At 37.1% G+C, this 72,089-nt stretch overlaps 2 pseudogenes; one reads left to right on the forward strand and one right to left on the reverse strand.

The window, feature by feature from the left end:
• Positions 1-18,702: 18,702 nt before the first annotated feature.
• Positions 18,703-22,982, reverse strand: Gapdh-ps50 (Glyceraldehyde-3-phosphate dehydrogenase, pseudogene 50; annotated as a pseudogene).
• A 45-nt stretch (positions 22,983-23,027) lies between these two features.
• On the forward strand, positions 23,028-58,426 carry Vmn2r116l-ps14 (vomeronasal 2, receptor 116 like, pseudogene 14; annotated as a pseudogene).
• Positions 58,427-72,089: the final 13,663 nt, after the last annotated feature.

Raw genomic sequence — 72,089 nt, forward strand, 5'->3', positions numbered from 1 at the left:
TTTTATCTGATATTAGAATGGCTACTCCAGCTTGCTTCTTCTGACCATTTGCTTGGAAAGTTGTTTTCCAGCCTTTCACTCTGAGGTAGTGTCTGTCTTTGTCTCTGAGGTGTGTTTTCTATAGAGAGCAAAATGCACGGTCCTCGTTGCGTATCCAGTTTGTTAATCTATGTCTTTTTATTGGGGAGTTGAGGCCATTGATGTTGAGAGATATTAAGGAATAGTGATTATTGCTTCCTGTTATATTCATATTTGGATGTGAGGTTATGTTTGTGTGCTTTTCTTCTCTTTGTTTTTTTGCCAAGACAATTAGTTCCTTGCTTCTTCTAGGGTATAGCTTGCCTCCTTATGTTGGGCTTTAACATTTATTATCCTTTCTAGTGCTGGATTTGTAGAAAGATATATTGTAAATTTGGTTTTGTCATGGAATATCCTGGCTTCTCCATCTATGTTAATTGAGAGTTTTGCAGGATACAGTAACCTGTGCTGGCATTTGTGTTCTCTTAGGGTCTGTATGACATCTGTCCAGGATCTTCTGGCTTTCATAGTTTCTCGCGAAAAGTCTCGTGTAATTCTGATAGGTCTGCCTTTATATGTTACTTGACCTTTTTCCCTTACTGCTTTTAATATTCTTTCTTTATTTTGTGCATTTGGTGTTTTGACTATTATGTGACGGGAAGTGTTTCTTTTCTGGTCCAATCTATTTGGAGTTCTGTAGGCTTCTTGTATGGCTATGGGTATCTCTTTTTTTAGGTTAGGAAAGTTTTCTTCTATGATTTTGTTGAAGATATTTACTGGTCCTTTGAGCTGGGAGTCTTCACTCTCTTCTATACCTATTATCCTTAGGTTTGATCTTCTCATTGAGTCCTGCATTTCCTCTATGTTTTGGACCAGTAGCTTTTTCTGCTTTACATTATCTTTGACAGTTGAGTCAATGATTTCTATGGAATCTGCTGCTCCTGAGATTCTCTCTTCCATCTCTTGTATTCTGTTGGTGAAGCTCGTATCTACAGCTCCTTGTCTCTTCTTTTGGTTTTCTATATCCAGGGTTGTTTCCATGTGTTCTTTCTTGATTGTTTCTATTTCCATTTTTAATTCCTTCAAATGTTTGATTGTGTTTTCTTGGAATTCTTTCTGGGATTTTTGTGACTACTCTCTATGGGCTTCTACTTGTTTATTTATGGTTTCCTGGAATTCTTTCAGGAATTTTTGCGATTCCTCTCTGTAGTCTTCTACTTGTTCTCTAAGGGAGTTCTTCACATCTTTCTTGAAGTCCTCCAGCATCATGATCAAAAATATTTTTGAAACTAGATCTTTCATTTCTGGTGTGTTTGGATATTCTGTGTTTGCTTTGTTGGGAGAATTGGCCTCCGATGATGCCATGTAGTCTTGGTTTATGTTGCTTGGTTTCCTGCGCTTGCCTCTCGCCATCAGATTATCTCTAGTGTTATTTTGTTCTGCTATTTCTGACAGTGGCTAGACTGTCCTATAAGCCTGTGTGTCAGGAGTGCTGTAGACCTGTTTTACTGTTTTCTTTCAGCCAGTTATGGGGACAGAGTATTCTGCTTTCGGGCGTGTAGGTTTTCCTATCTACAGGTCTTCAGCTGTTCCTGTGGGCCTGTGTCTGGTGTACACCAGGCAGGTCACTTGCAGCAGAAACGTTGGTCTTACCTGTGGTCCCAAGGCTCATGTTTGCTCGTAGGGTGCTGCCTATGAGCTCTCCGTGGCGGCAGCAACCAGGAAGATCTGCGCGGCCCTTTCCAGGAGCCTCCGTGCACCAGGGTTCCAGATGACATTTGGTGTTTTCCTCTGGCGTCAGAGACGTGTGCAAAGTGCAGTCTCTTCTGGTTTCCCAGGCGTGTCTGCCTCTCTGAAGGTTTAGCTCTCCCTCCCACGGGATTTGGGTGCAGAGAACTGTTTATCAGGTCTGTCCCTTCAGGTCCCGGCGGTGTCTCAGGTGCAGAGATCCTGCCGCTCCTCGCCAGCTAAGGGTTTTTGATGCTACCATAGGCTGCCCCCTCAGGATGTTATCATTTTGAACTAATATTTGAGGGATATCAGACTTTTCTGAGTCTGGATATAACAGTGTGTGTCTTTTAAGCACTGTGTGTGTGTGTGTGTGTATGTGTTCATGTGTGTGTGTTCGCACACCTGTTTGCACACCTTTGCACGAAAAAGTAGTGGGAGTATCATTTGAAATTTGAATAGATGTGAAGTAATTGGGAATTAATGTATCATGTGAAGCTGGTAATAAGAAAATATAGATGAAAATATCAATCTTGAATTAAAAATTGAGAATGCACACAATATCCTGAAGAGAGAAAGAGGTTGATTGAACTTTGGAATGATTCAGTAACAAGACGTGCAGTTGATAATATTGATGGAGATGCAGACATTAGCAAAATACATGATACATGTATTTTAGTCAGTATGTCATAAAGAAAACTGAAGAAAAATGTGTGGTGTAACAATCGACATGTAGATAAGAAATACCCAAGTTAATAAAGATGAAAAAATCTGCATTCATCCTATCATTTTCACTGCAGTGGCTTTTTGGAACAAAATTTAACAACTGGCATATGAGAGATGAAAAAATTGAAAGAGAAAGGGAAACTGGTTAGGATGAGAAGAATTTGTAGTTTTTCAGGAAATGTGTCCTGGTCAAGTGTGAGAAAAAGCTGCAGCACAAACGAACTTGCAGATCCTAGGTTGTTTGCTGTGGTAGGGAAAAAATGCATTGAAAACTTGCTATCACATTACTTTATGCATTTGCAGGAATTTTCTGTAATTATATCTTATGTTCATTTTAGAATATGCCTTTAGATTGGTAATTTTACTGATGAGGTAAGGCATAGGAATCTCCTGGATTGCTATTGCCTACATAAAATTTAAGGTAAGTAGAGTCCAATGCTTTTGTGTGGAGGCTAATAGATGCTGTTTATTATTAGATTTGAGCCAAACAGATTTGGTATTTTTCTTTGATTATTGTTGATTCTTTAAAATAAAAATTTAACATTTTTATTATCACCAATTCTGCGATGAACTATACTTCTTTTTCTAATTTTTAGATATATAGGACAAGAGTAATTATTCACAGACTATAGGAAGCCCTTTTAATGATCAAATTTTAGATTTCCTGTGTTCTTTGTTGTACATGGAACATAGCATTAAAATTTATTTATCAAGGTTATTACAGCATTCTTCTGTAGAATATAGTGCAGTAAAATTCATTATAGAAATTTCATGCACATGTTGCAATGTATTTTACTGGTTCTTGTGTCTTCCTCACCATCTTCTATAGCCCCAAAGTTACTGAGTACGGCTCTCTATTCCAATAACCATCATCTCTTTACGTTTGTAGGCCATGTCCTTATTGTTCTCTGGGTACTAATCCTCTATGTATATGTAAATCATATGTGCCTCACTTTTAGAAATCTAGAACATGTTTAATTTTATCACTAACTTCTATCATTTATGAATTTTTAAAACCTCAATTGTTTAAAATTCTAGTTCATTGTGTCAAGCCCTGAAGGCCAACAGAAAGAAAGAAAATAGGTAGCCTTGAGATCTGGGACGTAGGGGGACCCTCTAGATTGTATCAGAGACCTGGAAGTGGAGAGAATTTTAGGATTCAAAGAGAGGAGCAATTGATGAAACAATGTAAAGTGGGGAGAGGGAACTTGAAGAATATACTCCCAGTAGAAAGACAATGACATCAAGTCAACTTCTCTGACCCAGGATTTTTCCTGTCCAAAAGTACTACAGAGACAAGATTGAAAAGGATTGAGGGAAATTAGATCCAGTGACCAGCTCATAATGGGTCTGATCTTAAGAGAAGGCTCCAAGGTCTGATACTATAAATGATAGTAAGGTATATTTACAGATTGAAACCTAGCATGGCTGCCTTACAAGAGGCTCAAGAATCATCTGAATGAGTCAGACACACATACTTATGCCCAAGCAAAGGACAGAAGTCAGGGACCACTGTAGTTGAAATAGGGAAAAGCTGGAAGAAGTTGATGTCGAGGGTAACCTCATATCCAGACCCAAAAACCATGGAACCCCAAGATTTCTCAGACAGAGCTGCCAATGTGGATTCATGTGCCAGCTGGTCTGAAACCATAGAACCATATACTGCAGAGGACTGCCTGTTCTGGCTTCAGTGAGAGAAGATGCACCTCACTCTTGAGAGATTTGACATCTCATAAAATAGGAAGAGCAGTAAAGGGGTGTGTGTGTGTGTGTGTGTGTGTGTGTGTGTGTGTGTGTGTTGGAGGGGGAGGGCAGATGAAGATATTCTCTTGGAGATGGGGGAAAAAGAATGGGATGAGGAAATGTTGGAATGCAGAATTGGAGAGGCAAAAGGCCCCCATCAAAAAAGATTAAATATAATAATAAAAATAATTTTCAGTTCATTGTTTAGTTAAAGATTTTCTGTACTGTCCTGAGCAGGTAGGTTAGTGGTTAGCAACATTGTGTGTTCTTCTAGAAGACTAGGATACTGTTCGCAGGACAAACAGTACAGCTTACATAATATTATATCATTATCCCCAAATATCTGACAAGTTTTTCTGACATCCAAAGTTAATGTATAAAAATATATTGATATATAAGATGTAACAAGATCTATACATGTGTGCACACACCCATGCACACGCACACACACTCACATACCATTTGACCACAAGTTTGACACAAGAAGCAAACGGCAAATTAGATTCTTTTCTTCTTCTTCCACATCCTCCTCTTCCTTTTTCCTCTTCCTTTCTTCTTTCTCTTTCTTTCCTCTCCTTTCTTTCCTTTGTTTCATTCTTTCTTTCTTTTATCTTTTTCTTTCCTTCTTTCCTTGCTTCTTCCTTTGCTTCTTTATTTTTTCTTTGTTTGTTTCTTTCTTTCTGTTCTTCTTTTTTTTCCTGATTCACTTTACATTCTGCACACTGCACAGCTTGTTGTAATGCCAAACCACTATCCTTCCATCATTACCAATCTTCTTCAGCTTTTAACAGGTAGGGACAACCTGTGTATCTGCCCAACTGTGTATTACAAATCTCTGCAAAGATAGGTGCTTCTCCAACTTAGGTCCTAGAAGGCAGCCCAGCTATAAAACATAACCCTCTTCTTAGACTGTTCTTAGGGACAGTCCTTGCTCCAGTGTTTGGCACCCATCTGCACATCTGTTACACTTATGCAGAGAGGCCTAAGTCCAGGTAGTGTATGCTATTTGGTTAGTGGTTCAGTATATGTGATCCTGAAAAGTCCAGCTTACTTGATTCTGTTCATATTTCTGTGGAGTTCCTATCTTTTTAGGGACTGTAATCTTTCCTCATATGTATTCATCAGAATCCCTAAGCTCCATGCACTGTTTGGCTGGGAATGTTGTATTTTGTCTGATGCTCCCTGGAGCTTTTCAGAGGGCAGCCACTTTAACTGCTGTCTACAAGCATAAGAAAGCATTACTATAGTGTCAGGGATTGGTAGTTGCCTATGGAAGACATCTTATGTTGGTCTAGTTTCCTCAATCTCTGCTCCATCATATTCCATCCACAACTCCAGCATTTCTTGTAGAGAGGGTAATTTTGGGTAGAAAGTTTTGTCGACAGTCTGGTATTCCTACAATGCCACTGAAGTTTCTAACTGTCCACAGGAGGCAGTTTACCCTAGCTTCAAATCTTTGATGCTGTTAGTCAGAGATCATATGTCTCCATTGATTCCTAGGTTCCTCACATATCTTTAGACTTTATCTATTCCTGGAGATGCTCCATACCTGCCCCTGCCCATTAGGTGCAGATTACCATTCATTGAAATGTACATCAAACTATTCACCTTCAAACTCCACACAATATCTGACTCTTCACACATTATATTCTCCCACCTAGTTCCACCCATCCACCTGCTTTCCAGGAATTTTCCATTCCTCTTTTTAAGTGAGGTTTAAGCTTTTTATACTTATGCACTCCTTCATGTCCAGTCACCTTGAGTCTGTGGAGTGTGGCATAGGTATCCTCTATTTTATGGCTAATATGCCATTATAGATGCATAAATACCATGGATTCTCTTTGGGGACTGGGTCACATTATTCAGGGTGTTATCCTCAATATTCATTTATTTGCTTGCAATATTCATAATGCATTAGTTTTTAATGAATATTTCATGGTACATGTACAGTTCCTATGATGTATAATTGTTCACATAAAAACTTATATGCAGAACAACCTTCCCTATATATTCTGTTCCTGAAATATATCTAAAGCATGACTTATGGAAGAACAAACTTAGGGACAAATTAGAGGACATCTAATCCTCCTTATTTACATTTTATTCTAACACAATATGGAAGTATAAATCATTTGTTTTTTAAATTTTGTTCTGTTACATATGTAATTATTCAAATGGATGTCAAATATGTCATTAGTATCAATTCTTAAATCTACTTAGTTTGTCTCTAATTTCATGATACTCATTATTTCTGTGCAATAGACAAAAAACAAAGACAAGTTTGATATCAAATGAGATTTCAAGTTATATAAATATTTTGGCAATTTTGATAATAAACTTTTCTAGTGCTTTTGAATTGAAACATAGTTTTGTAATTATTTTTATTGTGTATAATTTATACATTTTAGAAAAAATGCGACTTACTGGACTAAAAGAGGAAGATATGAAGGGAATCTCTTTTGCAATGTGTAGATGTTTCAATCATGAATAAAAAAGGCCTAGGATCAATGTGTTGAAGCAAGAATAGAACTTTGGATATATGGCAGAGGGTGAAGATTCTGTGAGATAGTCAAGTGCAAGTAATTAACCCAAACACAGATGATGAGCATAGCATGACACTAAGGCACAGGTTAACATCAATATGTCGTGACTTAAATGGCAATAAATGGATGATAAAATTTTGAGCTAGTTGGGGAAGAAGAAAAGTTTTTGGTCTAGGAATTTATTCATGAATACACACACACACACACACACACACACACACACACACACACACACACACACATATATATATATATATATATATATATATATATATATATATATCAACATCATTCTTTCTGCCATGACAATAAATGTTCAAATCTTTGAACTATAACACAGATCCAAAATTGCAAATAAATTTGTATTTATATGGACAAGAATATATATTTACTCTGTTGAGTCTCTTTTTGTGATTTTTGTCAATGTATTTTACCATACTGACTACTTGCTTTTATACAATCCATTTGGCAGATCGAGCTAACTGTCCCTATCTCTCCATTTATCAAATAGCTTGTAGTTCTTTGTCCAGAAATGTGACCCCAGAAAAAGTTTTCAACTAAACATTAGCATACCCATTAATATTTCCGTTGATCAGATATTCTTTATTCAGTCATTTTGGGAGAGCAATCCTCATGGGAGATTTTCTGTTATTCTGACTTTCAATCTTTTGTGTTTGACTTCTGCAATACTCCCTGACAATTGATGAAGAAATTTGGATGTAGATTGGAGTTTGGCTCAGCAAAATTTTTTAATCTCTACACTGTATACTGTTATGAGGTTTCTGTGGTGTTCCCCATTTCTGATGAAGAGTAGCTTCTCTGACGAAGGATGCTGGCTTGCTACATTTATCTGTGGGCTTAACGTTAAAACTTAGTAAGAGATTATGATGTTCTACCAACAGGTCATTCACTCCTTTGCATTACATCTTTCATGTCAGGACATTTTCTCTGTTACATATAATCTAGCTTTACAACTGAGAAATTATACAGACTTACAGACTGCACAGCACACACAAACTGGAATGCTCATTCAGATAAACTTTTTTTTTATAGAATACCAAAATTGTAAGTTATGGAAACTTTTTAGGAGTTTTGGACCCAATTCATCTTTATGTTCTGGCAATTTTTAGTAAGCATAAATATCTGGGTGTTACTCTCTTTGTAGCACACAGAGATATGACAAATTTGTTTTTCACTATACAGCTGTAATCTCATCCACAATGCCAAATGACAGTTAGTTTTGAGGTTCCAGATTACTTATGAATGTTTTCCAGTTGATAAATAATGAAAGTACATAGAAAGTTTTTGTGAATATGTACAGAAACACAAGAGGTTTTGAGAAGGCATTATTTGCTTTTTTATCTCTTAATGCTGAACAGGTGTCCTCTGAAGATGCTAAAATCTTTGAGGCAGATTTGTAAGAAAATGAAAGAAGCCTCAGTGTCTCGCTGGTACCAAGTTTTAATGGCTATTTCCAACAAAAATCACTTAAAAAAACACTTAATACTTAAATATTTCTTAGAATATTTTATATTTGGATACGAATTTTATTTAGAATAATTATCAATATTCCAATCTTTCTTATTCCCTAACAATATTTCCTCCAAACATCATATTTATGAAGAATAAGGAGGAGGAGGAAGAGGAGGGGGAGAACAAGAAGAAGAAGAAGAAGAAGAAGAAGAAGGAGGAGGAGGAGGAGGAGGAGGAGGAGGAGGAGAAGAAGAAGACAAAGAAGAAGAAGAAGAAGAAGAAGAAGAAGAAGAAGAAGAAGAAGAAGAAGAAGAAGAAGAAGAAGAAGAAGAAACACTTGTGCTGCTTAGTGAACTGAAATGAAATATGACACGAGTGGAGACATAAATTGGCCATTTTGTCCAGTAGATGTTCAGATAGTTGAGGAATGTCCTGATATCCTCCAGTACACTCAGTTTTTTCTAGATTGATTTTGGAAAGGTTTTATAAGTATTGGTAAAACAAATTATTATGGGACATACTCTATTCTGTTTGAACAAAACCTTACTTGGAGTCATATATTAGCTCTGATTTTATGTACCCTTTGAATTGCTTTTCAGGATGATTCCTTCTTCTTGAAATGAAAGGTGTTCTGGCTAGTTTTGTTTGTCAACTTGACACAAGTTGGAATTGTCACAGAAAAATGAGCCTCAGTGTTGGAAATGCCTTCACGGGGTCCAGCTGTAAGGCATTTTCTCAACTATTGATCAAAGTGGGAGGGCCCACAGTGGGTGGTGCTATCCATGGGCTGGTACTCTTGGATTCTATAAGAGAGCAAGCTGAGCAAGTTAGTGGAAGCAAGTCTGTAAGTAACATGCATCCATGGCCTCTGCATCATCTCCTGCTTTTTGTTGTGCTTGTGTTAACGTCCTGAATTCCTTTGGTGATAAACAGCAATGTGGAAGTAAGCTGAACGAGCTTTCCTTTCCAATTTGCTACTTGGCCATGATGTTTGTGAAGGAATAGAAACACTGACTAAGACTGGATGATAAAGATATTTAATTTCAGCTGGTCACACAAACTACCATTACTTTCACCATTTTGAATGATCGTGGACCCATAAGTTAATTACCATAAATTTTGAAAATAAAATCCCCTTAATTGGGGCATAGAGTTATCCGAAATATTAAAAGAAGGTGCTACATAAATATTGTCAATACTCCGTTAGGCTGATTCTTCTCCATATTTTATGTAACTCTGTATTGACATACTATCCTTTCTGATAATGGTGCCAGGCATAGGTACTCTCTTTTGAAGTGACCCTTCAATTCAAATATGCAGCCATTATTTACTCCTATGATGGTCATAACATTGTTTCAATAGGCATAATGTTATTATATATCTCAGGGGCCACAATTGGGAAATATTTATGATTGCTACTAGGACTATACAAATATCCAGTATAGTTGAAGCTCCCACCTAGCTTTCATCATATTCTTTCACTCAAACATTGGGTATCTTCAGTAACGTGCACTTACCTTATGAATACCAATACTGCTAAACATTACAGGTCATAAGCATCATTTTAGGTTGTCCTCAATTTATTTCTTAACTTTAAAATATCTAACTTGACCCATTTTAGCATACTCACCAAAGGAATATAGCACATAATATCAACACACATTTATAAAGAATTAAGAGTTAAAGCAAAAATTTGCTGTTACATGGAGTATTGGAAATCATTAGAATATTTAGTATACATTAATAAATAGTTTATATAATCAAGACATGAAGATATTCTCTGAAATATTGTCCCTTTGGAACTTTTTGAATATTAAGAAATATTTTTACTTAAAAATTTAAATATAGACATTTCTGACTCTACAGGAGAATGCCTAGCGCCATCTGGGATCTCTGTGCACAGTGACTCAAGAAAAAGCAGGGCAGGCCCTTCTGGTTGCTGACCTCACAGAGAGCTGAAATGCACACACAAGGAGCAACTTAAGAACCAAGACCAGAGAGGAAAATGCCCTGTGCACAGAGACCCTAGAGAAAGTGGGGCAGGCCCTTCTGGCTGCTGCTCTCACGGAGAGCTGAAACCCAGCATGAAGGAGCGAACTCAGGCCTGAGAACAGAGGTAAGAACAACATTTCTGCTCCAATTGTCCTGCCTGGTGGACTCAGGACACATGCTCACAGGAACAGCTGAAGACCAGTAGACAAGAAAGACTACACGACTGAAAGCAGAACACTCTGTTCCCATAACAGGCTAAAATAAAACAGGTAAAAGAGATCTATAGCACTCCTGACACAAAGGCCTATAGGGCAGTCTAGCCACTGTCAGAAATAGCAGAATAAGATAACACCAGAGACAACCTGATGGTGAGAGGCAAGCCCAGGAACCCAAGCAACAGAAACCAAGACTACATGGCATCATTGGAGCCCAATTCTCCCACCAAATCAAATAGTGAATATCCAAACACACCAGAAAAGCAAGATCTAGATTTTAAATCACATTTGATCATGATGATGGAGGACTTCAAGAAAGATATAAAGAGCTCCCTTAGAGAAATGAAGGAAAGCACAAATAAACAAGTTGAAGCCTATAGAGAGGCACAAAAAGCCCTGAAAGAATTACAGGAAAACACAATCAAACATGTGAAGGAATTAAAAGTGTAAATAGAAGCAATAAAGAAAGGACACATGGAAACAACCCTGGGAGTAGAAAACCAAAGAAAGAGACAAGGAGCTGTAGATACGAGCATCACAAACAGAATACAAGAGATGGAAGAGAGAATCTCAGGAGCCGAAGATTCCATTGAAATCATTGAAACAACTGTCAAAGATAATGTTAAACAGAAAAAGAAACTGGCCCCAAACATATAGGAAATCCAGGACACAATGAGAATATCAAACCTGAGGATAATAGGAATAGAGGAGAGTGAAGAATAACTGCTCAAAGGACCAGTAAATATCTTCAACAAAATCATAGAAGAAAACTTCCCTAACCTAAGGAAAGAGATGCCCATAAACATACAAGAAGACTACAGAACTCCAAATAGATTGGACTAGAAAAGAAACTCCTCCCATCACATTATAGTCAAAAAACCAAATGCACAAAAAAAATATTAAAAGCAGTAAGGAAAAAAGGTCAAGTAACATGTAAAGGCAGACCTATGAGATTTACACCTGAATTCTTACCAGTTCCTAGGAAAGCCAAAAGATCCTGTACAGATGTCATATAGAGCATAAGAGAACACAAATGCCAGCCCAGGTTACTGTATCCAGAAAAACTGGATTAACATACATGGAGAAGCCAAGATACTCCATAACAAAACCAAATTTACACAATATCTTTCTACAAATCCAGCCCTAAAAAAGATAATAAATGTCAATGCCCCAAAACAAGGAGACTAGCGACTCCCTAGAAAAAGCAAGAAACTAATCTTTTTGCAACAAAACAAAGAGAAGACAAGCACACAAACATAACCTCACATCCAAATTCTAATATAACAGGAAACAACAATCATTATTCCTTAATATCTCTCAACATGAATGGATTCAATTCCCCAATAAAAAGACACAGATTAGCAAATTGGATATGCAATGAAGATCCAACATTTTGCTGCATACAGGAAACAAACCTCAGAGAGAAAGACAGACACTACCTCAGAGTAAAAGGGAGGAAAACAATTTCCAAGCAAATGGTCTGAAGAAGCAAGCAGGAGTAACCATTCTATTATCGAATAAAATCAATTTTCAACCAAAAGTCATCAAAAAGGATAAGGAAGGACACCTCATATTATTCAAAGGAAAAATCCACCAAGATGAACTTTCAATCCTAAATATCTATGTCCCAAATACAAGGGCACCTACATAAATAAAAGAATCCTTACTAAAGCTCAAAGCACACATTGCATCTCACACAATAATAGTAGGAGATTTCAACACCCCAATCTCATTAATGGACAGATCATGGAAACAGAAATTAAACAGAGAAGTAGGCAGACTAAGAGACATCATGAACCAAATGGATTTAACAGATATTCATAGAACATTCTATCCTAAAACAAAAGGATATACCTTCTTCTCACCACCTCATGGTACTTTTTCTATAATTGACCATATAATTGGTCATAAAACAAGCCTCAACTGATAGAAAAGATAGAAGTAATACCATGTTCCTATCAGACAAGCATGGGCTAAAGGTGGACTTTAATAACAATAAGGAAAGGTCACCCAGATATACATGGAAGTTGGACAATGATCTACTCAATGATCAAGGAAGAAACAAAAACAGAAAGTAAAGACTTATTAGAATTTAGTGAAAATGAAGGTACAACATACCCAAACTTATGGGACATAATGAAAATGTGCTAAACGGAAAACTCATAGCTCTGAGTGTCTGAAGAAAGAACAGGAGAGAGCATATATCAGCAGCGTGACAGCACACCTCAAAACTCTAGAACAAAAAGAAGCAAACACACCCAGGAGGAGTAGAAGGGAGGAAATAATCAAACTCAGAGCTGAAATCATCCAAGCAGAAACAAAAAGTTATATACAAAGAATCAACAGAACCAAAAGCTGGTTCTTGCAGAAAATCAAAAAGATAGATAAACCCTAAGCCAGACTAAACAGAGGACACAGAGAATGTGTCCAATACAACAATATCACAAATGGAAAGGTAGACATAACAAAGGAAATTCAAAAAAATCTTTGATCCTACTCCAAAGCCTATATTCAACAAAACTTGAAAACCTAGAGGAAATGAACTATTTCCTATACAGATATTAGGTACCTTAACATAGTAAAAGTCAAATACAGCAAACCAGTAGCTAATATTATACTAAGTGGAGAGAAACTTGAAGCAATCCCACTTAAATCAGGGACTAGACAAGGCTGCCTACTCTCTCCCTACTTTTTCATAACAGTTCTCAAAATCCTAGCCAGAGTAATCCAAAAAAAAAGGAGATCAAAGGGATACAGATTGGAAAGGAAGAAGTCCAAATATCAGTACTTGCAGATGATATGATGGTATCTTTAAGTGATCCCAAATCTTCCACCAGAGAACTTCTAAACCTGATACACACCGTCAGCAAAGTGACTGGGTATGAAATTAACTCAAATAAATCAGGAGCCTTCCTCTACACAAAAAACATACAAGCCCAGAAAGAAATTAAGGAAACATCATCCTTCATAATATTCCCAAATAATATAAAATACCTCGATGTGACTTTAACCAAGCAAGTGAAAGATATGTATGATAAGAACGTCAGGCCTCTGATAAAAGAAATTGAAGATCTCAGAAGCTGGAAAGATACCTCATGCTCATGGATTGGCAGGATTAATAGAGTAAAAATGGTCATTTTACCAAAAGCGATCTACAGATTCAATGGAATGCCCATCAAAATTCCAATCCAATTCTTCAGAGAATGAGACAAAACAATTTGGAAATTCACTGGAATAACATTAAACCCAGAATAGTTAAAATAATAATCAAAAATAAAAGGACTTCCGGGGGAATCACTATCCCTGAACTCAAACAGTATTACAGAGCAGAGCAATAGTTATAAAAACTGTATGGTATTGGTAGAGAGACAGGCAGATAGACCAGTGGAATAGAATTGAAGATACAAAAATGATCCACCTATTGGCACTTAATTTTTGACACAGTTGCCAAAACAATCCAATGGAAAAAATAGTATTTTCAGCAAATGGTGCTGGTTCAACTGGAGATCAGCATGTAGAAGAGTGCATAGCGATACATTCTTATTACCCTGTACAAAGCTAAAGTCCACGTTGATCCAGGACATCCACATCGAACCATATACACTCAAACAAATAGAGGAAAAGTGGGGAAGAATCTTGAACAAATGGCCATTGGAGAAAATTTCCAATGGCTTATGCTCTAAGATCAAGAATCAACCAATGGGATCTCATTAAACGGCAAAGCTTCTGTAAGTTAAAGGACACTGTTGTTAGGACAAAACAGCAACCAACAGATTGAGAAAAGATCCTTACAAATCCTACAACTTATAGAGGGCCCATATTCAAAATATACAAAGAACTCATGATGTTAGACTGCAGGTAGAAAAATAACCCTATTAAAAAGTGTGGTTCAGAACTAAACAAAATTCACACCTAAGGAATGCTGAATGGCTGAGAAGCACCTAAAGAAATGTTGAGCATCTTTAGTCATAAGGTAAATGCAAATCAAAACAACACTGAGATTCCACCTCACACCAGACAGATTGGCTAAGATCAAAAATTCCAGCGACAGCAGATGGTATCGAGAATGTGGAGAAAGAGGAACACTCCTCCATTGTTGGTGAGATTGCAGACTGATACAACCATTCTGGAAGTCAGTCTGGAGGTTCCTCAGAAAATGGACATTGAATTACCTGAGGACCCAGCTATACCACTTGTTGGCATATACTCAAAAGATGCTCCAACATACAACAAAGACACATGTTCCACTATGTTCATAGCAACCTTATTTATAATAGACAGAGGCTGGAAAGAACCCAGATGCACTTCAACAGACGAATGGATACAGAAAGTGTCATACATCTATACAATGGAATACTACTCTACTATCAAAAACACTGACTTCATGAAATTCATAGGCAAATGGATGGAACTGGAAAATATCATCCTGACTGAGGTAACCCAACCACAGAAAAACACACATGGTATGCACACATTGATAAATGGATATTAGCACAAATGCTTGAATTACTCTAGGTGCACAGAACACATGAATCTCAAGAAGGCTTACCAAAATGCAAATGCTTCACTCTCTTTTTTAAAGGGGGAAAAGAATAGACTTGGGAAGGAATAGGGAGGCAAAGTTTAGAACAAAGACTGAGGGAACGCCCATTCAGAGCCTGCCCCACATGTGGTCCATACATATACAGGCACCAAACCAGATAAGATGGATGAAGCAACGAAGTTCAGTCTGACAGGAACTGGATGTAAATATCTCCTGAGAGATACAGCCAGAATGTGGCAAATCCATCGGCGAATGGCAGCAACAAACCACTGAACTGAGAACGGGACCCCTATTGAAGTAATCCGAGAAAGGTCTGAAAGAGCTTGAAGGGGCTTGAGACCCCATATGAACAACAATGTCAACCATCCAGAGCTTCCAGGGACTAAGTCACTACCCAAAGACTATACATGGACTGACCCTGGGCTCCATCTGCATAGGTAGCTATGAATAGCCTAGTAAGGGCACCAGTGGAAGGGGAAGCCCTTGGTCCTGCCAAGGCTTAACCCTCAGTAAACGTGATTTTTGGGGGGATGGAGGTAATGAGGGGAGGACGGGTAGGGTAACACCCATATAGAAGGGGAGGAGGAGGGGCTATGTGTATGTTTACCTGGAAACCGGAAAAGTTACTGACAATTGAAATGTAAATAAGAAACACCCAATTTAATAAAGTTGGAGAAAAAAATTGAATATAAATACATCATTTCCCTTTTTCATTGAACTCTTCCCTTTTTCCCATATATACTCCTACCAAACTCTCATATTTATAACGTCCATTTATGAATTATATATAAATAAAAACTGTATCATACAACATAACTTGTACATACAATATTTTAGGGCTGAACTCTTGGTGTTAGATTACTTAATAGAAATCTCTGCCCTTGGGTAGATTATTTCCCCAATTTTCTATTCCTTGGTTGTCTATAGTTTTCTGCATATGGTTTTGTCCTCATTAAATATAACACATCTCTGTTAGTATGTCTATCACTATCACCCTTTTTCCATTTTTGTTTAGGAAGCCATGCGTAGGAGAATATTGTCACAGCAAACTTCCTGTACCACTCACTCTTACAACCTTTTCACTTGGAATATTATCTTCCACTTTGATCCCTTAACCTTATTTGCAATTGTGTTGTAGATGAACCAGATAGGGATAAGCACCAGAAGATCTCTTACTCTCTGAATATGTTTCTGTTTGATCCTTGGTAATGATTCCCATTTGTATAAATCAATATTTCTCTTAGGTGTTAGAGCTGTACTGTTTTGTGAATATAAGGATAAATATTTACAGTGTTGTTAGGATTCATGTCAATTTAGTAAAATGTCAATTACAGATTCCCTTTTTATATCCAAGAATTCTCTACTTCTGGAAAGTGGCCTAGATTTCCAACAAAGCTTTCTTTTCCTCAACAAAGCAGAAAATATTGCTAAATCATTTTGTTCAGCCACTTGGAATCTAAAATCAAACAAGTAAATAAGCAACAAAATTTAATGCATACATGTATACTAGGACATGATTTAAAAATACTATATAGGACAAAGTTATTTTCCATGAAGGAAAAATGAATACCAAGAGAGAATTTTATTAAACAACTATATCTAGTGTTGCAAAAAGGAGTTTCGGGGTTGGGGATTTAGCTCAGTGGTAGAGCGCTTGCCTAGGAAGCGCAAGGCTCTGGGTTCAATCCCCAGCTCCGAAAAAAAGAACCAAAAAAAAAAAAAGGAGTTTCTAGCCTGAAGTGGTAGTATGCATTATTAACCTGAAAACTAAGAAGACAAGGATTCAGATTATGTGCACAACGTCAGCATAGTTTATAAGAGTGTGTTCCAGTACTGACATTTCTTGGATTGTGTACTGACGGCATGTCATATAGCGTTAGGTGGTCACAATTCAGTTCTTTCTGATAATATAGCGAACATTCATCCACTGAGAGTAAATTCAATCCCCCAACTGCATTTTTAAGGCATCTATACAATTGCTATAAATATTTGGAAAGCTAGAGTGAAGGAGTGCAGAGTCTAGTTGTAACCTCATACTTGTCCCTAGACAGTCTCTAGAATACAGTCTCTAGAATACAGTCTCTAGAATAAGTTTTGTCTGATCGCTTCCAAGCAATTGGTCAGCACCTAACATTACTAGATTGAAGTGTCACTATCACACTTCTAACCTATCCCACACAGATGCTCACTGCTCAGTTAAAGCATTTTTTCTGGCTTAATTTTGTGAACAAGTGTTTCCAAGAAATAATTTATCTCTACCAGCAGACACACCATGACATGATTTTGTCATTTTTCTAGCGGCATTAGGCTGAGGTATTTCAAATATAAAATTAAGGAAGTTGATCCGCATGAACTTGAGGTTTCTGCAGGGTGATAAATATGGGTCTATTTCCATTCTTCCACATGCCCCCATCCAGTTAGTCCACCATCAGTTGTTGAAGATACATTGCTTTCTTCCTGGAATTATTTTGTTTGCTTTGTAAAAGGCAATTATCTATAACTGTGCAGTATTATTTCTGGGGCTTTAATTTTAATCCACTCATCAACTTGTCTAATCCTATACCAACACTGTGCATTTTCATCACTCTAGATCTGTGGGAAAGTTGAAGTCACATTGTGAGATCTTAATGATTGTCAATGGGTGATTAAAGCTTTATCTGAATTTCTTTTTCAAAAGTGGGTCTCCTGTTTGTGGCAAACAAAATTAAATTTGAAGCAATCGGATAAATATGTAGTATCTTTTATCTCTTATGATTTTGGATTGAAGTCTATTTTATTACCTACTGGAATGGCTCCAGAAGATTTCTCCTTATGTCCATTTGTGCAAATTTTTCCTACTTTTTATTCTGAGATAATGTATTTCATTTAAGTTTAGGTATATTATTTGTATGCAGCAGAAGATAATTAGATGAAGGAAAGCACTTGATAATATCCAACAATACTTCATAATAAAATGATAGCAGCCTTTATAGATATCTGTGAATTACCCAAACATGATGATTTTAGTTTACAACACATACATAGCCAACAATAATAATATTGACATACTTTAAAATGGCACTTAATTTTACATCAAATTTTCAAATGTGGAGAATTACATGAGTATGACTTGTGCATTTAGGATGAGAAATAAAATGATAATTGTGATAGGATGTGAATCTAACCTGACTTTGGGAAAGATTTGGTATACAGGGACCAAACAATTTATTGAACAAGACATTTTTTGTGCAAAAACTCACAAAAGATTGCAGTATGTACGGCAGTACATGGAGCAATATGTTGTAGTTTCTCCACAGCTCTGGTGAATTTTTCTGAAAGCAAACATGAGTGAGCATACCAAATAAATAATTTCCTGTCAATTTTTTGTTTTGTTTTGTGACTGTTCATAATATGCAAGATTGCATGAGTATTGATGATTTCAACAAATGAGTAAATAGAGAAAACCTATCTTATAAGACAGTTGTTTTACGTTCAAAAAATGGATATTTATTATTGTGATATATACCACATTTTTGTAGGTGCAGAAAATTTTATTGATGATATACAAGAGAGTAGAAAAGGCTCTGTTGACTCCCTTGTTAATAGGCGGGCATGGGATGGAAATTTTGAGGGAGATGCACCATTTTGGGGACAAACTTGTGACAGCGGCTCCTCAGCACCTCTGGGCCACTCTCTTGCTCTCTTCATTTTGGCTAGGGTGGGGTGGGTGGTTCAGTGTTTCTTACTCCTTGGAGGGCATGTAATCCATGAGGTCAACCACTTGCTGATGTAGCCATATTCATTGTCATACCAGGTAATGAGCTTTACTAAGTTGTCTTCAAGTGCAATGCCAGTCACAACAGAGTGAGAGTTGCTGTTGAAGCCACAGCAGAAAACTTAACCTCAGAGAAGCCCATAATGCCCTTTAGTGGTCTCTCAGATGTTTGTTTTACCACCTTCTTGATATCATCATACTTAGCAGGTTTCACTAGATGGCATTTCAGATCCAGAAGGGATTTATTGGGGTATGAATATAAAAGTTCATCCTGGTGACCTTGCCCACAGCCATGGCAGTACCAGTGATGATATTCTGGGTTACCCCATGGCCATCACACAACAGCTTTCCAAAGGGGCCATCCATTGTCTTCTGAGTGGCAGTGATAGTATGGACTGTGGTCCTGAGCACTTCCACCATGCCAAAGTTGGCATGAATGATGTTGGCCAGAGGGGCTACTCAGTTTGTGGTCCAGGATAGATTGCTGACCATCTTAAGTGAGTTGTCATAATTGCCATGGTTCACAGCCATTACAAACATGGTGGCCTCAGCTGAAAAGGTGGAGAGATTATGTTTTGACCCCACCCTTCATGTGGACCCAGGCCTTCTCCATGGTGGTAAAGGTGCCAGTAGACTCCATGACATACTTAGCACCAGCATCACCCTATTTGTTGATATCAGAATCTCACACCTTGAAGATGGTGTCGGGCTTCCTGTTGATGACAAGCTTCCCATTCTCAGCCTTGTCTGCACCATTATATTTACTATGGGTTTAGTCATACTGGAACATGCAGATCATGAAGTAGAGGTCAATAAAGGGGCTGTTGATGTCAACAATCATCATTTTGGCTGATGCAAAAAAAGCAGACCTGGTAACCAGGAACCCAATATGGTCAAATCTGTTCACTGCAACTTTGTCATCTTGTCTACAGGGCTAGGATGCCATTGCACAAGAAGATGTCCCTGTCTAAGGGCTCTAAGCTCCATTGTTAGAATTTTAACAGTGCATTTCAATGGATATCGATTCTTAAATATAACTTTTTAGACAAAAACTCACAAACCCATGTTTAAGAAAATATAATTTATTTAATACAGAAATGATTGAAATAAATTGATGAAGTTAAGCTTTAAGATTTCTGTGTCCACTGTTCTTGTAGTCATATCACAATTTAGATGACAGACAAGAAGGGTTTACATACAAATACAAAATTTTTCTTAAACCTTCAAGAATTATGTCACCTGGTTAAAAAGAATTAAGGATATAACAGGATATTATTTTAAACTTAATTCTGACTGAGTAAATTCAGAGTTTTCTGGATCTGAATATGTGTGTGTACACATGCAAACGTGCACATGCACGTTTTGACAACTGTGCACAGAGAAAGTTTTAAAATATTTTTTTGAAAAATGAATAGGCATGAAGGATTTTGAGATGAGTGTGTCATGTGAAGCTGGTTGTAAGAAAATGTCAATGAAAATATCATTCTTGGATGGAAAATTAAGCATGCACACAGTGTCATGAATGGAGAAAGAGGTTGACTGAACTGAGGAATGATTCAGAATCAACATGAGCAACTGCTATTTTTGATGGAAGTGCACATACTAGCAAAATATATGCTACGTTTTTGTCAGTATGACATAATGAAAACCAATATAAATCATGATATTTTCAATAATAATATTTTTATTGTTTCCTTTGTCAAAGATCAAGTGACCACTGGTGTGTGGATTCATTTCGGGGTCTTCAATTCTATCCCACTGATCTATCTTCCTATCTCTGTATCAATGTTGTACAATTTTTATCGCTATCGTTCTGTAATACTGCATGAGGTCAAGGATGTTGATTACCCCAGAAGTTCTTTTATTTTGAGTATAGTTTTCGATATCAAACACAAAAACAGGAAGAGTAAACCTGGACTACAGCAAAACCCATTTGAACTCTTTTTTTCTTTTTTCTTTTTGATTATTCTATTTACTTACTTTTCAAAGGTTATCTCCCTTCCCAGATACTCCTTACCAAACTTCTAGGCCATGCAAACTGATCCCTGACTGTATGAGGGTGCTTCCACAACCACTTACTCATTCCTGCCTCTCTGCACTAGCAGTCCTTTATGCAGCTTCACAGGTCAAAGGAACTACCCTCCCACTGATGACAGATTAAACAATACTCTATTATATATGCAGTTGGATACATTGGCCCTATGTGTATTTTTTTGGTTGGTGGTTTAGTCCATGTGAACACTATGGTGTCTGGTTGGTTGATACTGTTGTTCTTCCTATGGAGTTCCCAACCCTTTAAGTTCTTTTGGCACTTCCTCTACCTCCTCCACTAGAGTCTGCATAGTCAGGTTGATGAATTCCTACAAGAATTCCAATCTGCATTGGTCAAGCTGTAGCAGAGCCATTCAGAGGACAGCTATAGTAGGCTCCTCTCTGCAAGGACTTCTTGGAATCAGCAATACTGTCTGGTTTTGATTGGTGCATATGAGATAATTTCCCACAATGAGAAGACTTTAGATGACATTTTCTTCAGTCTCTACTTCACTCATTTTATCTGTATTTCCTTTAAAAAATAATAATTCTGAATCAAAATTTTTGAGAAGAGTATTTGGCCCCTACCCTCACTCTTGAAATTTTCCTCTGTATTCTTATGAATACTTCTCCATTCACATTCCTCTAGATACAAGTCTCAGTACCCTTGGACAGGTTATAACAGAAGCAGAATCCATATGTACAAAAAACATTGACTTTTAAGTGTACAGCAATATCCAGTGCAAAACACTGTATTTCTTGTGTCATTAAAACACAAAACAGGACTTATCATCACACAAACCAGTGAGTTGACTACATGTGCTCTGGTTTCTTTCAATCCAAACCGACTGAAAAAGGTTAATGAGTGTACAATTTTTAGTAAACTCATGATTGCCATTGTTGATATTAGATTTCAAGTAAGAATAGATGGGTAGAAAGATTTTATGAGAAAAGTTTACACATTAGAAGACAGTCTTGCTTCATAGTCACTAGCTGTTTCGAAGGTACTAAGAAGATATTATGAAAGAACCCTTCCTCACAGTCACTACTGCAATGTAAAATGGGCAAAAACAATGTATAAAAGCAAAGGTAATATAGAATAGATTGGCCAGCACACGTTATTAAATTGAAAAACAAAACATGAAATCATGGAGGGAGATCATGATTTTGAATTCAAATATTAAGATTACACTGATTTTTCACTAGTATTCAATGTATAAAAGGTAGAGTTGCAGGGACTAAACCACCATTCAAAATGGACAAATGGTAGTCCCATGGTTCCAGATGGTATTTTAGTAGAGGAGTGCTTTATCTAGCATCAGTAGAGGGGCTATCCCTTGATCCTATGGAGGCTCCATGATAAAAGAGGAGGGGAATGCTAAGGAGGTGAGTCATGATTGGACAGGGTAAATAGGTAAGTACCCTGATAGAGGAAGGGAAGGCAGAGGGAATAGAAAATTGGTAGAGGAGAAATTGGATACTGATATAAAATTTGAAATATAAATAATTGTAATGACCTAGACAAGGAAAATAAAAAGAAAGAAAGCACAGAGAATGAATTCTTTGTTCATCCTCTTGAACCTTTAATATTCAATCTTTATCATGTAAATTAACTGTGCATCAGTGAAAAGTGTATGATTTTTGATAGAGCTATAATAAATATATTAATGGCTTGGTCTGTTTATTGAGTCTAAAGAAAATGGAAGCAGAGACATTGTTCATATATTCTGTTCATGCCACCAGTGTGAGTTTGTCAATACTGTACATGTTTTGTGGAACTCAGTGACTATAATCATGAGCGTGCCTCGCTCTGATACTATGTCCTTTGTGTCTCTAGTAGTTCTGATTGTACCATTTCTGCATTTCTCACTGTGAATATCTGATACAATCCACTGACATCATTTCTATTTGTGTCAATATAATAAACTTTTTAAAGTCTTCTAAGACCAAATGAGAACAAAAGGCTTCCTTCCAGGCATTAACAAACACGAGTGATATCATGGATACTGAGAATTAATTACCCTCCAAAGTATTTATCAATCAGTGTTTATGATTTCATGAGCAGTGGACACCAGTTGCAGAGCCCCAGGAGAGAAAGTGTTTAAGATTCCTCCAGGGCTCAGAAGCAATTTGGAAAAAAAAGAATCATGTATATGCAACTACTTCTTTACCCAGAGTAATAAAATATGGTAGAAATTTGATGTGCTGATATGCATGGCACATCACAAGCCACACTGCCCAGGTTTAAGGCTGGAAAAAATATGTTCATTTTAATGATAGTATTCTTTCTCCTCAACATTCCACTTCTCATGGCAAATTCCATTGATCCAGGTGCTTTTGGAAAATAAATTTGAATGAAGTCAAGGATATAGATTTGGACACAAGTTGTTACTTCATCCTTGAGGCAGTTCAGTTGCCTATGGAGAAATATTATTTCAACAAGACTCTGAATGTCCTGTAAGTGCATTTGTACTATTCATGTAAATGACATCTTCCATATTTATTGAGTGCTCTGAGGTTGAAGATTAGGCAAATCCTTGAGTCTTCTGTCATATTGCTAAATCTGAATCCCATTAAACAAGCTTAATTATTTACAGATTGTATCCTATTTTCTCCCTTTAATTAATCCAGTGAAGGTTTTGTTTTTCTTTTAGGTCAAAGACTTAAAGCCTTGAAGCTGAAGAAGAAAGGAATATCTACATTGATCTTTCACATAAACCCCTCCTAATAAATATTTATGTTGCAAACTAGACAATGGTGACTTTTGAATTTGATCTCATAATATTTTATTGAGTTTTATCCTAAGCACTTACAAATAACTTTCATAAACTCTGCTGACAATTCTTTCATCAATGTGTTGCTCCTATAGCCTATGCTAGTTCTATTAATATCCATGGTTCTTATATTTATCAAAAAATGTTACATACTTGCAAACACCCTCTCAAATTCATTGCACATGGTCACTTCTTGCCTTCAAGTGTTTCCACAAGTATGAAAAGGAAAGACTTTTATGCTCTGAAATTTATATTTTGTATGACTGTCTGGATGTATATGTTTGTATGTAATGAACAAGGAATATTTAGGTCATTAGCAGGCAAGACATCCACATGTTTTAAAAGATAAAATCCAAAAGACCTGTGACTGTGTGCTTCACACTGTTCATGTACAATCACTGGCTTTTGTCTTTTATAAAGTTCAGTTTGGCACTCTCTCTTTAGAATAAAATATATTTGAAAAATATGGAAATAAATGGCATGTTTACATTCTTAGAATAGTGAGGCTATCAATAACAGTGTTGCCTCCTTTAGTCCCTTGTCACAGGCATAGGTTACAGTTCTGGTGCGGGACAGTTGGACCACATTTGCATACTGAGATACAGCAATTTTCTATTAGATGTTTGTCATTGTTTTAGAAACGTGGCTACTCTTTTCATGTCTAAGTTTGTTAATCTCTGAACCCGTTATGATATTGATATCTTATGAGACGTTTTGCAGTAATTTAGAAAATATAGGTGCACATGATAAATGAGGTAACAATACTTATTTTAGTGAGTTGTTGATAGTTGTTTTAAAACACAGTCCTTCATACTCCTAGGTTACACAGACAGCTTAAGTAACAGATGTTTCCTAACGTTTCACTTAAGGAAGTATTTCGAGCAATGCACAAGGTTTATTCTCCAATTACTTTCGTATATAAGTAAGTTTTTAATTGAACATTTTGTGTGTGGTAATAGAGAATATCCTAAAATCGCCAGTTTTATAGTGTATAGATTGAAAGCACAAATGGACACAATTTTTTGGTTAGAAACTCATTGTTTTTACATAAATTGAATCATTAGATATATAGGTAATGCTTAGTATTTATTGTTTAGATTTTATTAAATAACAAGGATGAGCCTTGAAATATTAGTCTTTACATAAACATAAACACAATATGGTATTATTTCATCCCCACTGTCTTGTGGCCCACATTTATTACAAAGAAAATGAACATAGTACATCAAAATTTCTTCTATATTTTAAACATATAATACTGGCAAATACAAATATCACTGCAATTTATTTATTTTCCTAGTTTTCAGTAGGATGCCAGCATTATTTTATTTTAATTGGAAATGTCATGAAAGATGTTTCCTAGAAATTAAGTTATAAAGATGAGAAATACCCATAGTGAATATACCACATTCCTTTGTAAATAGTAAGTAGGTGAGTAATACTTGGGTGGTGGGGTAAGCTCATAATTTCTGCACTAAGTACCTAGCACAAGTGTATACCTGCACATTTGAAGCGAGGATAATCTGCAGCAAAGTATTTTATCAAATACTGGGAAATATTTCCTCTTATGACTTAAATAATCCTTGCTCAATACACACAAATATATGCATAAATATGTATGATTTACCAAATGCATGTTTGATATTTGAATTAATATATTTAGAAAAGGTTTTCTTTCCACAGATAATTGAAAGAAAAATTATCAAGAGGCAGGTAGATATGATGGGACATTTTAAGAATATTGGCGACTCATTGTAAGTGATTGTAAGTACAGGAACCAAAGTTGTTGCAGAAAGATTATTATGCATTGAAAAATAAATCATGTTTTCACTTCCTTAACCAATTCAATTAACTTCACAAGAAAATATCATGAACTCAATGATTCTCATAGCACACATGTTTATATTGATTATTAATTTCAAAATCAAGACATGGTCAAAATTATTGTTTTGTTTATATCTGTGACTTTCTATTTACTTTCTGACCAAGCATTCAAAAACAGAGATGGAAATCCTCTCTGTAAAAGAGGTCAATAACATATCTTTTTTATAGGAGACAAAGTGACATGAACTTTTAAAGTGTTTGCTATTTTCTAGGTTATCATATCAACCCAATCTCAGAACAAAAGACAGCTGTTTCCATGTTTAGAGATCAGATGCAAAAGCTTACAGTACAGAATAGTGCTTCTGTTGAGTACAATTGATCATGTATATTCATCTGTTCATAATAAAACTGTGCTCTTTTTACAGAAAAACAACCAAATACAACAGATATGCATTGGCATTAGTCTTTACAATGGATGAAATAAACAGGAATCCTCATCTTTTACCAAACATGTCTTTGATTATAAAACATACATTGGGCCATTGTGATGGAAATATCCCACTCCGCTTACGTAATCAAATATTTTATATGCCTTTTCCTAATTATGTCTGTAATGAAGAGACTGTGTGTTCATTTATGCTTATGGGACCGAAATTGTGGCCATCTGTAGATTTTTTCATTCACTTGAACATCTTATTTCCTCATGTGAGTTATCATAGGCCAGGCATTTTTAATGTCATTTCTCTTTGGGAGATTTTTTAAAGATATTAAGAAAATTAATGGATGAGATTGGATTTATACTTATATCATCCTATGTAGGTCTACAGTACTTACTCATCAGACACATGACAGATTTTCTACCAGGAGTGAGTTCCAGATATTGACAGTTTCCAGAAAGGAAGAAGTTAGGAAACCATGACGAATTGAGTCTGGCATGATGGCAGAGAGAAACTTGCAGCCTTGACTGATTACCAGTCAGAGTGTTTCTTTATTTATACAAATCTCTATCGGCAGAGCTTGATTCATGTTGTTCCAAAACATAGGGAATATTATTTCTGTCTCCAGATATAAGTTATCTTTATATTGATCAAAATTCAGATTATCATTCTTAAAATTTCAAATAGTAAAACTATCATTTACCATCATGGTGATATTGTAAGTTTACTTATGAGTGATTAAACTGTGTTGGAACAGAATTACATTTTACAAAATTTCCCTGTAATTGGATCATATCATCTGAAGTATTTTTTTTTTGAACGGCATGATAACAAACCATTCTTAGACTGGTAGCTCTATTCCATCAGTCTATCTGTCTGTCTCTGTACCAATACCTTGCAGTTTTTATCACTATTGCTCTTTAATACTACTTGAGTTCAGGGATAGTGATTCCCCCAGAAGTCCTTTTATTGTTGAGGATAGTTTTAGCTATCTTGGGTTCTGTGTTATTTCAAATGAATTTGCAAATTGTTCTGTCTAACTCTCTGAAGAGTTGGATTGATATTTTGACGGGGATTGCTTTGAATCTGTGGATTGCTTTTGGTAAAATGGCCATTTTTACTATATTAATCCTGCCAATCCATGAGCATAGAAGATCTTCGTTCTTCAGAGGCTTGAAGTTCTTATCATACAGATCTTTCACTTGCTTGGTTAGAGTCACACCAAGTTATTTTACATCATTTGGGAGTATTCTGAATTGTGTCATTTCCCTAATTTCGTTCTCGCCAAGTTTGTATTTTGTGTAGAGAAAGGCTACTGATTTATTTGAGTTAATTTTATGCCCAGCCACTTTACGAAAGGTGTTTTTCAGGTTTAGTAGTTCTTTGGTGGAACTATTGGGGTCACTTAAGTATACAATCATATTGTCTGCGAATAGTGATATTTTGACTTCTTCCTTTCCAGTCTGTATCCCTTTGATCTCCTTTTGTTGTCTGTTTGCTCTGGCTAGTATTTCAAGAACTGTATTGAATAAGTAGGGAGAGAGTGGGCAGTCTTGTCTAGTCCCTGATTTTATTGGGATTGGTTCAAGTTTCTCTCCATTTAGTTTAATATTAGCTACTGGTTTGCTGTATATGTCTTTAAATATGTTTAGATATGGGCCTTAAATTCCAGTTCTTTCCAGGACTTTTATCGTGAAGGGGTGTAGAAATTTGTCAAATGCTTCTCAGCATCTAATGAAAAGATCATGTGGTTTTTATCTTTCAGTGTTTATATAGTGGATTACTTTGAAGGATTTCCATATATTAAACCATGCCTACATACCTGGGATGAAGCCTACTTGCTCATAATGGATCATTGTATTCATGTGTTCTTGGATTCAGTTTGCAAGAATTTTATTGAATATTTTTGCGTCAATATTCATAAAAGAAACTGGTTTGAAGTTCTCTTTCTTGGGCCTTTGTGTGGTTTAGGTCTATGAGTAATTGTGGCTTCATAGAAGGAATTCATTAGCGCTCTCTCTGTTTGAATTTTGTGGAGTAGTTTGGACAGTATTGTTATGGGTCTTCTATGAAGGTATGATAGAATTCTGCACTGAATCCATCCACACATGAGTTCTTTTCACTGGGAGAATTTCATGACTACTCCTATTTCTTTAGGAGATATGGGGTTGTTCAAAAGGTTTATTTGTCCCTGATTTAACTTCGGTCCCTGGTATCTGTCTAGGAAAGTATGTGTTTCCTCCAGATTTTCAAGTTTTGTTTAATATAGGCTTTTGTAGTAGGACCTGATGATTTTTTGAATTTCCTATGGCTCTGTGTTATGTCTCTGCTTTCATTTCTTATTTTTTTTAAATTTGGACACACTCTTTGTTTCTTCTGGTTAGTCTGGCTAAGTGTTTATCTATCTTGTTGATTTTCTCAAAGAACCAGCCTTGGTTCTGTTCGTTCTTTGTATAATACTTTTTGTTTCTACTTGGTTGGTTTCAGTTCTGAGTTTAATTATTTCCTGCCTTCTACTCCTCCTGCATGTGTTTACTTCATTTTGTTCTAGAGGTTTCAGGTGTGCTGTCAAGCTCCTGATATATGATCTCTCCTGTTTCTTTTTTTAGGCATTCAGAGCTGTGAGTTTTCCTCTGAACACAGCTTTCATTGTGTCCCATAAGTTTGGGTATGTTGCACCTTCCTTTTCATTAAATTCTAAGAAGTCTTTAATTTCTTTCTTTTTTCTTTCTTGACCAGGTTATCATTGAGTAGAGCATTATTCAACTTCCATGTATATGTGGGCATTTTTCCTTATTGTTACTGAAGACCAGCTATAGCCCGTGGTGGTCTGATAGGATGCGTGGGATTATTTGTATCTTTCTATATCTGTTGAGGCCTGTTTTATGATCGACTACATGGTCAATTTTTGGAGAAAGTCCTATGAGGTGGTGAGAAGAAGTTATTTCCTTTTGTTTTAGGATAGAATGTTCTATAAATATCTGTTAAATCCATTTGGTTCATTACTTTTCTTAGTCTGTCTATGTCTCTGTTTAATTTCTGCTTCCATGATCTGTCCATTGATGAGAGTGGGCTGTTGAAATCTCCCACTATTATTTTGTGAGGTGCAATGTGTGCTTTGAACTTTAGTAAGGTTTCTTTCATGTATGTAGTTGCACTTTTATTTGGAGCATAGATTTTCAGGATAGAGTTCATTTTGGTGGATTTTTCCTTGATGAATATGACATGCCCTTCCTTAACTTTTTTGATGGCTTTGGGTTGAAAATTGATTTTATTCGATATTAGAATGACTACTCCAGCTTCCTCTTTAGACCATTTCCTTGGAAAATTGTTTTCCAGCCTTTTACTTTGAGGTTGTGTCTGTCTTTCTCTGAGGTGTGTTGTCTGTAGGCAGCAAAATGTTGGGTCTTCATTGCATATCCAATTTATGAATCTGTGGTTTTTTATTGGGAAATTGAGTCCATTGATTTTGAGAATTGTTAAGGAATAGTGGCTTTTGCTTCCTGTTATATTCTTATTTGGATGTGAGATTCTGTTTGTTCTGGTCATCTCTCTGTTTTGTTGCAAAACAATTAGTTTCTTGCTTTTTCTAGGGTGTAGCTTGCCTCTTTGTGTTGGGCTTTACCCTTTATTATAGATTGTAGGGCTGGATTTGTAGAAATATATTGTGTAAAGTTGGTTTTGTCATGGAATATCTTGGTTTCTCCATCTTTGTTAATTGAGAGTTTTGTTGGATACAGTAACTTGTGCCGGCACATTTGTTCTCTTAGGATCTGTATGACATCTGTCCAGGAACTTCTGGCTTTCATAGCCTCTTTTTTGAAGTCTGGTGTAATTCTGTTCGGTCCGCCTTTATATGTTACTTGACTATTTTCCCTTACTGCTTTTAATATTCTTTCTTTGTTTTATGCACTTGGTGTTTTGACTATTATGTGATGGGAGGAGTTTCTTTTCTGCTCCAATCTATTTGGAGTTCTGTAGATTTCTTGTATGTTTATGGGCATCACTTTCGGTTAGGGAAGTTTTCATCTATGATTTTGTTGAATATATTTACTGGTCCTTTGAGTTGGGAGTCTCCTCTCTCTTTTCTACCTATTATCCTTTGGTTTGATCTTCTTATTGTGTCCTGGATTTCCTGTATGTTTTGAGCCTGTAGCTTTTTCCATTTTTCCATTATCTTTGACAGTTGTGTCAATGATTTCCTTGGAACCTTCTGCCCCTGAGATTCTCTGTTCTATCTCTTGCATTTTGTTGGTGATGCTTGTATCTATGGCTCCTTGTCTCTTCCTTTGGTTTTCTATATCCAGGGTTGTCTCTCTTTGTGGTTTTTTACTGCTTTTATTTACATTTTTAATTCCTTCACCTGTTTGATTGTGATTTCTTGTTATTCTTTCAGGGATTTTTGCATTTCCTCTCTATACAGTTCTGCTTGTTTATTAGTGTTTTCCTGCATTTCTCTAAGGGAGTTCTATATTTCTTTCTTGAAATCCTCCATCATCATGATTAAATGAGATTTAAAATCTAGATCTTGCTTTTTTGGTGTGTTTGGATATTCAGTGTTTGCTTTGATGGCAGATTTGGGTTATAGTGATGCCATGTAGTTTTGGTTTCTGTTACTGGGTTCCTGTGCTTGCTCTTGCCATCAAGTTGTCTCTGGTGTTAACCATGTTTTGCTATTTCTGACAGTGGTTAGATCGTCCTATAGGCTTGTGTGTCAGGAGTGCTATAGACCTGTTTTCCTGTTCTCTTTCAGCCAGTTATGGGAACAGAGTGTTCTGCTTTCAGGCGTGTAGTTGTTCCTGTTTCCTGATCTTTAGTGTTCCTGTGGGAGTGTATCCTGAGTCCACCAGGCAGGTCACTTTATTCTTGGAGTCTGGAGTCACTTGTCAGAGCCAGGTTTCAGCTCTCTGTGAGCGCAGCAACCAGAAGGGCTGCCCCACCTTCGCTCGGTAACCTGTGCACAGGGAACCCAGATGGTGCTAGTCGTTTTCCTCTAGAGTCAGAAATGTGGACAGAGAATAGTCTCCTCTGGCTTCTCAGACATGTCTCGTAATATCTTTTTTATTACATATTTTTATTTACATTTTAAATGTTAGTCCCTTTCTCAGTTTCTTGTCCATTAGCACCCTATACCCACTCCCTTCCTTTTTTCTATAAGTGTGTTCCCCTCCCCACAAATCCCCTTCCTCCTCTCGACATTCCCTTACACCAGGCTTCCAAACTTGACAAGGGCTTCTCTTTCCTTTTGAGCTCGGTAATGCCATCCTCTGCTAACATATGCAGCTGGAGTCATGGGTCAGTCCATGTATAATCTTTGGGTAGTGGTTCAGTTCATGGGAGTTCTGATTGGTTGGCATTGTTCTTCTTATGGTGTTTCAAGCACCTTCAGTTCTTTTAGTCCTTTCTTCAATTCCTCCAAAAGGGGTGCTGTTCTCAGTTCAGTGTTTTGTTGCAAGCATTTGCCTCTGTATTAGAGACACTCTGGTTGTGTCTCTCAGGAGACATCTATATCTGACTCTCATCAACATGCACTTCTCTTTTTGTTTTTTTTCTTTGTTTTGTTTTGTTTTTTTTAAAGAAATATTTACTTACCTATTTTATGTATGTGAATACACTGTTGCTCTCTTCAGACACAAGAAAAGAGGGCATTGAATACCAATACAGATGGGTGTGAGCCACCATGTGGTTGTTGGAAACACTCAGCATCCTTAAAATAGCAGTCAGTGCTCTTTTGTTAATGTATACATATTAAAATTATATATGTATATATATATATATATTTACTTTTCCATCTTTATTAAATTGGGTATTTCTTATTTACGTTTCAAATGTCATTCCCTTTCCCAGTTTCTTGGCCAACAGCCCCTTCGCCCCTCCCACTCTCCTTCTATATAGGTGTTCCCCTTTACATCCACCCCCCACTACTGCCCTCTCCCCAAAAATCCCATTCACTGGAGATCCAGGCTTGGCAGGACCAAGGACTTCCCCTTCCACTGTTGCCTCTACTAGGCTATTCAGTGCTACGTCTGATTTGGAGCCCAGTACATGTATAGTCTTTGGGTCGTGGCTTAGTCCCTAGAAGCTCTGGTTGTTTGGCATTGTTGTTCCTATGGGGTCTCAAGCCTCTTCAGCTCTTTCAGCCCTTTCTCTGGTTCCTACTACAGGGGTCCTGCTCTCAGTTCAGTGGTGTGTTGCTGGCATTTGCCTATGTATTTGCCTTATTCTGGTTGTGTCTCTCAGGAGACATCTACATCCAGCTCCTGTCAGGCTTCACTTCCAGCATGCAATTCTTAGTTTCATCAATCTTATCTAGTTTTGGTGGAGATATATATATATATATAATGTGGGACAGGCTCTGAATGACCCGTCCTTCAGTCCTTCAGTCTCTGATCCAAACTTTGCCTCCATATCGCCTCCTTTGAATATTTTTTGTTCCCACTTTTGAGAAGGAGTGAAACATCTGCACTTTTGTCATCCTTCTTAATCTTCAGGTGGTATTTGGATTGCATCTGATACATTTCGCAGAAAAATTGTTTGTGTATTTAGTAGGATGAGTCTTTGAATATGATTTGCTGCTAACACTTTTACGCAGCCAGATTGTGTTTATATTTTTGAATTTACTTTGTTCTATTTATCCGTTTCCTAAGGAGGAGATAGGCAGACATTCACAGAGTATTTTTGAGCCTTGTCCTGAAATGGAGATCTCTAGCATTTTTATGTGAGTCACAAACTCTAGTATACACAAAATAACTTCAAGTAGGGAAAGATAAGAATATTTGTTCCTACAAACTAAAGCAGTATTATGCATCAGACTTCCCTCTTAAATAGTGGAAGTATTTCTGGATTAAGGCATATTTTTTAAAAAAAAAATAATAGCCAAATATCCCAAAGTTGTAAACATATTAAAATCTCTCTAAACATTGGAAACACAGATATTAAGACAGAAACTGAATGACAGAATGGAAATTATTATTTTTGTCAAAGAGCTATGCGGGCTGCTCCCATTAGAAGGGGAGGTACAGGAGTTCTAACATTGACCATTTAAATCAGGAATGAGAGGAAAAGTTGTAGGTAATCACTTGTTGTAAGTAAGTATAATTATAAGTTTTTTTTTAAATTGACTTCAACTCTTGCTGTTCTTTGTATTGTAGTTCCTTCAGATTTCCTTCGGACCTTTCCATTCCATTTTCAGTGATAATGAACAATTTCCTTATATCTATCAGATGACCCCAAATATACATCACTAGCATTTGCAATGGTCTCTTTCATACTTTACTTCAACTGGAACTGGGTTGGTCTTGTCATCTCAGATAATGATGAAGGCAATCAATTTCTCACAGAGTTGAAAAAAGAGACCCACAACACGGAAATATGCTTTGTCTTTGTGAACATGATGGCAATCAATGAGAATTCATTCCATGAAAAAACTGACATGTACTACAACCAAATTGTGATGTCAACCGCAAATGTTATTATCATTTATGGGGAACGACCCAGTATTATTGAACTGTGTTTCAGAACATGGACATCTCCAGTCATACAGAGGATATGGGTTACCAAATCAGAGTTGTATTTCCCAACAAGTAAGAGAGACTTAAGTCATGGAACATTCTATGGAACTCTAGCATTTCAACAACACCATGATGTGATTTCTGGATTTAAAAATTTTGTACAGACATGGTACCATCTCAAAAGCATGGATTTATATTTATTAAAGCCAGAGTGGAGTTTCTTTGAATATGAAACCTCAGCATCTTACTGTAAAATACTGATGAGTAATTCATCCAATGTCTCATTGGAATGGCTAATGGAACAGAAGTTTGACATAGCCTTTAATGACAATAGTCATAGTATATACAATGCTGTGTATGCCATGGCCCATGCTCTCCATGAAAAGAATCTGAAACAAATTGATAATCAGGAAATCAGCTATGGCAAAGGAGCAAGTACTCACTGCTTGAAGGTAGATTATTAAAGCTTTTTTCCATTTATTTTGTATATTTTATATATTATCATTGCAAATGTTATACCCTTTCCTTCACCTCCAACCCCACCCCCTACTTCTATGAAAATGCTCTCACTCATCACTACCGACTCTAGCAACAACACCCTGTCATTGTGCTACATTTTCCATCTCATCCAGAATTTCTAGTTTTGTTGAGTATAGGCTTTTATAGTAGGAGCTGATGATTTCTTAATTTCTTCAGTTTCTGTTAAGTCTTGGTTTTCACTTCTGATTTTGTTAATGTGGATACTATCTCTGTGCTTGCTAGTTAGTCTGGTTAAGGGTTTAGACATATCTTGATTTTCTCAAAAAACTAGCTCCTCGTTTTCTTTATTCATTGTTTCTGCTTTGTTGATTTCAGCCATGAGTTTGATTAGTTCCTTCTGTCTACTCCTCTTGAGTGCATTTTCTTCTTTTGTTCTAGAGCTTGCAAGTGTGTTGTTAACTTGCTAGTGTATGCATGCTCCATCCATGGTGATCTGATATGATGCATGTGAATATTTCCATCTTCTTATATCTGATGAGGCCTATTTGTTGAATGATTATATGGCCAGTTTTGGAACAATTTCCCTATATCTATCTGATGACTCCAAAGAATACATGACTAGTATTGGCAATGGTCTCTTTTATAAACTTCAACTGGAACTGAGTTGGACTTTTCATCTCAGATAATGATGAAGGCAATCAATTTCTCTCAGAGTTGAAAAATGAGAGCCAAAACAAGGAAATATGCTTTGCATTTGTGAACATGATGGTAATTGATGAGATTTCATTCTTTCAAAAAAACTGAAAAGAAGGTGCACTGTTTTGTTTTAGGATGAAATGTTTTACAGATAACTGTTTATTCCATTTCGTTCATAACTTCAGTTAGTTTTAATGTGTCTCTGTTTAGTTTCTGTTTCCATCATCTGTCCATTGATGAGAGTGAGGTGTTAAAGTCTCCAACTATTACTGTGTGTAATACAATGCATTATTTGCTCACTAGTAAATTTCTTTCATAATTGTAAGTTCCCTTGCATTTGGAGCATATATGTTCAGAATTGAGAGTTCATTTTGGTAGATTTTTTCCTTTGATACATACAAAATATACTGACATAACTTTTTTGTTAACTTTGGTTTGAAAGGAGATATTATTCAGTATTAGAATGACTGCTCCAGCTTGTTTTTTGGGAGCATTTGCTTTGAATTTTTTTCCAGACTTTCGCTCTGAGGTGCTGTTTTTCTTTGTTACTGGAGTGTGTTTGTTGTATGAAGCGCAATGTTGAATCATGTTCATGTACCCACTCTATTAATCTATGTCTTTTGGGGGGAATTAGGTACATTGAAGTTAAGAGATATTAAGGTACAATGGTTGCTATTTCCAGTAATTTTTGTTGTTAGAAGTGGAATTATGTTTGAGTGGCTGGTTTATTTTGAGCTTGTTGAAAGATTACTTTTTGCTTTTCCTAGGGTGTGTTTTCCCAAATTGTTTTGGTGTTTTCCATTTATTTTCTTTGTAGGCCTGGATTTGTGAAAAGATACTGTGTACATTTGGTCTTGTTATGGAATATCTTTGTTTCTCCATCTTTGTTAATTGATATTTTTGATGGGCAAAATATCATGTGCTGGTATTTCTGTGCTCTAAGGGTCTCTATGGCATCTGGCTAGGATCTTCTAGCTTTCATCTCTCTGTTGAGAAGTCTGATACAATTTTCATAGGTCTGCCTTTGTATGTTACTTGACCATTTTCCTTTACTGTATGTGTGTGTGTGTGTGTGTGTGTGTGCGCGCAAGCCTATGTGTGTGTTTGAGTGACTGTGTTTGTATGTGTGCCAGTGAATATATTTTGTGTATTTTCATATCTGTATTTCATATCTGTGCATATGTATCTGATTTTGTGCCCAAATATTTACATATGTTTGTTAACATGTATGTATGTATATTTGTGTTTAATATGTATAAAGATATGTATAGCTCTATTATATGTGTGACTTGGAAAAGAAGTGAGCCTTTCTTTGCGTTAATGTGTGTGTGTGTGTGTGTGTGTGTGTGTGTGCAATCTGTGTTTGGTTTTGCATTTTTGTCAGTTTGAATTTTGTAGTCTTGTCTGATAAAACTGAAATTCTGGGAATTTTACGATAATTTCATTTTTTAAAATATTTTATATTCTTCTTTTATTGGATATTTTTAAATGTACATTTTAAATATTATTCCCATCCCCAGTTTCCTCTCCAGAAACCCAATATCCCATCTGTCCTCCCCCAGTTACTATATGGGCTCTCTTTCACACAAACACTGACTCCCTCCCAGCTCCCTGCCCTGACATTCCCCTACACTGGGGCACCAAGACATGACAGGAACTAAGGCCTCTCCTCCCATTGATGCCTGTCAAAACTATCCTCTGCATCATTTGCCACTGGAGCCATAGGTCCATCCCTGTGTACTCTTGATTCAGTCCCTGGCACCCAGGCAGTTCTGGGGATCCTTGTTTCTTGATATTGTTGTTCTTCTTATGTGGCTGCAACCTCCTTCAGCTTCTTCAGTCCTTTCTCTAACTCCTCTACTGGGGACCCTATTCTCAGTTTAATGGTTGACTGTGAGCACCCTGCCTCTATACATGTAAGTTTTTTCCAAAGCCTCTCAAGAGACAGATATAGCAGGCTCCTGTCAACAAGTACTTCCTGGCATCCACAATATTGTCTGGGCTATGTGTTTGTATATGGGATGGATCTCCAGGTATGGCAGTATCTGCCTAACATTTCCTTTGGTCTTTGTTACACAGTTTGTCACCATATTTTCTCCTGTGAACATTTATGTTCCCCCATCTAAGAAGATCTAAAGCATTCATACTTTGGTCTTCATTCTTCTTGAGTTTCAGGTTGTCTGTGAATTGTATCTTGGGTATTCATAGCTTTTGAGCTAAAATCCACTTATCAGTGAGTGCATGCAATGTGCTCTTTTGTGATTGGGTTACCTTACTCCAGATGACTTTTTTTTAATATCCATCCATTAACCTAAGAATTTCATGAAGTCATAGTTTTTAGTAGCTGAGTAATATTCCATTGTGTAAATTACCACTTTTTCTGTAACCATTCCTCTGATGAAGGACATCTGGATTGTTTCTAGCTTCTGTCTATTATAAATAAGGATGCTTTGAACATAATGGAGAATGTGTCCTTGTTATACGTTATATGTCAAATATATGCCCAGAAGTGATATAACTGGGTCTTCAGGTAATACTAATGTCGAATTTTCTGAGGAACAACAAGAGTGATTTTCAAAGTGGTTGTACCAGCCTGCAATCATACCAACAATGGAGGATTTTTTTTCCACATCCCGGAAAACATCTACTATCACATGAATTTTTGATCTTCTCCATTCTGACTGGTGTGAGGAGGAATTTCAGTGTTGCTTTGCATTTCCTTTACCAGATGACTAAGGATGTAAAACTTTTCTATACATACTTCTATGCTATTCAATATTCCTCAGCTAAAAATTCTTTTTTAGTTCGGCAGCCCATTTTTACAGGGGTTATTTGATTCTCTGTTGCCTAACTTCTTGAGTTCTTTGTGTATATTGAATATTAGCCCTCCATCTGATGTAAGATTGATAAAGATCTTTTCCAAATACGTTGCTTGATTTTTTTTATTGACAATGTCCTTTGTCATACAGAAGCTTTGCAATTTTTTTTATTAACTTGAGTATTTCTTATTTACATTTCGAGTGTTATTCCCTTTCCCGGAAGCTTTGCAATTTTATAAGGTAAAATGTTTTCCTTAATAATCTTAGAGTGTAAGTCTTTGATGTTCTGTTCAGGAAATTTTCCCCTGTGCCCATGTGTTCAAGGCACCACCCCACATTCTTTTCTATTTGTTTCTGAGTATCTGGTTTTATGTAGAGGTTCTTGATCCACTTATACAACTCTCTCTCCCTATCTATTCAATGTAGTACTTGAAATCCTAGCTAGAGCAATTAGACAACAAAGAAAGGAGAATGGGATAATAATTGGAAAAGAAGTAAAAGCATCACTATTTGCAGATGATATGATAGTATACTTAGCAATCCCCCAAATTCCTACAGCTCATAAACAACTTCAGCAAAGGGAGTGGATATAAAATTAACTCAAACAAATCATTAACCTTCCTCTACTAAAAGAATAAACAGACTGAGAAAGAAATTAGAGAAGCAGCACCCATCAAAATAGTCATAATTAATATGAAATACCTTGGTGTGATTCTAACCAAGTGAGTAAGAGATCTGTATGACAAGAAATTCAAGTTTCTGAAGAAAGACATTGAAGAAGACCTAAGAAGGTGGAAAGATCTCTCATGTTCATAGATTGGCAGTATTAATATAGTAAAAATTGACATCTTACTGAAAGCAATATACTGATAAAATGCAATACCCATCAAAATACAGACTCAATTTTTCACAGTTATAAAGAGAAATTTGCAAATATTTTAGGAATAACAAAATCCAGGTTAGCAAAAGCTATTCCCATAAATTAAAGCACTTCCAGGAGAAACACCATTTCTTACCCCAAGCTCTATTACAGAGAAATACTGATATAAACTGCATGGTATTAGTACAGAATCATGCAGGTAGATCAATGGAATAGAATTGAAGACCCAAAAATGAATCAACACACCTACGGTCACTTGATCTTTGACTGTTGAACTAAAACTATGTAGTGGGAAAAAAACATTTTCAACAAATGTTGCTGGTTCAACTGGAGGTCGGTATGTAGAAGAATAAAAATTGATCTATTCTTATCACAATGTACAAAGCTCCAATCCAAGTGGATCAGGAACACTCACTTAAACCTGAAAATTTCATTTTTCCAATTGTTTTGTTGTGATTTCTCTCTTTCATTCTTGCCTTTACTATGAAATTATCATATATTTTATGACTTTAAGGAATGGTATGTACATTGTTGTGCAATGCTTGTCTTTTAGTTACACTCATTTTTGAGAAAGATCCACTTCACCAATCCTTTTGGGGAGAGAGTGATTATGAAAGAGAGAGTAAGAGTGCAGGAAGACTATGACATTGTTCACCTGCAGAACTGCTCACAACACCTTAGGATTAAGTTGAAGATAGGGCAGTTCAGCCCATATTTTCCACATGGTGGACAATTTCACTTATATGAAGACATGATTGATTTGGCCACAGGAAGTAGAAAGGTGGGTGTATACTAACTTATTGATTTATACTGCACAACAGTAAACACTGCAACATACTGAAATGAAAAATTTGTCATATCAGGAACCAATTTCTAGGCTCCTGTATTATATTTCTTTTTTTCATTTTTAACATAGTTTTACGAATTCTTCTCAGATTTCATGCATGCATAAAATATACATTTTACATATCAGAAACATTATCTGAAATTTAACAAATATAAAACTGTTCTTCACCACTATTTGATATTCTTTCCTGTATATTTAACAGTATTATTTTCATGTCTTTGTGTTTTTACAGAGTAATTTCCTCCTTTATCTTAAACCTCTAGAACCCATGTTGATATGAGTGAGACTAATGTCACAGTTATGAAATACTAAGATTCATAGTTGCAAACATTTATCATTATACTCCAAAATGTTTTCCCTTGTAATAGGACATTTACCAAGCTCATTAATTAATACAATTACAAACATTCGTAGTCACAGAAACATGACTTTTAATAAACTTGAAAAACACCTTCACATTTTTAAATAATATAATCAAAATTTCAAAGGAACGTATAGACAGCACAAGTAAAACAGACAAGGAAATGGCTAATAAAGCACATCAATATGGTAATAACAGCAACCAGACAAAAGTAAAAAATAATTTTCAATGATAGCTGAAAATTTTTGGTAATATTAGCTAAATGTAAGTAATGACAAGTAGGCTTTTTTTTTTATTAACTTGAGTATTTCTTATATACATTTCGAGTGTTATTCCCTTTCCCGGTTTCGGGGCAAACATCCCCCTCCCCCCCTCCCCTTCCTTATGGGTGTTCCCCTCCCAACCCTCCCCCCATTGCCGCCCTTTTCCCATAGACTAGTTCACTGGGGGTTCAGTCTTAGCAGGACCCAGGGCTTCCCCTTCCACTGGTGCTCTTACTAGGATATTCATTGCTACCTATGGGGTCAGAGTCCAGGGTCAGTCCATGTATAGACTTTAGGTAGTGGCTTAGTCCCTGGAAGCTCTGGTTGCTTGGCATTGTTGTACTTTTGGGGTCTCGAGCCCCTTCAAGCTCTTCCAGTTCTTTCTCTGATTCCTTCAATAGGGGACCTATTCTCAGTTCAGTGGTTTGCTGCTGGCATTCGCCTCTATATTTGCTGTATTCTGGCTGTGTCTCTCAGGAGCGATCTACATCCGGCTCCTGTCGGTCTGCACTTCTTTGCTTCATCCATCTTGTCTAATTGGGTGGCTGTATATGTATGGGCCACATGTGGGGCAGGCTCTGAATGGGTGTTCCTTAAGTCTCTGTTTTAATCTTTGCCTTTCCCTTCCCTGCCAAGGGTATTCTTTTTCCTCATTTAAAGGAGTAGTGAAGCATTCACATTTTGATCATCCGTCTTGAGTTTCGTTTGTTCTAGGGATCTAGGGTAATTCAAGCATTTGGGCTAATAGCCACTTATCAATGAGTGCATACAATGTATGTCTTTCTGTGATTGGGTTAGCTCACTCAGGATGATATTTTCCAGTTCCAACCATTTGCCCACGAATTTCATAAACTCGTTGTTTTTGATAGCTGAGTAATATTCCATTGTGTAGATGTACCACATTTTCTGTATCCATTCCTCTGTTGAAGGGCATCTGGGTTCTTTCCATTTTCTGGCTATTATAAATAAGGCTGCGATGAACATAGTGGAGCACGTGTCTCTTTTATATGTTGAGGCATCTTTTGGGTATATGCCCAAGAGAGGTATAGCTGGATCCTCAGGCAGTTCAATGTCCAATTTTCTGAGGAACCTCCGGACAGATTTCCAGAATGGTTGTACCAGTCTGCAATCCCACCAACAATGGAGGAGTGTTCCTCTTTCTCCACATCCTCGCCAGCATCTGCTGTCACCTGAGTTTTTGATCGTAGCCAATCGCACTGGTGTGAGCTGAAATCTCAGGGTTGTTTTGATTTGCATTTCCCTTATGACTAAAGATGTTGAACATTTCTTTAGGTGTTTCTCAGCCATTCGGCATTCCTCAGCTGTGAATTCTTTGTTTAGCTCTGAACCCCATTTTTTAATAGGGTTATTTGTTTCCCTGCGGTCTAACTTCTTGAGTTCTTTGTATATTTTGGATATAAGGCCTCTATCTGTTGTAGGATTGGTAAAGATCTTTTCCCAATCTGTTGGTTGCCGTTTTGTCCTAACCACCGTGTCCTTTGCCTTACAGAAGCTTTGCAGTTTTATGAGATCCCATTTGTCGATTCTTGATCTTAGAGCATAAGCCATTGGTGTTTTGTTCAGGAAATTTTTTCCGGTGCCCATGTGTTCCAGATGCTTCCCTAGTTTTTCTTCTATTAGTTTGAGTGTGTCTGGTTTGATGTGGAGGTCCTTGATCCACTTGGACTTAAGCTTTGTACAGGGTGATAAGCATGGATCGATCTGCATTCTTCTACATGTTGCCCTCCAGTTGAACCAGCACCATTTGCTGAAAATGCTATCTTTTTTCCATTGGATGGTTTTGGCTCCTTTGTCAAAAATCAAGTGACCATAGGTGTGTGGTTTCATTTCTGGGTCTTCAATTCTATTCCATTGGTCTATCTGTCTGTCTCTGTACCAATACCATGCAGTTTTTATCACTATTGCTCTGTAATACTGCTTGAGTTCAGGGATAGTGATTCCCCCTGAAGTCCTTTTATTGTTGAGGATAGCTTTAGTTATCCTGGGTTTTTTGTTATTCCAGATGAATTTGCAAATTGTTCTGTCTAACTCTTTGAAGAATTGGATTGGTATTTTGATGGGGATTGCATTGAATCTGTAGATTGCTTTTGGTAAAATGGCCATTTTTACTATATTAATCCTGCCAATCCATGAGCATGGGAGATCTTTCCATCTTCTGAGGTCTTCTTCAAATTCTTTCCTCAGTGTCTTGAAGTTCTTATTGTACAGATCATTTACTTGCTTGGTTAAAGTCACACCGAGGTACTTTATATTATTTGGGTCTATTATGAAGGGTGTCGTTTCACTAATTTCTTTCTCGGCTTGTTTCTCTTTTGTATAGAGGAAGGCAACTGATTTATTTGAGTTAATTTTATACCCAGCCACTTTGCTGAAGTTGTTTATCAGCTTTAGTAGTTCTCTGGTGGAACTTTTGGGATCACTTAAATATACTATCATGTCATCTGCAAATAGTGATATTTTGACCTCTTCTTTTCCGATCTGTATCCCTTTGATCTCCTTTTGTTGTCTGATTGCTCTGGCTAGAACTTCTAGAACTATATTGAATTAGTAGGGAGAGAGTGGGCAGCCTTGTCTAGTCCCTGATGTTAGTGGGATTGCTTCAAGTTTCTCTCCATTTAGTTTAATGTTAGCAACTGGTTTGCTGTATATGGCTTTTACTATGTTTAGGTATGGGCCTTGAATTCCTATTCTTTCCAGGACTTTTATCATGAAGGGGTGTTGAATTTTGTCAAATGCTTTCTCAGCATCTAATGAAATGATCATGTGGTTCTGTTCTTTCAATTTGTTTATATAATGGATCACGTTGATGGTTTTCCGTATATTAAACCATCCCTGCATGCCTGGGATGAAGCCTACTTGATCATGGTGGATGATTGTTTTGATGTGCTCTTGAATTCGGTTTGCCAGAATTTTATTGAGTATTTTTGCGTCGATATTCATAAGGGAAATTGGTCTGAAGTTCTCTTTCTTTGTTGTGTCTTTGTGTGGTTTAGGTATAAGAGTAATTGTGGCTTCGTAGAAGGAATTCGGTAGGGCTCCATCTGTTTCAATTTTGTGGAATAGTTTGGATAATATTGGTATGAGGTCTTCTATGAAGGTTTGATAGAATTCTGCACTAAACCCGTCTGGACCTGGGCTCTTTTTGGTTGGGAGACCTTTAATGACTGCTTCTATTTCCTTAGGAGTTATGGGGTTGTTTAACTGGTTTATCTGTTCCTGATTTAACTTCGATACCTGGTATCTGTCTAGGAAATTGTCCATTTCCTGAAGATTTTCAAATTTTGTTGAATATAGGTTTTTATAGTAAGATCTGATGATTTTTTGAATTTCCTCTGAATCTGTAGTTATGTCTCCCTTTTCATTTCTGATTTTGTTAATTTGGACACACTCTCTGTGTCCTCTCGTTAGTCTGGCTAAGGGTTTATCTATCTTGTTGATTTTCTCAAGGAACCAACTTTTGGTTCTGTTGATTCTTTCTATGGTCCTTTTTGTTTCTACTTGGTTGATTTCAGCTCTGAGTTTGATTATTTCCTGCCTTCTACTCCTCCTGGGTGTATTTGCTTCTTTTTGTTCTAGAGCTTTTAGGTGTGCTTCAAGCTGCTGACATATGCTCTTTCCTGTTTCTTTCTCAGGCACTCAGCGCTATGAGTTTTCCTCTTAGCACAGCTTTCATTGTGTCCCATAAGTTTGAGTATGTTGTATCTTCATTTTCATTAAATTCTAAAAAGTTTTTAATTTCTTTCTTTATTTCTTCCTTGACCAGGTTATCATTGAGTTGAGCATTGTTCAATTTCCACGTATATGTGGGCATTCTTCCCTTATTGTTATTGAAGACCAGTTTTAGGCCGTGGTGGTCTGATAGCACGCATGGGATTATTTCTATCTTTCTGTACCTGTTGAGGCCCGTTTTTTGACCAATTATATGGTCAATTTTGGAGAAAGTACCATGAGGAGCTGAGAAGAAGGTATATCCTTTTGCTTTAGGATAGAATGTTCTATAAATATCCGTTAAGTCCATTTGGCTCATGACTTCTCTTAGTCTGTCTACATCACTGTTTAATTTCTGTTTCCATGATCTGTCCATTGATGAGAGTGGGGTGTTGAAATCTCCCACTATTATTGTGTGAGGTGCAATGTGTGTTTTGAGCTTTAGTAAGGTTTCTTTTACGTATGTAGGTGCCCTTGTATTTGGGGCATAGATATTTAGGATTGAGAGTTCATCTTGGTTGATTTTTCCTTTGATGAATATGAAGTTTCCTTCCTTATCTTTTTTGATGACTTTTAGTTGGAAATTGATTTTATTTGATATTAGAATGGCTACTCCAGCTTGCTTCTTCTGACCATTTGCTTGGAAAGTTGTTTTCCAGCCTTTCACTCTGAGGTAGTGTCTGTCTTTGTCTCTGAGGTGTGTTTCCTGTAGGCAGCAGAATGCAGGGTCCTCGTTGCGTATCCAGTTTGTTAATCTATGTCTTTTTATTGGGGAGTTGAGGCCATTGATATTGAGAGATATTAAGGAATAGTGATTATTGCTTCCCGTTATATTCATATTTGGATGTGAGGTTATGTTTGTGTGCTTTCATTCTCTTTGTTTTGTTGCCAAGACGATTAGTTTCTTGCTTCTTCTAGGGTATAGCTTGCCTCCTTATGTTGGGCTTTACCATTTATTATCCTTTGTAGTGCTGGATTTGTAGAAAGATATTGTGTAAATTTGGTTTTGTCATGGAATATCTTGGTTTCTCCATCAATGTTAATTGAGAGTTTTGCTGGATACAGTAACCTGGGCTGGCATTTGTGTTCTCTTAGGGTCTGTATGACATCAGTCCAGGATCTTCTGGCCTTCATAGTTTCTGGCGAGAAGTCTGGTGTGATTCTGATAGGTCTCCCTTTATATGTTACTTGACCTTTTTCCCTTACTGCTTTTAATATTCTTTCTTTATTTTGTGCGTTTGGTGTTTTGACAATTATGTGACGGGAGGTGTTTCTTTTCTGGTCCAATCTATTTGGAGTTCTGTAGGCTTCTTGTATGTCTATGGGTATCTCTTTTTTTAGGTTAGGGTAGTTTTCTTCTATGATTTTGTTGAAGATATTTACTGGTCCTTTGAGCTAGGAGTCTTCACTCTCTTCTATACCTATTATCCTTAGGTTTGATCTTCTCATTGAGTCCTGGATTTCCTATATGTTTTGGACCAGTAGCTTTTTCCGCTTTACATTATCTTTGACAGTTGAGTCAATGATTTCTATGGAATCTTCTGCTCCTGAGATTCTCTCTTCCATCTCTTGTATTCTGTTGGTGAAGCTTGTATCTACAGCTCCTTGTCCCTTTTTTGGTTTTCTATATCCAGGGTTGTTTCCATGTGTTCTTTCTTGATTGCTTCTATTTCCATTTTTAATTCCTTCAACTGTTTGATTGTGTTTTCCTGGAATTCTTTCAGGGATTTTTGCGATTCCTCTCTGTAGGCTTCCACTTGTTTATTAATGTTTTCCTGTGCTTCCCTAAGTGTGTTCATGTCTTTCTTGAAGTCCTCCAGCATCATGATCAAATATGATTTTGAAACTAGATCTTGCTTTTCTGGTGTGTTTGGATATTCCATGTTTGTTTTGGTGGGAGAATTGGGCTCCGATGATGGCATGTAGTCTTGGTTTCTGTTGCTTGGGTTCCTGCGCTTGCCTCTCGCCATCAGATTATCTCTAGTGTTACTTTGTTCTGCTATTTCTGACAGTGGCTAAACTGTCCTATAAGCCTGTGTGTCAGGAGTGCTGTAGACCTGTTTTCCTCTCTTTCAGTCAGTTATGGGGACAGAGTGTTCTGCTTTCGGGCGTGTAGTTTTTCCTCTCTACAGGTCTTCAGCTGTTCCTGTGGGCCTGTGTCTTGAGGTCACCAGGCAGCTTTCTTGCAGCAGAAAATTTGGTCTTACCTGTGGTCCCGAGGCTCAGGTTCGCTCGTGGGGTGCTGCCCAGGGGCTCTCTGCAGCGGCAGCAACCAGGAAGACCTGTGCTGCCCCTTCCGGGAGCTTCAGTGCACCAGGGTTCCAGATGGTCTTTGGCTTTTTCCCCTGGCGTCTGAGATGTGTGTGCAGGGAGCAGTCTCTTCTGGTTTCCCAGGCTTGTCCGCCTCTCTGAAGGTTTAGCTCTCCCTCCCACGGGATTTGGGTGCAGAGAACTGTTTATCCGGTCTGTTTCCTTCAGGGTCCGGCGGTGTCTCTGGCAGGGGTCCTGCCGCTCCCCCACGGGAGCCCAGAGGCCTTATACAGTTTCCTCTTGGGCCAGGGATGTGGGCAGGGGTGAGCAGTGTTGGTGGTCTCTTCTGCTCTGCAGCCTCAGGAGTGCCCACCTGACCAGGCGGTTGGGTCTCTCTCTCACCGGGTCTGGGAGCAGAGAGCTGCTGCGTGCCGGGATCCGCGGGTGTGGGACTTCCGGTAAACACAGAATGTGCCCGGTCCTAGAGAAATTCTGCTTCCGTGTGTCCCAAGCTCACCAGGCAGCTTTCTTGCAGCAGAAAATTTGGTCTTACCTGTGGTCCCGAGGCTCAGGTTCGCTCGTGGGGTGCTGCCCAGGGGCTCTCTGCAGCGGCAGCAACCAGGAAGACCTGTGCCGCCCCTTCCGGGAGCTTCAGTGCACCAGGGTTCCAGATGGTCTTTGGCTTTTTCCCCTGGCGTCTGAGATGTGTGTGCAGGGAGCAGTCTCTTCTGGTTTCCCAGGCTTGTCCGCCTCTCTGAAGGTTTAGCTCTCCCTCCCACGGGATTTGGGTGCAGAGAACTGTTTATCCGGTCTGTTTCCTTCAGGGTCCGGCGGTGTCTCTGGCAGGGGTCCTGCCGCTCCTGGGCCCTCCCCCACGGGAGCCCAGAGGCCTTATACAGTTTCCTCTTGGGCCAGGGATGTGGGCAGGGGTGAGCAGTGTTGGTGGTCTCTTCTGCTCTGCAGCCTCAGGAGTGCCCACCTGACCAGGCGGTTGGGTCTCTCTCTCACCGGGTCTGGGAGCAGAGAGCTGATGCGGGCCGGGATCCGCGGGACAAGTAGGCTTTTTATATTTTAGTATATTCTTCGGTGCCTTCAGAAGGTGTGAACACACATATACATACAAAATGAGAACTTTTTTCATAAAATTGGAGGAAAACATTAAAATGTGTGGTAAGAGGGAAAAAGGAAATTATATACCAATATCTTTGGTGGATTTATATGGTATAATTCTTGACAAAAACACCCACCAAAAGAACATAACACACAAAAAGAGGATCATTTTCTTAGAACAGATAGATTTTAATCCAGAGATGCAACCCTGGTTCCACACATGCAGATTCTTTGAGTGTAATACACCACACAATATAGAATTACCTTATTTTCCATAAACATTCAGAAATGGCTGTTAATCAAGCCCAAAATTCATTGAGAGTTAAAGAAAAAAAAAAAAGAAAAAAACAAGTGACAGCGCAGAAGGAACACATATTGACATGAAATTTTATTTCAAAAACATACCAACAATACTATAATACGAGGAGAGAAAATTATTATTAATGAAAGTCAGAAATAATGACAAGTAGTTTTGTTGGTTCATTTTTTATGTAAGCACTTTAGAGATAGTGGTCTGAAAATCACTGTCTGTTTCTTGACAGTCTACCCTATACCATGAGTCAAAACCTTCTATGAGTGATGTAGAGAAACTACTTTAAAATAAATTAGCATGAATCACAAAACTATGCACTTTTCCGTTTCCTAAATCAAAAGTGCCTTTTAAACCTTACAAAGGGTTAACATAAACTTAAAGAAAATGATGGAAGAAAAAGAGAAAATATACTCTCATCGTTTTTGTGAGTATTAATCTAGGGATACTTCATGTTATGACCCTGTTTCAACAATATGAAAATCATAGGAATAAGTCTTCAAATCTTTAATACACTTCAGACTACTTAATTGTTTTCTTTTAGAAGAAAGAATTTATTTGAGACATATAGTTTTGAACAGTTACAATCCATGACCATCATGGTAGGGAACATTTTAATAAGAATGCATGTTACTGGTTTTATCCAGCCTTTTCCAGAATTTTGACTTAATGAAAAACTCCATATTTCAGATCACTACACAGAATTTTATCATTTCCAACCATAATAAACCAGTGCTGCATATTCCACTGTTTTCTTACATACAATCTCTCATGCTTTACCAATGGTAATTTGTTCAAGGTCATATTTGTTATCAGTGTTTTAAAGGCATATTGTTTCTCTTTCAAATGTCTTCAAATACTAACTTGTTTGTTGTTTTAATTAAACTTTAATTGTAGGAATGTGAGGAGGATGGGATGACATGCTGTATGACTTATAATCAAAGAAAGACAAGTGTGAATATCTGGAGACTGGGATTAAGAAATAGATCTCCAATGCCCAGTATTTTCTGGCTATAGAACCCACAGTAAGATGGGTACTCGTATATCAATTACAAAATAAGAAAATACTTGAAAGGTATGAGGACAGGCTAGTTTTTGCTGAGAAAAATATCCCAATTAATGTTCCCTCTGTCTGTTAAAAATAATTAGTGCAAAATTTTAAATAAATAACTATAATACATCAGGTTGCAATATCTAACTTTTATACGCAGCTCAACATCAGCTCTTACTTTTGAATTAATAGACATTCAGAATTTATCCAACATTTCTTCAGTGTATTTCCAAAATTCATAACTGGTCATTAAAAATGGACACTGAAATGTCAATCTGTTTGTGTAAATAAAACAAGGTCATTGACCTCTTAGTATCCTTATATAAAACATAATAAAAATACCTAAAAGTCATTATTAGTATGTGTCTAATTTTTTTCTCTCAGATGCCTTCATCTATGTGTAGTGCAGATTGTCGTCCTGGATACAGAAGATTCTGGAAGGAGGGAATGGCAGCCTGCTGTTTTGTTTGCAGTCCCTGTCCAGACAATGAAATTTCTAATGAAACAAGTGAGTGTTTGCTGCTCTGATAAATCCTGCAAATATATATTCCTTTTCTGCCCCACTTGGTTTATGAAGTCTACTAAAAGGCAAATGGAAATATAAAATATATCAGTTTTCTAATTTACTAGTTGTAGATATAAAAATAATTAAGAAAACTGTGCCAAAAATACACAAATACATATACCTTGTTCATTGACCCGCATGTTGATACATTGAAAGTACATGGCAGATTAAATTAAAAAAAAAACAACACAAAAACCAAAAACAAACAAACAAATGAACAAATAAAAAACCTCTTTAGGAAATAAAACAGCATTATGAGGGAATATTCTATAAGATTTTCCCCAATAATTAATTTATTGTAAAACAACATGTACATTAGATTTTAGTCACAATTTTTAAAGAAATTAAATTAGTCATATTTCATCACTATATCCATCCTATATATGATTATGCACATCATGGACATATAGGATCCCATGGAAAACCAAATGTAATATAATATTTACTGGACTAGATTATGAGTCTGCTAGGTACAAAATCAATATTCCCTGTAAGATTAGTATAGAAGTCAAAAGTATTTCAAAATTTATGAGAAACTGCTAAATTTGTAAAATTCTGAGGGCTGTGTTCAACACCAGATATGATATGAATCACGAAATGAGGGGATAAGAGCTAACCCATTTTCTTTCATAAGTTTTTTAGCCTTTATCTTTCAAGTTGATACATTTGCACATATTTGTACATGGGATAATGTGGTATCTTGACTCACGCATACTGCTTAGCTAAAGACACTTAGCATGTACAGGAGTGTACTTTTTATTATTAGATATATGTCTTTTCAAATGTTTTCCCCTTTCCAGGGTTCCTCTCCATGAGGCCTCATCCCCTCCTGCTCCCACGTACGGGTATTCCCCACCCATCCACCCACCTAACAACCCCCTACCTTCCCTGCAACTGGTGGTCCAACCTTGGCAGGACCAAAGGTTTCCCCTTCCACTGGTTCCCCAACAATGCTATTCTCTGCTACATATGCAGTTGGAGCCCTGGGTCAGTCCATGTATATTCTTTGGGTAGTGGTTTGGCCACTGGAAGAACCGGTTGGTTGACGTTGTTCTTATAGGGTTGTAAGCCCCTTTAGCTCTTTAAATCCTTCCTCTAATTTCCCACCAAGGAGGTCCTGTTCTCAGTTCAGTGGTATGCTGCTAATCTCTGTACTTTACATGCTCTGGATGTCTCTCTCAGATCTATATCCAGTCCCTTTCATCATTCCCTTATTTGATTTATCAATCTTATCAAGGCTTGGTGGCTGTATATATGTGGGCCACGTGTGGGGCAAGCTCTGAATGGTGGTTCCTTCAGTCTCTGCTCTAAAGTTTGCCTCCAAATACCCTCCTATGGATATTTTTGTCCCCCAATTTAAGAAGGAGTAGGAGAATCTACTTTTTGAGCTTCTTGTGGTCTGTGGATTGCAACTTGGTTAATTCGAGCTTTAAGGCAAATATCCATTATCAATGAGTGCATACCACGTGTGTTTTTTCCTGTGATTTCACTACTTTACTCTGGATGATATTTTCTAGTTCCATCCATTTGCCTATGAATTTCATGGAATCATTATTTTTTACAGCTGAGTAGTACTCCACTGTGTAGATTTATCACATTTTTTGAATCCATTCCTCTGTTGAAGGGCATCTGCGTTCTTTCCACCTTCTGGCTATTATGAATAAGGCTGCTTTGAACATACTGGAGCATGTGTCTTTGTTGTATGTTGGCGCATCTTTTGGGTATATGTCCAGGAGAGGTATAGCTGGTTCCTCAGGTAATAGACCATCCAATTTTCTGAGGAACCTCCAGAGTGATTTCCAGTGTGGTTGTACCACTTTGCAGTTCCACCAACAATGGAGGAGTATTCCTCTTTCTCCACATCTTTGCCAGCATCTGCTGTCACCTGAGATTTTTACCTTAGCCAATCTGACTGGTATTAGTTGGACTGTCAGGGTTGTTTTGATTAGCGTTTCCCTGATGACTAAGGATGTTGAACATTTCTTTAGGTGCTTTTCAGCTATTCAATATTCCTCAGCTGAGAATGTTTTGCTTAGCACTGTACCCCATTTTTAATAGGGTTGTTTGGCTCTTTGTTGTCTAGAATCACTATATGCCTTGGTATCATGATATAAGAACCTCTGTGCAAAGAGAGAATCTATATAAAGGTGGTTTATAATATATTTGATTAGACATAAAGCTCAAGAAGAAGGATGGCCAAAGAGTGGATGCTTCCATCCTTCTTAGAAGGGGCAACAAAAATATTCACAGGAGAAGACGTAGAGAGAAAATTTGGAACAAAGATTGAAAGAATGGCCATTCAGGTACGGCACCACCTGGGGATCCAGACCATATATACCTATAGTAACCAAACCTTGTCACTATTGTATATTCTAAAAGGTGCATGCTTACCCAAGCCTGTTATAGCTGTGTCCTGAGAGGCTCTGCCAAAACATGACAAATGCAGAAGTGGATTCTCACAGCCAACCATTGAACTGAGAATGGGGTCCCCAATGGAGGAGTTAGAGAAAGGATTCAAGAAGCTGAAAGTGCTTGTGACCATGTAAGACCAGCGATACAACCTAACCGTAGCTCTCATATACTAAACCACTAACTAAAGAATACACATGGACAGGCCCATGGCTCCAGCTACATATGTAACATAGGATGGCCTTGCTGAGCACCAAGGGCAGGAGAAGCCCTTGGTCTGCCAAGGATTGACACCCCAGTGTTAGGGAATGTCAGGTTGGCGAGGCAGAAAGGAATTGATGAATGAGTGGGGAAACACCTTCATAGAAGTGGGAGCAAAGAAGGGATAGAGGATTTATGGGTGGGAAACTCGAAAAGGGGGTAATACTTGAAATGTATATAAATAAAACATCTAATAAAAAAGACAAAACACTTAACCTATGATGTGGAATATATGACGAGACTCATATTCAGTATATTACAAACCATACCCATTATTAAAGTAATTATTTATGGCTGGCAAAATGCAAAAGATTTATGGTTAGCTTTTCTATTACTTTGTCCTTAAATTTATATAACGAATTAAAGTCTGTAAAACACATATAATGCCTGTGAATTGGTTCAACAGTGAAATAATTTGTTACTAAGCCTAACAATCTGAGTTTATTTCTTTAATGCCTGAAGTCTATTAAAGCCACCTACTCAGAAGTTGTCTTTTGAAGTCACACATTCCAACATTACATATTGCTTCAAAATAATTTTAATAAGTATACTAAAATTGTGATAGATGAAAAAAAGAATTAATATATATTTCAATGAATTCTGCAAAAAGTACATAAAATAATGTATTATATTAATTGTTATGTGTCCCGCGCTTCGTCTCGCCAGCAGGAACGACGCGGCACACACAGGATCCTACTACAGAAAAGCTTTAATGCGTCTTGAGAGGGAGAGCATAAGCTTACAATGCGGAGACGGAGAGTGAGGAATAACCATCCCTTATATAGGAAACTATCCTCGCCTAGGACGTGTCACTCTCTGACTGGTCGCTGCCAATTATGCCAGATGACGTACCAAAACGTACGTGTCCCTTTGAGTAGGGACGTTACCAGGCGCCTGCGTATTGCCCTTTTTACTAGGTGCGTTCTGCCGGATGCCGGTGCCATCTTGTAATGGAGTTTGTGAGGACAGCTCCTCACATATGTGAGGACAGCTCCTCGGACAGCTCCTCACATCTCCCCCCTTTCTGTTTTTTTTTTTTTTTTTTTAAGCAAACAGGACACCCAGATATAGGAGGGTGAAGACAGAGGTCATATCCTCGTACGAAGTTGGCGAACCTGTACAAGAGAGATACCCTTAGGCTGTTGTTGGGACCCAGGGCACTCCCGACCCGTCGCACTGCCATTTTTCGAGGGAGGGAAAACTGGGGCAGAAACCCTCATGTAATATGACATGCCTTCCAGGGAGCATATTTGGTAGAACTTCCCTGTGCGATGCTAAGCTCGTCACCCCTCATGGGCTGCTCAAGCCGGACACTCTAATCCTGTGCAATGAACCGAGGTTCTAGGAGTGCAAGAGCTGTCCAGCCGGCGACCTGTTGCTTGAGCATGGTCAACCAGATATCGGCTGACGCTCCTTGTTCAAGGGCTACAAGCACCTGGGCGATCACTACTTTGTCCTTTCTTGTTTGAGATCTCAATTTGCAAAGCAACCAGAGGAGTAACACTAATCCACAGCAGAGGATCACTCCAAAAAGTCCCACTCCCACCCATTCCTTGAAATAAGAGACTGCTGAGGTGATCCAGGACGACAATCCCTCCGTCAAAGACAGGTCCAGTCGGGTAGAATTTACTTGAATGATGGTCGCTCTCAGCTCCAGAAGTGTCTGTTCAAACTCCGAGGTCCAATTCTGTAACAGATGCTGTGAAAGACTCTTAGACAGATTAGCAGCTCAGGTAAATTTGTCATATTATATGGAGGTGACACAAAGGCATGGGAGTTTTTGCTCACAGCCAAGCTGGGCCAGTTGCCATAGAATGTCTAATTGCTCTCAGACCAGATCTATACGTTGGTTGACAAGCATAAGGCCTCCCTATGTCTGAGTATTGGCTGAGACCTGTCTGTCCCGAGCCACAGAGATGGTGGCCGATAAATCGTTGATAGTTTGGGTTGTCTGTACTGAATTTGACAAGGCCAATGCAGAGGCAGTAACCGAGGGAGCGACTGCTGTCGTAGCAATAATGCCAGCAATAATTGCAGAAGTACCAAAATCTCTTTTTCCTCTAAATAAGGTCATGGTCCCCGGGGCATCAACAGGGATCGGGATAAAGCGAGGCATGCGGGTAACTACTGCGATATTTTATATGAGTAGCTGTCCAGACAGAGGCAGCAGGTTTGATGTTCCCCGTCCAGGAAAATGACAACCGTCCCTTTTCGCCCTTTCCTCCAAGTAGCATCGCCATGGGCGTAAGATCAGTGCAGCTACCATTAACCCAATGTAAGGCCACCACCATAGAGAACTGTGGCGTTAGCCACAATGTCCTCCTCACCAGTTCCCCATGTGGCCTCCCTTAACCAAGCAGAAGATTGATTATATAACATAATGCAAGGGAGATCAAAAGATGTTTTGTTGAATATGCCAAAACAAAGGCTGCCCTTAAGGGGAATAGTCCTATTTTCTTTTAGTCGTTCAACCTGTGGATCCTTAGGTAAATAGGCCAACCCTAAATCCCTGTTAGTGGTACATCACCGGCATCGGGAGTGGAAAGGTTGACATTATTCCCCATCGTAGCTCGCCCTGCACCGTTGCTGACATCCATGGAAGAAGAGTGAGGAGGTGCAGGAGTCCCAGTCCCTTCTTGATCACTTGCTGTGATGCTCCTAGTAAGTCATCCTGGGATCCATATGGGATTTTCATTGTCCTGTGGAAAAACACAGACAGCTCCCCTGGATCTTATTAAAACAGGATCCGGGCCTTTCCATTCATTTGTTAATACATCCTTCCATTTGACTAATTCTTTTGTCCTCTTGGGCTCTGAGCAATGTCGCTCAGCCGCTGTTTGTCCAGCTTCATCAAGATTTAAAAAATTTAAGGTAAAAAGGGCCAGAGCAGTGTCCACTCGGGGTGTTGGGGGGAGTTCTATCATAATTCCCCTTCTTTGTTTTATTAAATATGATTTGAGCGTCCGATGAGCACGCTCTATGATTCCCTGTCCTTGAGGGTTGTAGGGCAGGCCCGTCAGATGGGTAACTTGCATCTGAGCACAAAACTGACGGAATTTTTGAGATGTATAGGCAGGGCCATTGTCAGTTTTTACACATCTTGGCTTTCCCCAAGCACTCCATGCTTCAAGGCAGTGCTGAATGACATGTGTTGTTTTTTCTCCTGTAAGTGGGGTGGCATGTAGAATGCCAGAACATGTGTCTATAGATACATGCACATACTGAAATTTTCCAAAAGTAGAATTATGAGTAACATCCATTTGCCAGATTTGCAATGGCTGTATTCCTCTCGGGTTGACCCCGATGTGAGGAACTGGGAGGAACTGGCAGCACTGTTGGCATTGGGTGACTATATCACGTGCCTCTTTTCTAGTTATAGAGAAGCGGTGGCATAAAGTTTCTGAGGTGACATGGAAATTGCCATGAAATGCTTTAGCGGCCTCTAAAGGAGAGGCCAGGGCCACAGCTATACTAACAGCACTAGCTCAGCCTCCTCCTCTGAGTCTAAGGTTTTATTTTCAGAGCTTTCAGAACTGTCGAGGTTCAGCGCTTCTAGCTCTTTCACAGGGTATAGGCTGGCTCCCCCTCCTGGTTTATGTGTAGAGGAGGAAGTGCTGGAATCTGAAAATTTCAACGCTCCCTTGTCTTTGGACTTACCGGGAGGGCACCTTTTCTTTCTTAGGACGTCTTTTTTCTTGCGCGTGCCCAACCTCTCACTACGTTCGGTATCTGACAGACTTTCCCGGACTACCTCGAGAGTGGCCTGTCCTTCTACTACTGCTGCCTTACACGTTTCATCCTTTAAACAATTCTTAACCAGCTTCCATATAGCTTTGGTCCCTAGGCGCAGATCATCTTCCACCAATTTTCTGTCAAGGTCTTTTCCAAGTTTGTTCCATGAGGCAATCGTTTCCAAGGCCGTGACCACAGACTGTGAGGATCCCATGATGGGCCAGGAATGCCGGCGGCTTATCTACGTCCGTCTGACAAGGCGTGAGGTGAAAGGGTAGAGACGGACACGCTGCTCTCTTATGTACGGGAGTCTTACACGCGACTCCCCGGACGGTGCCGCTTATCTACGTCGGCCTTATCGCGTCCTTGTTCCTCAACAGTTAAAATCGAAGGTAAAAGGGAGCTGCGCGAAGCTCACTTATATACGAGAGACTGAGACGCGCCTTCAGCTGCTGTGATCGTCCTTTTAACAGCGAAAACGGTGAAAACAGAACATAAAGAATAGTGTGGCTCCCAGGACAAATACTATAGCCTCAACAAATCCTTCCCAAGGCGACAACCCCAGACCAAAGTCGAAGAGAGGGCTGCCTCTCCGAACGTATCTACCTGCAGTTCTGAATCCTCCTTGTCGCCAAGGGATCTCCAAAGGTGCTGACGATGGTGAGGTCTTTCCCGGGTTTTCGGCACCAGATGTCCCGCGCTTCGTCTCGCCAGCAGGAACGACGCGGCACACACAGGATCCTACTACAGAAAAGCTTTAATGCGTCTTGAGAGGGAGAGCATAAGCTTACAATGCGGAGACGGAGAGTGAGGAATAACCGTCCCTTATATAGGAAACTATCCTCGCCTAGGACGTGTCACTCTCTGACTGGTCGCTGCCAATTATGCCAGATGACGTACCAAAACATACGTGTCCCTTTGAGTAGGGACATTACCAGGCGCCTGCGTATTGCCCTTTTTACTAGGTGCGTTCTGCCGGATGCCAGTGCCATCTTGTAATGGAGTTTGTGAGGACAGCTCCTCACATATGTGAGGACAGCTCCTCGGACAGCTCCTCACATCTCTGTGAGGACAGCTCCTCGGACAGCTCCTCACAGTTATGTATGTGGGATAGATAGTGCATTTACAGGTACACATAAGAGGAAACAATACGCATAGAGTTATATTTATGTTCACTTGTGAGACACCTGACATTGGTGCTGGGATCTGAACTCAGGTTCTCTGCTAGACCAAAATATTCTATCTATAGTTAAACCAATTTCTTTGTTAGGCAACTTAACAAATAAAAGCTCTCTGCAAATGCATTTTTCAAGATAAGAATTCTGAAAACCAAAGAAGCACATCAACATTCTCTGAAATGACATAAAATTCATTTCAATTATAATCACAGTTCATATTGTAGATATGATGGATATTACAACTTAGGAATTGGATCCTATTGCTTAAGATAAACCACCTAGGGTGCAACTCTTGCTCAAGGATTCCTCCATTATAACGTCGATTTTTTTTTTTTGTCAATACTGGTTTCACCCTTGAGTACATTCATAGACACTGAGACACATAGGAATGGAGATGAGACAACGATAAAAATGCTCAGCATTCAAAATAAGAAGGGGATCAACGTGAAATATTTCTTAGTAGGAAGTATCTACAGAGATTTTTATTTGTTTGTTTTCCTTGTTTTTTTCTTCAGTGCTAATATTCATGTATCTCAGTAAAAATAACCACAACTTTTGGTTACTTATTGCCATATGAAGGTACATCTGAAGGTCATTCCTTTAATGCTTTCTACTTTTCAAACATTAATATTATATCTCCTATTATTCTTCACCATCTTCTTATGACTTATGAGAGGAATAACCTTAATTCAATAATGCATATTTTACTTTACATGAACACATACAAATAAATATGTACAAATATACCCAGCCTATCTTTTCAATTTAAGGTTATATTTATGTCAATACTTTGAGATAGTGAATTCTCAAGTACCTATCATAAGTATTGTTACAGTAAAGAATGAGTCATAATGTGTCACAGGGAATGAATTCATAAAATAGTTAATGATCTCAGGAAACAGTGAGTATAGGGTTTTTATTTATAGAATATACACAACAACATTGTGGTTTTTGAAGGAATATTCTCTCAGTTCAATAATCAAATTGATAGCAACATAGAACAGAAAATGGTTTTGGAAGTCTTTGCCTTCTGATAACATTAAAATGGTATAATCAACAAAGTTAAATAGACAAAGGAATAATTACTTGATTTTTTCCCTTACATATTTATGAACATAATGAACTGAAAGTAATGCTATGCTGCAATGTACTTGAAATTACATTGTCAGCATCAAAAGTAGCACTGCCATGCTTCTTTCTACACCCTTACTTGAAAAACTTCATCAATAATAACTAAACTTTTCTTTGGACATCAGATATGGATCTGTGTATGAATTGTCCAGAATACCAGTATGCCAACACAGAAAAGAACAGATGCATTCATAAAGACATGATTTTTCTAAGCTATGAAGATCCCTTGGGGATGGCTCTTGCCTTAATAGCCTTCTGTTTGTCTTCATTCACAGCTGTGGTACTTTGGGTCTTTGTGAAGCACCATGACACTCCTATTGTGAAGGCCAATAACAGAATCCTCAGCTACATATTAATCATGTCACTCATGTTCTGCTTTCTGTGCTCCTTTTTCTTCATTGGCCATCCTAACAGAGGTACCTGTATCTTACAGCAAATCACATTTGGAATTGTATTCACTGTGGCTGTTTCCACAGTTCTGGCCAAAACAATCACTGTGCTTCTGGCTTTTCAAGTCACAGACACAGGAAGAAAGTTAAGAAACTTCCTGGTATCGGGGACACCCAACTACATTATTCCCATATGTTCCCTGTTGCAATGCACTCTGTGTGCAATTTGGCTAGCAGTTTCTCCACCATTTGTTGATATCGATGAACATTCTGAGCATGGTCACATCATAATTGTGTGCAACAAGGGATCTGTTATGGCATTCTACTGTGTCCTGGGATATTTGGCCTTCCTGGCCCTTGGAAGTTTCACGATGGCTTTCTTGGCAAAGAATCTGCCTGACACATTCAATGAAGCCAAGTTCTTGACCTTCAGCATGCTAGTGTTCTGCAGTGTCTGGATCACGTTCCTTCCTGTCTACCATAGCACCAAGGGCAGAGTCATGGTTGCTGTTGAAATTTTCTCCATTTTGACATCCAGTGCAGGGATGCTTGGATGCATCTTTGCACCCAAAATTTACATCATTTTAATGAAACCAGAGAGAAATTCTATCCAAAAGATCAGGGAGATTCACGTTTCTGAACAGATATTTTAGAAATTCTGTCAAATGTACAGTTGTTATATACCCACCAAATATTTGGTTACAGTGCATAAATCTAGTTTTAGAACTCTCACTAGTTCCTCTAATGATATCTAGAAATATTGTATCTACCAATCTTACATACATTATCCATAAAATCTTGCACTCACTCACTTGTTTATTCTACTCTGTGAGAAATATAATTCCCAATGTAGTATTAAAATTTTTCTAAACATTTTGCTTTAATTGACATTTTCTCCCTTATAACTTCAAGTACATTTGATAAGGCATTTGAATCTATAATCTTTTATACAGTAAGATCCAGGACAGACAGGATAACACATAGAAACCGTCTATCGAATCAAACAATCAATCAGACTAAAAAACAAAGAATCAACAAAGATAACATCAGAATACATTATCTGATTTCCAGTAGAAGCACATATGTGACAGAATACTGTCTGTTTTTATAGTTCCTCTTCAAGCTATTGTATTGGTCAGCAGTCTAAGGTAGAAGTTTTTTTGTCACAAACACAAAAATATTGTATCCAACAATGGACAGAATCCATTGAGCACCCTGTTCAAATTTGGAGATAGTTGGAATATCATGAAAAAGAGGGTGACCCATAAGAATACCAGCATTCTCAACTAACCTGGACAACCACGAATTTGAGCCGCTGACCAGGCAGCATACATAAGCTGATATGAGGCTCCCAGCACAGATGCAACATAGGGCTGCCTGGTCTCGCCTCAGTGGAAAAAGACACATTTAAACCCCAAGAGACAGGAGTCACAAGGGATTGGGAAGGTGTGATGGTTTGCATATGCATGGCTCAGAAAGTGGCACTATTAGAAGGTGTTGACTTGATGGAGGAAGTGTGTCACTGTAGGGGTGGGCTTGGAGATCCTCCTCATAGCTGCCTGGGGTAGCTCAGTCTGTTTCTGGCTTCATTCAGGTGAAGATATAGAACTCAGATCCTCCTTAACCAAGCCTACCTGGATGCTGTGATGCTGCCATGCTCCCACCTTGATGATAATGGACTGAACCTCTGAACATGTAAGCTGGCTCCAATTAAATGTTGTCCTTTATAAAACTTCCATTGATCACAGTGTCTGTACATAGCAATAAGACCCAAACTAAGACAGAAGGTGTGTGGATTGGGGAAGTGGGGATTTCCTCTTGGAGGTGGGGAAGTAGTCAAAGATTAAATTGGGAAGGGGATAATGAGTACACTGTAAAAAGTATTAAAGAATAAAATACTAAAAAATTAATTAAATAGGTTTGTGAATATATTAACATGCTATTATATTATAGTTCTGGAAGGGATAGGTAAAACTCCTGATGGTGGTTTGTACCTAATTTTTCTTAGAGCTTGCCCTTTGTATTCAGTTGTGATTGAATTCCTGGACTCACAAAATTCTAGTACTATGGATATGGAGGCAGATGCTTTGATTACGCTGCTTCCTAGAAAATAAATTTTCCAAAAACTAGATTGAGTGCTTGCAGCTACACTAAATCTTCTTAGTTTTCAATTCTCCTCCCACAATGGGATACTGACTGGGTCTCAAATGTATCAGCATTAACAAAATATCACATCCCTAAGTTAGTCTTCATAGACATATGATCATTAACAATGTCCCCATAAAGAACACATTCTGCAATGCCATCCACAATTTCTCATTTAAAATTCATGGAAGATATGATTTTTCAAAGAAATATTTGATATTTAAACTGTGTTATAAGGGAATTCTACACAAATTGATTATAATAACTAATCTCCCCTAAAATTACATTTATATTATATTCCCATCTTAAATTTTAATATTATTTACTTATTCTTTTTGAGCTTTTAGTATGTTTCCCTATATATTATCTGGTCACCATGTAAATGCAAGAGTCAGTGAAAAAGAGAAAATGACAAAGGAGAATCTGCCTGTACCTGTTGGATGCTGGAAATCAATATTCAAGACCTCAGTTAGAATAATGAAGAGAATAAATGATAATTGTAAATTAAAAAAACTGCTAAGGAAGAACCTGGAGAGTTTATTCATGAACTAGATGTCCCCATTTTGAAAATTCACATGTTTTGATAACTACTGATTTGTGGATACTTTTTGATCCATGATGTTTAGAATGTGAGATATGTTATATTCAATATTTTATACACACTCAGCTTATTTTGCTGCAAAGCATTGCTTGAAAATGTTATTTCACAGTTAGCCACAGTTATTCATATTTTGTTGTCATCTACAGAACAATCATTATTCAAAAGATTGCATATCCAAATCTCATTATGGTTGTGGCAGAGACCTATAGAGAAAGGCAAAGAGAATGGGAGGGAATGAATTCTCTTGTGGTGAACGCTGGTAAGGCAGAAGGAGGTTGAGATGATCAACTTCAATTTTAACTTGGCTGGAAATCTTTGAGAAGACAGTTTAGTGTGATATTGGGATCATGATGGTAGTGAAATAAACTAAATTTATTTTTAAAAAAGAAATCAGATATTCAGCATGGGCAGTATATTCTCTTCACAGTTGACACAAATGCTCAGGCCCAAAAAAAACATTGACTAATAATTAATTTCTGTAAATGTATTGCTACAGATAAACATAAATAAAACCCTGGAAGCACATCATCACTCTCTCCAAATCTTCCAAGATTCAGTGCAATTGCAATGTTGTTTCTCTTTTTTTATTTCTACTATTATTGTGTGAGGTGCAATGTGTGTTTTGAGCTTTAGTAAGGTTTCTTTTACGTATGTAGGTGCCTTTGTATTTGGGGCATAGATATTTAGGATTGAGAGTTCATCTTGGTGGATTTTTCCTTTGATGAATATGAAGTGTCCTTCATCTTTATATTTTTTTTTACTTGCTTAGACATCTTATTTCCATGTGTGAGTTATCCTAGGCAAAGAATTTGTAACAACATTTCTCTTTGGGAGACTTTAAAAGATATTAAGAAAATTAATGGAGGAGATTGTACTAACACTTATGTCAATCTATGTAGTTCCACAGTACTTACCAATCAGAGACATGATAGGTCTTCTACTATGTGTGACCTCCAGCAATTGACAGATTCCAGGAAGGAAGAATAGGGGAGGTCATGAAGAATTGATTCTGGCATGTTGACAGAGAGAACTTGCAGTATTGAATGACTGGCAGTAAGAGTGTTTACTGATACAAATCTCAGGAAGTAGAGATTGATTCATGATGTTCCAAAATGTGGAAAATATTATTTTTGTTCCCTGATATGTATTATCTTCATCTGGGTCGTAAGTTTACATTGTCATTGTTAAAATTTAAATGGCAGATTTATCATTTACCATCATGGTGATGTTACAAGTTTAGTTGTCAGTGGTAAACTGTCATGGAACAGAATTATATTTTGCAAACATTTTCTCTATCACTCAACATTTAATTATCTGGAGCATATTTGCAAAGGCATGGTGACAATCCACTTTTAGCCTGGCAGTACATGATATTTCAATGATACTAGAAAGGATAAAACGTAAAATCCAGTCTGTGGAGTTAACCATTTTACTACCCGTGAGTGTTTGACCCACCATTAAGTGTCAGAGTACCAATTGTCATTAGAATCTCTGTCAAAAATTTCATCAACATACTGCTATTGTTATTATATATCACTATCTTTAATAAGATGATTAAGTCATATCTTTGTGGAATGTGTTGCTATGTCTTATCTTGTTTTTCATTTTTTTCTTCCTCATAAAATACAAGAGTGGGATTTCATTAGTGAAGTTTTCTAAGAAAGAGACATTATTGGCTTCTGATAATTCATTTTTCATACAGAGCACATGGATATGCATGAGCATACCCCTTTCAATATTCACTATAAACAGAACTTCTTCATGAATTTTCTATATGATGAGAAGAAGAGCTTTTATTTATATTCATCAATTATATGGAAATCACTTTAAGGAATGGTTTTTATTAGAGTCCTCCAAAGATTCTGGCTGCCATGTTGACTCTGGGTAACTTATTTGGTTTCTAAGAGCAATTAAACAAGAAAAAGTGTTGTTATTTAGTTCCATCAATAAAAATAAGTTTATAGGTCTGAATGCATCTTTCTCACTGTGCATATGTATATTTTTATGCTTTCTGTGTACCTGTGTTTATATTTCTTTTGTTTTGTACATACATGTGTATCTCTTTGTATGACTGTCGATGGGAGCAACATTTTTCTATGTATGGATTTTGTTCTATAAGTGTGTTTGTATATGTGTGTATATTTCTTTGAGTGTTAGTCAGAGTATGTGTCTTGTGTACCATTGTATGCATTCTGAGAGTGTTTCTATGTGCCGATCCATATTTAGATCCACTTTACTCTGTAGTTTTCTGCCTATTCCTTTATGAATGTATTAGCCTTTACCTGCCTTTTTGTCATTATGTGTGAATATGAATTTCTATGTGTGTCAATATCATTCTGGAATGGTGCTTATAATTCATGTTTCTCCCTGTGTGTTGCTGTCAGTCTGTCTGTCTTTGTGAGTGTACAGAAACCTGTGTGTGTGTGTGTGTGTGTGTTTGTATGTGTGCCAATGTACATATTTTGTGTAATTTCACATTTGTGCATATGTATGTCATTTTTGTGCCTGAATTTATATATATATGTGTGTGTGTGTGTGTGTGAACATGTATGTATATTAGTGTGTACATAAGTATATAGCTGTATTATATGTGTGATTCAGAAAAGATTGAGACTCTCTATGTGCTAATGTGTGTTTGTGTCTATGTGTGTTTGTGTTGCATATCTGTGTTAGGTTCTGAAATTTTGTCAGTTTGTGTTGGGTAGTCTTGTTTAAGAGAACTGAAATTCTTGGAATTTTATGATAATTTCATGTTTTAAACATTTTATTTTCAATTGGATATTTTTAATTTACATTTTAAGTGTTATCCCCATTCTTTTTTTTCCCTCCAGAAACCTACTATCCCATCCAACCTCTCCCATCTACTATGATGGTTCTTTCTCACCCAAATATCCACTCCCTTCTAGCTACCTACTCTGACATTCTCCTACACTGAGGCATCACGTCTTGACAGGAGTCAGTGCCTCTCCTCCCTTTATGCCTGACAAATCCATCCTCTGCTACATTTGCAGCTGGAACCATAGGTCCATCCGTGTGCACTCTTGGGATGGTAGTTTAGCCTTCCTTTGGTCTCTGATACTCAATTTGTCACAGTATTTCCTCCTGTGAGCATGTTTGTTCCTCCATCTAAGAAGGTGTAAAGCATCCACATTTTGGTCTTTCTCCTATTTGAGCTTCAAATCATCTGTGAATTGCACCTTGGATATAGCAAGCTTTTGAGCGAATAGCCACTTATCAGTGAGTGCATGCCATGCATATTCTTTTGCTATTGAGTACCTCACTCAGGATGTTTTCTAGTTCCATGCATTAACCTAAGTATTTCATGAAGACATTGGTTTTAATAGCTGAGTATTACTCAATTGTGTAAATGTACAACATTTTCTTTATCCTCTCCTCTGTTGAAAGACATCCGGGTTGTTTCCTACTTCTGATTATTATAAATGAGGCTGCTTTGAACATAGTGGAGCATGCATCCTTTTTATATGTTGGAACACAGTTTAGGTATATGTCCAGGAGTGATAGAGCTGAATCCTCAGTTAATAATTTGTCCAGTTTTCTGAGGAACCACCAGAGTGATTTCCAGAGTGGTTGTATCAGTTGGCAATCCCACCAACAATGGAGGAGTGTTCCTCTTTCTGCACATTCCCGTCAATATCTGCTATCACCTGAAATTTTGATCTTCTTTACTCTGTGATATAGAATCACAGAGTTGTTTTGCTTTGCATTTACCTGATGATTAAGGATTTTGATCATTTCTTTAGGTGCTTTTCAGCTACTCAATATTCCTCAGTTGAGAATTCTTCGTTTAACTGTGTAGCCCACTGTTTTATAAGTGGATAATTGATTCTCTAGAGCTTTACTTCTTCAGTTCTTTCTATATATTGGATATTAACCCTCTGTTGAATGTAGGATTGGTAAAGATCTTTTCCCAATTGGTTAGTTGCTGTTTTGTTCTATTGACAGTGTCCTTTTCCCTAAAGAAACTTTGCAATTTTATGAGGTTCGATTTGTTCATCCTTGATCATAAGTCATTGGTATTCTTTTCAGGAAAATTTCCCCTTTGCCAATGTGTTTGAGGCTCTTCCCCACTTTCTTTTCTCTTAGTTTCATTGCATCTGGTTTCATGTGGAGGTTCTTGATCCGCTTGACCCACTCTCCCTATCAATTTAATGTAGTACTTGAAAGCCTAGCCAGAGCAGTTAGACAACAAAAAGAAGTCAAAATATCAGTCTTTGCAGATGATATGACAGTATACATAAGTGACATCAAAAATTCAACCAAAGAACCCCTACAATTAATAAAGAATTTCAGGAAAGTGAATGGATATAAAGTTAACCCAAACAAATCAGCACCATTCCTCTTCTCAAAGAATAAACAGGCTGAGAAAGAAATTAGGGAAATGACACCATTCGCGATAGTCACGGTTAATATGATATACCATGGTAGACTTTAACTGAGCAAGTGAAATATCTGTATGACAAGAAATTCCAGTGTCTGAGAAAATAAATTGAAGAAGAAATCAGAATGTGTAAAGATCTCTCATGGTCATGGACTGGCAAGATTAAAATATTAAAAATGGACATCTTTCTGAAAGCTATATACAGATTGAATGCAATAAAAATCAAAATACAAAGTCAATTTTTTCACAGGGCTATAAGTAGAAAATTGCAAGTTCTTTAGAAATAACAAAAAAAAGAAAAAAAGAAAAACCAGCATAATGAAAACTATTCTCAACAACTAAAAAACTTCTGGGAATCACCATCCCTAACTTCCAGCTGTATTACAGGGAGATAGTGGTACAATTTGCAAGGCATTAGTAGAGAGTCAGGTAGTTAGATCAATGGAATAGAATTGAGGACCCAAAAATCAACCCACACACCTATGGTCACTTGAACTTTGACAAGGAACTGAACCTCTCCAGGGGAAGAAGGGCAGCATTTTCAACAAATGGTGCTGGTTCAACTGAAGGTCAGCCTGTAGAAGAATGGAACATGATCTTTTCTTATTGCCATATACAAACCTCAAGTCCAAGTGGATAAAGGACCTCCACATAGAACCTGATAATTTCATATCTCCAATTGCTTTTTTTGTATTTCTCACTTTCATTCTTTAAATGATGTTTCCTTTACTATGAAATTATAATACATTTTATGACTTGAAGGAATGGTATGCATATTGTTGTACAATGCTCATCTTTTAGCTAAACTCGTTTCTCAGAAAGACCCACTTGACTAAACCTCTTGGGGACAGAATGATTATCAAAAGAGAGAGAGAGAGAGAGAGAGAGAGAGAGAGAGAGAGAGAGAGAGAGAGAGAACAGGAAGACCTTGCCTTTTTTTTTTTTTTGTTCTTTTTTTTCGGAGCTGGGGACCGAACCCAGGGCCTTGCGCTTCCTAGGCAAGCACTCTACCACTGAGCTAAATCCCCAACCCCCGCCTTTTTTCATATTCAGAATTTCTTACAATGCCTTGGGATTAAAATGTAAATAGGAAAGTTCAACCTATATTTTCCACATGGTGGAACATTTTATGTATATAGAGACATGATTGAGTTGGCCACAGGAATTAGAAATGTGGATATGTAATAACTTATCAACTTATTAAACACAGCAGTAAACACTGCGACATATTGAAAAGAAATATTTTGTCACATCAGGAACCAATTTCTAGGTTACTGTATTAGTTTTTTGTTCATTTTTAATATATATTTACTAATTCACTGAAAGATTTCATGGATGAATAAAATATACCATTTTTCTATGAGAACCATTATCTGAAATGTAATGAATATAAAACTGTTCTTCACCACCATTTTATATTCTTTCCTTTAAATTTAACAATATACTTTTCATATCTTTTTTATTGTTACACAGTAATCTCCTTCCTTATCTTAAACCTGTGCAATCCAAGTTGGTTCAAGTGATACTAATGTTACAGTTATGAAATATTAATTTCCATAATTGCTAACATTTATTATTATACTCAGAAATTCTTTTCCCATATAATAGGGCATTTACAAAGCTCATTAATGAATGCAATTGCAGAAATTCATATTTACACTAACATCACTTTTAAGAAACTTGAAGAGCACCTTGATATTTTAAGTACGTTGTACAAAATTTCAAAGGAACATATAGACAGGACAAGTTCTACAGACAAAGAAATGGCTCTGAAAACACATCAAATAGGGCAATAACAACAATGAAACAAAATTAAAAAATAATCTTCAACGATGGCTGAATATTTTTGGTAATACTATCTAAATGTAATCAATAACAAGAAAGCTTTTTTATATTTTTATATTTTTATATTTTATATGTATTCCTTGGTGCCTTCCGAAGAACTGGAGAATCATTCACATACAAGAGGAGAACTTTTCTTTATAAATTTGGAGGAAGATATTAAATGTGTAATGAGAGGGAAAATGAAATTAGATAACAAAATATATGATGGGAATGTATGGAGTTATTCTTGACTAAAACACACACCAAAAGAACATAAGATAGAACAGAAAGAGTATTCTCGGAGAATAAACCATGAGCTGATATGAGGCCCCCAGCAGATATGCAACATAGGACTTCCTGGTCTGACCTTACTGAGAGAAAACTCACCTAACCCCTGAAAGACATAAGGCTAAAATGTATTGGGAAGGTGTTGTGGTCAGAGAGGTGGGGATATCCTCTTGGACTTGGGGGAGGAGATATGGGATGAGGATGAATCTGGGAGCCAATTGGGAAAAGAATAATGAATATTCTGTCAAAATATTAAACCATGAAAACTAAAACAAAATTAAATAGGTTTGCAAATATATTAAAATGCTATTATACTGTAGTTATGGAAGGGATAGTTAAAACTTCTGATATTCATATGTACCTAATTTTTCTGAGACTTCCCTTGGTGTGCAGTTCTGATTGAGGTCCTGAACTCACAAAATTCTGGAAGAATGGATTGGGAGACAGATGCTTTGATTATGCTGCTTCCTAGAAAATAAATTTTCCAAAAAGACAATTGAGTGCTTGCAGATCCACTAAATCTTCATATTGTTCAATTCTCCTCCCACATTGGGATAAGGTATGGGTGTCAAATGCATCAACATTAACAAAAATATCACTTCCCTAAGTTAGCCTTCATAGATGTATGATCATTAGCAATGTCCCCATAAGAAACACATTTTGCAATAACATCCATATTTGTCTATTGAGTAAATTGAGAAAGCCTAATTCTACTAGGTGTATTCTGAAATCCATATATTCTTACATAATAAATACATACTCAAAATTATTACATAAAATGATATAAAATTATTTCTAATAATACAAATAATCGACATTATTTAGAAAAATAAATAGAATAAATATTCACAAAAATTATTTTTTATTATTTTACTTATATGGGTGTGTATGGAGTACATACCAAAGTGCTTGCATGTGTATACAAGAACAGGTCCAACTGAAAGGCATACAGTGATTCTGACAGAGAGACAGCTCTGAAAAATGTTACATGGGTATAGGAAAAGAAATCAGATATTCACCATGGACTTTACATTCTCTGCACAGTTGACCCAAATGCTCAGGCCCATAAAACCATTTGATATTAACCATTCTGATTTGTGTGAGGTGGAATCTCAGGGTCATTTTGATTTGCATTTCCCTGATCACTTAGTACTTTGAACATTTCTTCAAGTGATTCTCAGCTATTCTCAATTGCTCTGATGTGAATTCTTTGTTTAGTTCTATACCACATTTTTTGATTGGGTGTTTGATTTGTTGGTGGTTAGCTTCTTAGCACACACACACACACACACACACACACACACACATATACATATACACATATACATATTTTGTATATAAACTCTCTATTTGATTTGGGGATACTGAAGATTTTTTTCCAGTCTGTAGGTTGAAGATTTGCTTTATTGATTATGTCCTTTATCTTAGAGATTTTTCCGGTTTCATGATGTTCTGTTTAGCAATTCTTGATGTTGGAGCCTGATATATTGGATTTCTGTTTAAGACATTTAGGAAGTTTCCCATTGAGCCAATAAGTTCAAAGAACTTTGCCACTTTTTCTTCTAATAGTTTCAGTTTATGTGGTTTTATGTTGAGGTCCTTGATTCACTTGGAATTGAGGTTTATGCAAAGCTACAAATATGGATCGATTTTCATTTAGCTACATGGTGACTGCCAGTTAGACAACATGATTTATTTAAGATGCTTTCTTTTTTCCATTTTTTCCTCTTATTCAAATGTCTATTGCCTTTAAGTATGTAGTTTCATGACTGGATCTTCAATTCTATTCCATTGATCAATCTGTACATTTCTCTCTGTTCATTTCTCTACCAATACTATGAAATTTTTATAATTATGGCTCTGTATTATAGCTTGAGGCCAAGGATGGTGACTTCACCACCAGTTCTTCTATTGTAAAAATTAATTTTCACTGTTCTAGGATTTTTCCATTTCCAGATTAATTTGAGAATTTCTTTTCCATGTCTTGAAGAACTGTGCTTGAATTTTATTGGATATTGCAATGATCTGTAGATTGCTTTTGGTAGGATGGCAATTTTTACTGTTAATTCAGGTGAAGCATGAGCATGGGAGATCTCTCCATTTTCTGAGATCTTCCTCAATTTTTTGGTGAGAATCTTGAACATGTCCTACAGATCTTTCATTTGTTTGTTTAGAGTTACTCAAGATACTTTATATTATTTGTGGCTATTTTAAAGGGAGTTGTTGCCCTATTTTTTCTAAACCTCTCTTTTTTATTTGAATAAAGGAAAACTGTTGATTTATTTGAGTTAATTTTGTATCCAGCTACTTCCTGAAGATGTTTATCAGCAGCAGAAGTTCTCTGGGAGAATTTACGGTTGTTTATGTGTACTATCATATCATCTGCAAATAGTGATACCTTTACTTGATCTTAAGAGAGCTCCTTGATTTTTTTTTGGGGGGGGGAATTAAATAGATATGAAGGGAGTGGCCATTTTTGTCCTGTCAATGCGTTTTGTGGTATTTTTTTCAAGAATCTCTTCAGTTGATTTGATATTTGCTGTCCATTTGCAGTAAAATGCTTTTATCATATTTAACTGTTGGCCTTAAATTATTTTATCATGAAGGAGTACTGTGTTTTGTCAAATGCATTTTCTGTATCTAAGAAGAATATTAAGTGATTTTTTGAGTTTAATTATATAGTGGTTTATTTCATGGATTTTTGTATATTGAACCAACTTTGCATCCTTTGGATGAAGCCTACTTGAAAGTGGTGATGATGGTTTTCATGTGTTCTTGGGTTCAATTTGAAAGGATGTTGAGTATTTTTGCATGGATACTACAGCTTCAGATAATTAATTAGGTACTGTTCATCCTGCTGATATTTTATGGAAAAATTTGAAGAATATTGCTGTTAGATCTTCTTTGAAGGTCTGATATAATTCTGCATTATAGCCATCTGACCCTGAGGGTTGTTTTTTTTCTGGGGGTGGGGGAGGCTGTGAGGATTTAATGATTTCTTCTATTTCCTTAAGCAATATGGCATGATCACAGGTTTCCTGGTAGAAAACCATCCATTTCATATAGGTTTTCCAGTTTTTTGTTTTTTGGTGGTTTTTGTTTTGTTTTGTTTTGCTTTGTTTACTTATTTATATTTTTTTGGTATAGGCTTTTGCAGTAGGATGTGATGATTTCATATTTTTAATTTCCTCTGTTTCTTTTTTTTTTAGTCTCCTTTTTCACTTCTGTTTTTTTGTTTTGTTTCATTTTGTTTTTGTTTATTTATTTGTTTGTATGTTTTCTAATTTGGATAGTGTCTCTAGGCCTTAGTTTGGCTAGGGGTTTATTTATCTATTTTCTTTATTTCTCAAAAACAAATTTTGGGTGTGACTGATTTTGTGTATCTTTTTCTTTGTTTCTATTTAGTTGATTTTTGACTCTAAGTTTTACTCCTTTAGGGTGAGTTTGCTTCTTTTTGTTCTAAAGCTCTCAGGTGTGCTGTTAAATTCCTAGTGGTAGATCCCTCCAATCCTTTATCAAAGAACTCACTGCTGTGAATTTTTTTTTCTCTTAGCACTGATTTCGCTGTGCCCCATCGGACATGTTTTGCAATCATTTTCCTTGAAGTCCCATAAGGCTTTAATTTTTTTTTTTGTATTTCTTCTCTGACTAACTTATCATTTAGTAGAGAATGTTTTATTTTCCAAATGTATGTAAGCTTTCTCTTGTTTTTGTTCTTATTGAAGACCAGCCTTCAGCCATGCTGATTTGTTAGGGTGTGTGTAGTTATTTCTATCTTCTTTTATTTATTGAAGCTTGTCATGTGGCACATTATATGGTCAATTTTAGAGATGGTACCATGAGTTGGTGAGAAGAATATATACTCTTCTGTTTTGTAGACATCTGTTAAATACATTCGGTTCATAACCTCTATTTGTTTTACCCTGTCTCTGTTTAGTTTCTTTTTCAACGTCCATTCCATTAGTGAGAATGGGGTGTTTAAGTTTACCACCATTCTTATTTGGGATTCAATTTGTGTTTTGAGCTTTAGTAAAGTTGCTTTATGAATGTGGGTTCCTTTGCATTCGGGACATAACTGTTCAGAACTGAGTTGTTCTGTTTGTAGATTTATTTATTTATTTATTTATTTATTTATTTATTTAATTTTTGTGAAGATGAAGTGTCCTTTCTCATTTCACTTGATAACTTTTGGTAAAAAGTCTATTTTATTGGACATTAGGATGCCATTTCCAGGTTGCTTCTTGGGACCATTTCCTAGGAAGATCTTTATCCAGGCTTTTCCTCTGATATACTGACTCTCTCTATTATTTAGGTGTTTTTTGTATGCATCAAAATGTTTAAATCTATTTGGATATCTAGTCTAGCTTATATCTTCTTATATGTGAGACATTAAAGACATATTTGTTAGTTCCTGTTACATTTCTTTTTTAGGTGTCATTAATGAATGTCACAGAAATTTATTTTTATTTTGTTTTGCTTATATATTTAAATCCTGTTCACTGACCTTCTCCCTGTTAGCTGCTCCCTCAATCCTTTCTGCTTTTCCTCCCTGATACTTATTTTAGTGATTGGCTATCTCCCTACCCTAACACTTCAAGTCTCTGAAATTCTAGGGTCCTGTTCTCCCACTGAGACCTGAAAAAGCATCTTAAAAGAAAAGTTAAAAGAATATATCCAAGGCAATTTTTGTCACACCCACCTTCAACAAAAGCATTGTGAAATTAGATTGCCAATATTAGCCTTCATGAAGAGATTGCTTCATTATTGCACATAGTACAAAACTCTAAAATCAATATTACACATATAAGAAATTAAAAGAAATATTTCCATTGAGTTTTATGAGGACACAGAAAAGAAAACTGATTTTCATTTCTTTCTTTTCCTCTCTTTTTGTATATTCTTTTCAGTTAAAAGAGTTTTTTTTATTCCAAAAGCTAATTAGACTTTATTCCTACCTCTTCATTTCCCAGCTCCTTAACACATCCCTCCTCAAGAGTATAATCCTATCTCCCATTAGAAAGCTATCTTTCATGGGATATATTTTGAATAATGTATGTTA

This window comes from Rattus norvegicus, chromosome 1, assembly GCF_036323735.1.
Source record: "Rattus norvegicus strain BN/NHsdMcwi chromosome 1, GRCr8, whole genome shotgun sequence".
NCBI classification, from domain to species: Eukaryota; Metazoa; Chordata; class Mammalia; order Rodentia; family Muridae; genus Rattus; species Rattus norvegicus.